The sequence below is a fragment of the Erithacus rubecula genome, assembly GCF_903797595.1.
Source record: "Erithacus rubecula genome assembly, chromosome: 25".
NCBI classification, from domain to species: domain Eukaryota; kingdom Metazoa; phylum Chordata; class Aves; order Passeriformes; family Muscicapidae; genus Erithacus; species Erithacus rubecula.
In genome coordinates this window covers 4,861,512-4,917,837 of record NC_136677.1, presented here as the reverse complement: position 1 = coordinate 4,917,837, position 56,326 = coordinate 4,861,512, and the positions used below count along the sequence as shown (strand labels likewise).

The following is a 56,326-nucleotide window of genomic DNA, read 5'->3' as shown; positions in this document are numbered from 1 at the left end:
ATGTTTTCTGACCAAACAAGACCTTGGGGATGTAAACAAGGAGCAGGGGGAATGAAAAGGTGCTTTTCTGGTTAATACCACAATGAGTTTGAAATAAAGTCAGCACAAAGCAATAAGCTGTGACTCAGCTTGCCATGGTTCTTTTGGAGCAACAAATGCTTTTTAATCCTTTTTTTGCTGGGAATGGACCAGCTCATCCCCGCCAGGATGATGCAAATTATTGAGCACCATCTGCTGGCACCTGATTTATTAACTCTGTTTATTTGTATGTGACACACAATGTCCTGTTCCTAATGGAGCCAGTCCTGCCTTGCTGAGCAGCCAAACTTCCCCTCTCCATCTGGTCTTGCTCCTCATCATGCTCTGAGGAGCATTTCTGTGGGTGTTGCACAAGGACAGTACCTGAAATAAATGTTAAAATTGGGATAAAGAAGGGATGGGCAGCATGTGGTGGGTAAAGAGTTGCTCTGCAGAAGACAGGCAAAATCTGCCACTGAGGGCAGGAGTTCATCCATAAACCTGTAAAAAAAGTACCTGGGGGAGGCAGCTCCAGCCTTGTGCTGATTTCCAGCCTCAGTGAGGAAACCTGCAGAAAAATCATCACTATGGGGGCTGATGTTTTTCCAAGCAGGGAAGATGAAAGGTCCTGGGACCCAGCACAGCAGCCCTCGTGCTTATTTTGGGAGAGAAGCTTTTCTTAGCAGTGTGCTGAGCCCTGCAGGTCCTGCTTCTGCAGAGGAACATCCAAACCCAATCCTGTGGAGAGATGGAGATGCTGGGAAGGGACTCAGCTGCTGTGGAGCTGGCATTGCACCACCCTGCTGGTGGGATTTAAGCACAATTTAAGATTTAAGATCTGTGCTTGTGGTGGGGTCAAAGCCAGGAGCTCCTTCTCCTGCATAAATCTGTGTGAGATCCAACTTGCTCCATCTTGCAAAGGAAACAGAGGGCAGTGATGCTCCTTAGGTAATTAGCAGTGTGATGTTGTAGGGAGTGATGCTGGAGCAGTGTAAAGGAGCCAGGATTTGTGATTCCCAGCATGGATGTCTCTCCTGTGCACTGTTCTGCTGGCAGTATGGGAATGTGAAATTTTCATGCTTCAAAGCCCCTCTTCCAGTCTGGGCTGTGTGATCTGAGCCAGAGTGCAGCCCTAATCCATCATCCAAAAAAGGGATGTTTGTATATTTATGTAAAATGACAGATTGGAGAGACCCAGTGCTGGAAACCAGATGCTTTCCCAAGAAATTGAGAGGGCTCAGGATTTAGAAACACAGAGAGAGGCTGTGACAAAAACATCCCTGCAGCTACTGTCTTAAAAATGCCATCCTTGGTTTGGCTGGGCTGGGAAGGGCAGCACAGCCAGGAGCAGCTCAGGGCATCTCCCCAGAGCAGCCAAGGGAGATGGGACAGCCAGGGCCACACTGCACACTGCTGGAGAGGAAAACTGCAGCCACTCATCCCTGGGGAGCAGAGGAGATTCTCCTTTTGCATTCCCAGCTATTTCACCATCAATGGATAAGCCCTGAGAGGGGTCAGTAAGGCAGAGAGCTCGCAGGGATTGCAGAAGTGAACATCCACCATCGTGGAGAGCTCACTCTCTTTCCAAACAAATATCCATCAGGAGGAGGAGATGGCTGATGGGGAAGTTTGTTTCTATAAACAGTCTCTCCATCCCACAGTCCCACTGGATCCTCCTCAGTTGAAAATAAAAAGCAAAGGACAGCAGGGTTGAAACCCATCCTGCAGCCCTACCAAGATATGGGAGCACGTGGTGATTTCATTCCTGGCTTGAATTCTTTATTTTCCTCCATTTTTAAAAATTGTTTGGATTTGGTGACAAGCAGGAAAAGCTGCTCTTATTTCAGCTGAAGATCTGCTGTGAGATCTGATGTCAGGCAGGTGGAAAGGAAATCTCCCCTGCTGACCTCCAGCATCTCCTGGCACAAGGAAAAGTCCTTCCCACCCCTGCCAGGTGCACTGAAATCCATCTGTGTGTTTCTGTAGGCCATGAAGCTGCTCCTGGGAGGAGATTTGTCTCCCCAGCCACCCCCTGGGAGCAGAGGTGTCTCCCTACCACAGTCCCACCTGGATGGGGTCTGGGAAAATCAGGGATTCAGCCAAGGATGCTGCTCTGGCTCTTCCTGAGAGCAGAGAAGGGTGTTAACAGCTCAGCAAAGCTGTTAAATAAGTGCAGGGGGGGGGCTGGCACACAGGCTGAGTCTGTAAAAACACAGATCAGTTCCAGGTGCTACCCAGGAACAAGGAAAACTGCTTTTTTCAGAGTGTTGTGGAATTTCCCAGCCAACAAGATGGGATCATCTGCCCTCTCCTGCCTCTTGCTGGTCCAGGGGCAGGAGGAAACCAGCAGGGTTTGTTGCTGGAGCCCCTAAGAAGATGTTTCTGCACTGCTGTGCCCACAGGTGTCCCCTGATGTGCTCCCTGCACAGCCCAGGCTCTGGCTGTTCCCAAAAACCCCTCCACAAAATTCCATTTTACTTGCTGTGCATGATGGGGTTGACCACTGGTATGTGTGGCAATGCCAGAAGTAAATGAATCCCTTCCCTGGGGACAGGGGTCAATTGCTTTTGGCTGCAAAATTTGCAAAATTTTCATTCTTTTCTTTCCAAAATGTCTCCTTGGAAAACACCTCTGCATTTTATTTTTATTTTTATTTTTTTTTTCAAAGGGAAAATAAGCCAGTGCTTTTGATTGTGCAAGTTTAAAAATAAAGAAATAAATAAAACAATCATTTATATCTTTGAAAGGTGGATAATTTTAGCCAAACATGGGGAACAGAGCTTGAACAGGATCCATGGCCATTGGAAGGGCTTTAGAGGGTTTGGAAGAGCCTGCTGACAAGGGAGCATTAGCCTGTTGACACCTTTCAGATGCAATGAGCTGAGCTTCCTGCTGCAGCACCAAAACACACTGGGGAGGATGGCAGGCAGGTTTTTTCTGGAATCTGAGATGTTTCTCCCTTATCCTTATCAAAAAATAAAGGTTGGAAGAAAGCGATGGCAGGAAAAGAAAGCACAAAAGATAAAAGGATAAAAAACTCACTGATTTTTACAATTTAATATCCTTATTTGAGTAGGAGCTGCTTTAATAATATGCACAAGGAGTGAATAATGCTTTCAAATATTCCCAGAGAGTGAATAATATGTAATAATGTTCCCAGAGTATTTATTTGACTAATTTCTCCCAGTGTTTTTGAACTGAGATCTAACAGCCTGGATCTTAAAGGGGAGATCTGGCTTCCTTGGAAGTGTGGATCAGGCCCCAGCCAGCAAATGAACCCAGTTCAAACATCACCAAAGGGTCAACTGAGAGACATCCAGTGACTTGTTGGGTCACTTTTCCCTGCTGATCCACAAATAAATTACCTGCCAATAAATGGAACCAGAAGTGGCTTGGCCAGGTGTTCCACCAGGGCCCTAAGGGAGCTGTGGTGAAGAAAGGGGAAAAATAGGGGGGAAAAGGAAGAGGGAAAAAAAAAAAAAAAAGCTAATAAAAAATAAAATATTAACATCCCCATCTCGTTTGGTGCCCGTGTCACAGAGAGAGCTGCAAGGGCCCAGCTGGGAGGATGTGCCAAAAGCAGGATATGGGAAAAGACTGCTTCTAAACACAGATGGATTAAACCTTTATTCCCTTTTCAATTACATTTTAATGCACTGGCTGCTCTGGAGGTGCTGGGACTGGCTGGGTTAGGGGTGAGTGTTCCCAGGAACCTGCTAAAGCCAATCCTTAGGGATTTGGGGGGATCTCTGCCCCTCCAGCCCAGCCTTCCCCATCCTGAGCTATCTCCAAACCCCATCCCTGTGGTCTGCAGGGTCAGCTCCAGCCCAATTTCAGTGCTCAGGGCTCACAGGAGCAGCTCCCAGCCTTTGTCCCATGCTCAGCTCCTGTCTCCTGTTGCACATCTTGAAAATCCTGGCTTGCTCCCCTTCCAAAACACCTCTTGGATCATTTGGAGTCCTCAGCAGAGTTTCTCACTGTTAATCATCCATTAATTAAGAGATTTATTACTTTGGTTACCCTACATGAATCAGGGTTAAATCCTGGCATTCCTGGTTCCTCCCCTCTTAGCACAGCCCTTCCATCCCAGACCAAACAGTGACACCCAGAGCCAGTGTCACCCTGGGAATACAAAAAAGAAACCCACAAATGTGTCCTGCCCAGGCAGACAGACAGATCTGCTGAGCTCTGGGGGTGGAAAGGGGTCTTGGCACATCCACAACCTGACACTTCTGGGGGTTTTGGAAAGTGGTCTGGAAGGGAAAGGGGATAAAGGGGGTGTTTGGGTGCCTGTGATGGTGGGAGAGCTGGCAGGGGGACGTGGAGGGTGGATCAGGATCCTCCCCCTTGTGAGAGGGGATGGTCTGAATGTTCCAACAGCCCACCAGAAAGTGCAGATTTACAGATAAAGAAGGGAACTAAAAGAAACTGTTCAGTTTGTTTTGTTTTTTCATCTGGAAAGAGAAAGAGAAGTGAACATTCCCATGGCCTGAACACTGTATTTAATTTTTTCTTGTTGCTTTATTTCATGTGACTGAGCTGAGCTGCACCAAGTCACTTCAGCCCCCTCGAACACAGGATTTTCTCACTTTTTGGTAAACTGCAGTTACCATGGAGAGGGCTGAGGCAAGCCAAATGCAAAACATTGGAAACTACACCCAAACTCACGGCAGCCATATCAAACAGTTAATTAGAAAGGCAGTCCATGTGGTTCCCATTCCCTGGAATGGTTTCAATCAATGGCCTGTGATTTATCACCTGTTTTCTGTGTGAATGGCTCAGCTCTGCTCTTGTGCATGTGTTGGAAAGAGGATTTGTGCTGTGCAGTGAAAGAAGGAAGGGAGATATTAAGGACTTTAAAAACAACCCCAACACAATCATCAAATAACCACTTCTGCCCCTTCCCCCAGAATAAATCTCCCACTGGAATGATACACTTTGGATCTTGATGGGATTTCTAGCCTTTGGCAAGAGGGAAAAAGGAGACAGAGCTTTTGTCTTGCTTTGATTTTGGGGAGTGAGAGATCAGAGGGTGCTGGGCTGCTCCTGGGGCTGCCTTATGAAAATTCAGATGGAAATTCAGAGTGTGTTTCCCTGGGGCTGTTTCCTTCCCACTGCCCTGGGCAGAGAAGCAGGAAAGCGGTGGCAGGAGGGAAGAGAGAGGGAGAGGAAGAAGAAATCCAAACTCCCCACAAGTTGTCTTGATGTGTGATGTTGTGTCCCCACTAAGCAGGAAGACTTGATGGTGGCAGAGGTGCTACAGTGACAGTCACTTGGAGGAGGTCCTGGTGGGAAGCAGAGTCCATCCATCCATCCATCCATCCATCCATCCATCCATCCATCCATCCATCCATCCATCCATCCATCCATCCTTCCTTCATCCATCATCCATCAATCCATCCATCCATCCATCCATCCATCCATCCATCCATCCATCCATCCATCCATCCATCATCCATCCATCATCCATCATCCATCCATCCATCCATCCATCCATCCATCCATCCATCCATCATCCATCCATCCATCCATCCATCCATCCATCCATCCATCCATCATCCATCCATCCATTCATCCATCCTTTCATCCATCCATCCATCCATCCATCCATCCATCCATCCATCCATCCATCCATCCATCCATCATCCATCATCCATCCATCCATCATCCATCCATCCATCCATCCATCATCCATCCATCATCCATCCATCCATCCATCCATCCATCATCCATCCATCATCCATCATCCATCCATCCATCATCCATCCATCCATCCATCCATCCATCCATCCATCCATCCATCCATCCATCATCCATCCATCCATCCATCCATCCATCCATCCATCCATCCATCCATCCATCAATCCATCATCCATCCATCATCCATCCATCCATCATCATCCATCCATCCATCCATCCATCCATCCATCCATCCATCCATCCATCCATGAGCCACATTCCACCTTCCCTGCCAAAACTGGGGAAGAGAGGGAACAAAAGTCTCTTTCCTATCATGAAGAGATGATTGGAAAACCTTTCAACTCCCCTGAGCCAAGTGTGAGACACCAGCCAGCCCTGCTGCATTTCATTTAGGTGGATGTCCTTCTCAACAGCCTCTCCCAGATTTCTTGGAGCTGCTCCTTGGGAAGCTCCAGCACTGGATTTCACTTCAGCCTTGCAGCACTGACCCTGTGAAACCACAAAGAAACCACCAACACCTCATTTTGGGACTGTGGGCTGCTCGTCCCAACCTTGGGCTGTCATCAAGAGCAAATTCTGCTCTCAGCTCTGGGTCCTGGTGATGAAAATGGACCTGTTTTATACAGTGGAGCTGCTGGTGGGAATTTTCCCAGGAAAGCTGAGTGAAGAGCAGGTGGTTTCACCAGGAAAAAAGAAGAGGGGCTCAGCTGAAGGCCCTGAAACCTCCCAGCAGGAGGGGAGAAAAAGGCAGAGATGTTTGCAAGGCAAGAGGGAACGAGGCTTGCAAAGAGGAATGACCTCTGAGAGTGCTCTGAGGAGAAGCATCTTGGAAAGGAGGATCCCAGCTACAGATGTGTGAGGGATGGATCCAAGATTATCCAGCTGGGATCCAGCTCAAGTGGGCGGCTTTTCATCAGTGCAATACACTCCCTTCCATGGCAGCCCCTCTTCCAGCACTGCTCCCATGGATTAAGGAGTCCCTGCCCATGGCAGGGGCTGCACTAGTTGGTCTTGAAGGTTCCTTCCAAGCCACACCCTTCTGTGATTCCATGATTCTATGATTAAACCCCATTCTTCTTAATTTTTTTATCCAAATCTAGAGTCAAGTCACTGTTTGGTTGGTCTTATTTTGAAAATAGGGCACTTGGGGACTCTTTCCCCAGTTTGGGGGCTGAAGTTCTGCATGGGGTTGCTCAAACTTCCTTCAGTCTTACACATTTCAGGTCTCTGGACCAAAATCAGAGCTGCCAAAACCAGAAACCTCCACACACCCCAGGGGCTCAGAGTGGCAGCAGGGTGTTTGTCACCCTGCAACCTGCAGGAATTAATGGATACAGAGGAGCAGAGCCAAGATTTGCTTTTTGCACACAAATGCCTCATACAATGGAAAAATAAAAACCCAACTGCTAAAAGCCATGAAGAGCTAAACCTGCTTGATCTGCAGGTCCCCATGTGCTGGTGGAACACAGGAAGGCTCTGCAGGTGGGAGTGATGGCAGCAGGTGTTGCTGGCCCAAATTTACTCCTGGATTTGAACCTCATGATCTCAGCCTCTGCAGCAGCTTCAATTAAGGAAAATCACCCAACTAAGCACAGAGCACATCCCTGCCCTAGGCTGGGGTAGGAGGCAATTTCTGTGCTTGGAGTCAGGGTTGTTCTGCCTTCTCCTCTATCAGGAAGATGCTGTGGAGTTTTGCATTTTATTATGTTTAATGGGTTATTATTATTTTTTTTTCTTGCTGGCTGTTTGTTTGAGAAATTCCTCCCAGGGGAGCCTTTTTTTGATGGCTCTGTTGCCAGACAGAATGACATCAGACAGGCGCTCGGAGGAATGATGAAAAGGCAGAGCTTTATTTCTTAACAACAGCCTCTGGCAGAACACAGAGTGGAGCTGAGCACACTGGAGAGCACCAGCCCCTGATGCTGAGGGGGCACAGGGCAGGGGAGGAGGAGGAGGAGGAGGAGGAGGAGGAAGAGGCTGCTCTGCCCAGCTTGGGCACCAACACCTCCACATTCTCCAGGGGTGCTGCCAATGTGTCAGCAAAGAGTGATGGGGAATGGGTTTTGCTATAGGGCAGGGTTAGGTGAGAAATTGGGAAGGAATTTTTGGCTGTGAGGGTGGGCAGGCCCTGGCACAGGGTGCCCAGGGCAGATGTCGCTGCCCCTGGATCCCTGGCAGTGCCCAAGGCCAGGATGGATGGGGCTGGGGGCACATGGACAGTGGGAGTGTCCCTGTCCAGGACAGGGGGCTGGGTGAGTTTAAGGTCCCTTTCAACCCAACCCATCCTGTGATTCTGTGACTCTGCCTTTCCTCAAAGAAGAAGAAAAGGAACAGCAGAGGATGCTGATGTCCTTGCCCTATCCTAGTTATCCCTCATAATTTCCCCCTGAAGATGAGCAAGTCTCCTTTGTCCTGGTTTAGTTGAGATTTCCTATTCACCCTTGGCCCCCATTGTGGTGCTGTTACTGATTTCTCCCTAAAAATTGGTTCCAGTTTGAGAAGATCCGAGCCCTTCTTTGTAACAGGGAAATCTGAGCCTGCAGCATCTCCCAGGCTCATCCCTTACCCACCCTGGTGCACAGAGGTTCATCCAGGATGTCCTTGCTGAAGCAGCACTTGCTGGTGTGCAGGAGCTCACCCCAGGAGCTCACCCCAGTTTCTGGTGTGGGAGGAGATGCTTTGTCCCCATCCAAAGCCACTTGTCCCCATTGTGGACAACTTTCCTCCTCAACTCACCTCTATCCTGATCATCCCTCAGCAAAGCCAAGTTGCTGCTGTTCCCAGATCACTTCATGCCACAGTGTGAGTGTGATGAAGCAAACAACACGAGGCCTTGCTGATCTGTTTGATTTGAATGATTTCTTTCTCTGCAGCTCCTTCCCCAGGATGAGCATTCCAGAGCAGCAGCTCTCTGCACTGCTTGGGGTGTTCCACAGCTCCTGAATCCCTGTCCTCACAGCATTTCTGCTGATTCCTGCTGTTCCCTTCCTCATCTCAGCATCTAAAAGCAAGAGGTTAACGAGATGGTCAGATACTCCCTTTTGGATGTGGGCAGAAGACCAAGAAATAAGTGATCAAAAGTTCACGGTTGCCTCAATACCCGATTACAGACCCATTGCAAAAATCCAGCAGTTCCCTGTCAGAGCCCCTAAAAACTTGAAACTAAACTAAAAGCCATCTAAAACTGCAGTTACATCTGGCTTTCAGTTTCTTCTCACTGCCTTCTCTTTTTAAGTTGCTCATAAATTCCTTGGATACAATTCCTTTCAGGCTAAAGTTTTTTGTTTTTTTTTTTAAGTTTGGCCATCCCTCAAAAGTGCGTTAAAAAATAAATAGAAAAGTTGAGAAAATGGGTTTGGCAGTTGACATAAAGTTATTGTGTGAAAATCCTGTCCTGCCTTCACTTTCTCCAAACCAGAGCCCCCCTCAGTCACCCAGACTGCACCAGTGTGCAAACTGGGATTTGGTTGGTGAGGCCATGAGAGCCTTGGAGGGGCTGGGTGGAAGAGGACTGGGATCTCCTTCACCCCAGCCCCTTCCTCCTGGCACTTCTGCAGAGAAATTGGCCAGATGATTTTCTTTACAGCTCCTTTCCCACAGTTGCCCCCTGTTCCACACCACCATGGGATGCACCATGAAGTCAGGCAGATGGGATTTGTGGGCTGGGAGAGGAAGGGATGGAGTCTGTAACAATTCTGGGGTGGCATCAGGTAGAAAAACTTCATCTGCAAGAATTCTGAGATGGCATCAGCTGGGAAAACATCTGTAACAATTCTGGGGTGGCATCGGCTAGGAAAATCCTCATCTGTGGCAATTCTGGGGTGGTGTAAGGTAGGACAAACCTCATCTGTGACAATTCTAGGGTGGCATCAGATAGGAAAAAACATCTGCAGCAATTCTGGGGTGGCATCCGTTGGGAAAAACTTTATCTGTAACAATTCTGGGATGACATCAGGTAGGAAAATCCTCATCCTGGCCTCCCATGGTCATACATAGTCCATGGTCACACACAGTCCCCAAACTCCTTTTATTCCTCAGCCAATGTTCTGTTTCCTGAAGTGTTCAAGGCTGGACAGGGCTTGGAGCTACCTGGTCCAGGGAAAGGTGTCCCTGCCCTTAGTAGGAATGGGATGAGTGTTGAGGTTCCTTCCAACCCAAACCATTCTGGGCTTCTCTGGTTCTGGAACATGCAAAACGTGGCCTGGAAAATGCTGAACCCCAGTGTCCTCTACACACCCTGGATGGGTTTGTGTTCTCACCATTCTAAGAAGTGGCTGAGATGGTTTGAGGACAATACAAAGCTGTGTGAGGATCATCCAACAGCCTGGCTGCTCCAGAAGGCTCTCCCTCCTCTCTGTTCCCTTGCCATGCTCCTACAAGCAGATTTTGTGGGAGACTCCTCAAGAACTGCAGTAAATAAGGCTGTAAAAGAGTATTTTCCTTCTCCTGTCTATTTTGTAAAGCACTGAATGATCCAGGAGCTGTAAGAAGCAGCAATGCAGCTCTAGGAAGATCAAAGCAGAGATTTTCTGGGCTGGGCATGCTCCCTTCACCCAGGAGCTGGGAACTGCCCTGGGGAACAGAGAGCTGGTTGTCAGCCCAACACAGGAGATCATTTTCCATTCATTCTCCATCCCATTGTGTGGGTCACAATGGCCCAGCCCAGTGGTGGTGCCACGCTCTGGTGGGTGACAAACAAGGGACACAGTGTGGTCCTTCCTGGGCCAGGGAGGAAGGGGAGGCATGCCTGAATTCACACATGCACAGAGGGTTTGGAATTAGGTGTTTTCTGCCTTTATTTGTGTTGGTTCTGTCCTCCAGGCTGAATCCCCAATTTTCTGCAAGTCTGCAGAGCATGGACACCCTGGTTTAACCTGCAACACACAAACACAGGATTTGAGTAAGTAAATCCACCAACACTCAGTCCTTGGGGATTTATTAGATCAAATTTCTCTTCCAGTTTTTTGAAGGGCACCTGTAGGATGCAAGACCATGTGAAACATGGTTTGTCCAACTGCAGGTATGTTGTTGGATGCTGCTGGGAACCAGAGAAAAATCAGCCTTGAAGCCTTGAGTTTCTCAGGCTTCACAAGGACAAGAAATTATAACAATAATTATACACCTGCAGGGTGTGAGAGATGTGTGAGTGTTACCTGATGTTTTGCAGAAAGCATGATTTCAAAGAGGTGTTGCCTTCTTGGACCAATGAGTCTTTTCTATTTTGTTTTTCACAAACTCTCTTATATAAATGCCATGGCTTTTCAATAAATCACTTCTTCTTGTTGCTTGGAAGGAGTTTTGTTGCTGCATTATTTGCTGTTCTTAATTAGACAGCGACACAGGCAAGTTTGGGAAGGGTTTTTAGATAATCTGCATAATTTGATGACTTTGCCTCATCTGCAGACACCTTAAAGGAGCTTAAAAATGGTGGGTTCAGAGATGAAGTAAATGTTTAAACCCTTCAGGGATGGTCTTGGAGCAGGAGTCCTGGATCCACACCCAGAGCTATGCTGGCAGTTAAATTAAGGTCCTTAATACAGAGTTTGTCTTCCTTGCAAACCCTTCCCTGTAAATGCAAACCCAACTTCACTGCCATGAACATATGGAGATTGGCTTGACCCTGAGATGTTCATACATTGGGTTTGAACAAAACCCTAAATAACTAAGAGAGAAAAAAAATCCCAATTCCAACACCTGGCATCACTTTCTCTCCTGCCAAAAATGGTTCATCTCCAGCTGGGATGGACATTGGACTGCAGGCAGCTGGGGTCATGGGAAACAGATAATCTTGAGAGGTCCTGGAAGAGCTGGTAGGGCTGGGGACATCCCTGGAGAAGGCTCTGGAGTGGTGGGAGGGTGGGACAGCACAGGCTTCTTCCAGGAAAGAGCCAGCTGAGATTGTTACGTGCTGCTCCTCGTCACTGCCAATAAAACATGGCCTTGGAGGGCTGGGGTGAGCTGGCCTTTCCTGGAAAGGGCTCTGGGTGGCTGAAATCTGGACAGCACATGTGCCCTCCTTGTCTGTGTGAACCCCTTTGCTTTCTTCTCTCCTGATCCCAGTTTTCCAAAAAAAAAAGTGGAAGCTTCCACTGCCTGCTCTGGTGCCTGTGGGCTCACACTGTCCTCCAGCTCCAGCCTTGAGAAAACACAGTCATGGGCCAAATTCTCTGCAAGAACCCCCAGAGCAGACCTGGCAGCTCCTGGAGGAGCTGGTTGAGCCCATGGACCCTGCTCAGGTCTGTGGTTCCTGAGCCAGGCTCTGAATAACTGCAGCAGCAATGCCTGATACGTGGCCAGTGCTTTTTGCTGCCCAAGTGCCTTTCCCTCATTAACCACCTCATTAGCTGATAAGGGAAGGAAGTGAGGAGTGGCTTTCCCAGCCAGAGCCACAACACCAGATGAAGGATGCATGATGCATTTCCCCAAACTTAAATTTGGCCCTTGTTCTTCTTGCCAAAACAAGCAAACAAACAAACATCTGAGACTGTTGTCGTTTTGGGGGACTAGAAGTCAGGGGGACAGTGCTGATTTTCCAAGGCATCTGCAGCATCACTTCCCAGGGCTGGAGGAGTGCTGGCTCTGGTGGAGGAACACTTGATCCAGGTACACAGCTGCCCTTGCCCTGGGCAGTGCTGACAGGACATACAACAATGGCCTGGGAAGGAGCTGAAAGGTTTTGATCACAGCTTAAGGCAGCAATCAGCAACATTCCTTTCCCTGGAGGTTACTGTGGCACAGATTAAAGCAGGACTAAAGTTCAAGAAAAACGTGGGCCAGCATTGCACAATGCTGGCAAAAGGTCCCACCATGAACTCTTTGAGATTGTGGGGAAGAAGAAATTTAACCCATTTTCCTGCTTTTTTCCTGCTGGTTTGCCACCCAGGTGATCTCCAGGAGGTGCAGGGGGATCTGGTGAGGTTTCTGATGCAGCCCTGTGATTTGGCAGTGCAAAGGGCTGAGTGATGGGGGGTTTGCTTTCTCTGACAGGCCTGGTGTCACACAGCCTGCCCTGGGGACACAGCTCACAGAAACCAAGGCAGGAGGCTGCTCCCCACAGCTGCTCTGTGGTATCCATTGGCATAGTGGCTTCACTTTCAGACCCTGCATTCAGGAGGGAAAGAAATGGGCTTGTTTTCAGAGCAATATAGCACAGAAACAGGGTCCAGATCTCTTCCCAAATGACTCTCCAACCTACCTGCACCTTCCTAACACCCCAGGAGTGCTTGGCCCTGCATCTCTGCCCTGGATTTGTTCCATCCCTCTCTCCATCAGAGACATGTTATCAATTTCCTGAAATAAATCCAACTCCAAGCCATCCTGCTGTTCCTGAGGGGTGTTTGGGTTTCAGCTCTCACAGAGATCACTGCCTGCATCTCCCTGCAGGGGATGGTGCCCATGGTCCCACTCTGAACTGCAGGTTCCTGCTGGGGAAAGCTTTTCTCAATGCTGAGAGCCAAGCAGGCAGCATGCCCCAGGTGGTTTAGGGGAAGGAGGATCCTCACCTGTGCAAGAGCACCCCACAAGTGACAAGGGGGGCTCAGGGATGGGGCTCAGCTCTCCCTGCTGCTGGAACCTGGGAGCTCAGCAAGCTGGGAGCAGCTGGGGGGTTTCAGATCCAAGCTGTGACACCCATGTCCCCTGTCACACCCCCTGCTCCAGCAGTGGCTGGAGCTGGAGCATTTCCATGGAAGAGCAGGGCTCTCTCCACCCCATGAAAAACCATTCCTGGCAGGGCAGACAATGAGGAAAGCACCATGCCCAGCACAGCTGGAATTCAGAAACTCCCCTCTCCCTTCAGAGCCTCCAGCACACAGACCACTGCCTTGTGCCTGCTTTCACCACAGCCAGATGGAATCTGAGAGATAGGATTGGAAAAATATGGGCTTGGAAAGCAGAGCCACAGCTTTGATGTGCAACCACCTCCCCTCTGCTCTTTGCTGCTCTAATAGATGCTTCCCCTCTGCCCCACGATCCAGGGGTCCCTGTGCAGATGAATTCATCACTCAGATAACTATCCAGCAGCCACGAGGCACAGGAGGCCAAGGAAAACACACATCCATCAGCAGGTCCTGGTGGAACTCTCCCCCTCCTTGAGGGATTCACCTTGGGAATTGGATTGTGAAGTGATGGCTGCAGTGAGGAGGGGTGGGAGGGAATCCATCACCCCCCAAACCCCACAGAGGATGCTGCCAGTGTCCCTGCAATGTGATGGAGAGAGGCACAGCCCAGCTGATCTCCAAAATCTCCAAGGTGTTGGTGCTGCAGGTGCTGCTGGCTGCATCAGACATGACAGAGGAGTCAGCTCACACCACTGACTTCCCTGAGCTGCAGAAAAACAAAAACAGCATCTTGGTGGTTGAAAATTTCCCCCTAAAAAGAAAAAATAAAAAAAAAAAGTGAAAGCAAGGCAAATTCCCATGAAGACACAGCTTCACCACGTCTTCCATCTTGCTTCCCACAGAGCCCCTGGCTGATCTCCAGCCCCAGCTGGGCAGCAGCACCGATTTCCCAACACACCAGATGATGAGTGGGACACAGGGAGCTCCCTCAACTCAACCCCACAACTGCAGGAATTTGTGTCCTGCTGGGCCAAGTGAGATAAAAAATGTGCCCTCCCCATCCAGGACTGGGGGGATGCTGGGACTGCAGGGGTTTGTTTGGCTGAACTGGGAGAATGAGGCAGCCAGGGGCAGCCTGGGTGGAAGGGACTGGGCTGCCCAGCATCAGGGATTAGCAGAGGGAGAATGGGTCTGGAAACCACAACCTCACTCATGCCTCAGGGATCCTGACCATCCCTCCAGCAGGAACACCTTTAATCCTGATTATCCACTCTTGCCACAGGCTGTGAGCACTTCAAGGAGTCTCTTCCACCTCATCCCAGTAAAGCCCCTGACAGAGTGCTCTGCCCAGGGCAGGGCTGGTCCTTCCCCTGATACCAGGGTGAGCTGTGCCACAGGGTTAATCCTGCAGGAACACAACCTGGACACCTCTGAGGGATGTGATGGGAGCTGGGCTCTGAGGAGGAGGCCAAAATCAACAGAGACACTGGACAGGAGCTCAGGCACTGGCTGGGAGAACAAGGATGGGATCACGATGGATCTGAAAACGTGACACGTTTGCCTGGAGTTGTCAAGGAAAATAAATTTATGTGGTGTCAGGGTGGTGGCAAAGAAGAATGAGGGAAACAACAAGAGGGTGTAGCAGGTTCTCTCAGTGCTTTGCTCCACTTCAATCCCACCCTTTTGGGTGGATTTGGATCAGATCAGACAGGAGAGGAGACATTTGGAGTGAAGTGAGGATCAAAGCCTCAGGAAGTTGCTGGCACTGATGGAATTGATGTATAGTAGATGTACATACAACATTTTCCTGTCATCCCAGCCCATTTTCCATTTTCCCTGACTCTTCCCTCCCACCAGCTCCATGACATTCGAGTGCTGTGGCTTTAAGTGCTGATCTAAGGGAAAGCTGAGAGCGTGGTGCTGCTCCCCTGCATGTGATGGATCACCAGCAACAGCCTCTCCTCCATGATATTATGGGCCCCAACCCGTGATCTTGGGAAGAATTCAAAGTCTGGCTTATCAGCAAAAAAATAATCTGGTTAAACTTAAAACAGCGAGACTCAGCTCGGGCTAGAGGATGATTTATTAAGAATCATGGACTTTGGAGACTGAGAGAGGGAAAGGAAGCCACAAACCCCACATACAGCCTGTAAAAGTTCCAGTTTATAACCCAGCACGAGGGGCTGGACAGCTCAGGCTGGAAAATCACAAAAAAAAATTCTGGGATTCAAGGTGGAGATGAGACTGCCCTGGGTTCAGAGCATGAGGCAGAATCTGCCCCTCCCTGGAACCCCCAGGCACTGCCCAGGTGAGCAGGGAGATGTAAAATCTCCCCTGATTTGGGCACTGGCTTCAAGGGGAGCTCACAGCAAAATCCCTTTCAGTGACAAATAGCTGCACTTTTTCTCCCTTAACTAGGCAGAAATGTTTCATTTAATTAACTAACAATTTGTTTAAAGCAGGCATCTCTATGATAAATATATATCTAAATATACACCTGGCAAGTTTTTTTACAAGAGCAAGACAAAAAGCTGGAAATAAAATGAAAAGAATTTATCAGGAACAAAGTGTCATCTTTGCAAAATCTTATTGTTTAGAAAAAATCCCCTTTTCCACTAGGAAGTTATGTCCCAAATCTTTGCTCATGCTTACAGAAAGCACTGCAGGCATTATTAATGATCACTAAAATCAAGGATGAAAACATCCAAACTCACACCTCCCTTTCTGCAAAAGTCTTATGTTAATTTGTAAAAGGGAAAAAACCCAACCTGGTACCTTCAGCTAGGATGAAAATATTCATGAAACAAAGCAGTGAGGCTGGATTTCTTCCCAATATCAATCTCATTGAGGCCTTATATTTGAATAAAGACCCTGAAAACAGGCAAAAAACTGAGATTGTCTCAAGGGCAAAGTCACAAAGATGGGTCCCAGACAGGGAAAATGTATTAATGAAACCAGAAATATTGTGGGAGAATTGACAGGGGAAATCTTCCCTTCCCTGCTGACTGCCCCAAAGGATTTTGCTGGGGAGTGGGTGCAGGGGCTCTGTGGGGATGGGGCTGTGCTGGGTGGGGCTGGTAAAGGGTTTAACTCCTACCAGGGCCCATTTTGGGAGAACAGCTGAGCACTGCTGGCCTTTAACACCCAAATCTGTGCCCTGCAGGATTTGGGGTGCCTGGCTGGAGCTTGCACATTTGTCTGGCTGAGCCCTGAGCACCAGGCTGGTGTCTCCCATTGCTCCCAAAACAGCAGGACCCAGCTGGGAGCTTGAAGTGTGTCCCCAGCATCTTCTCCAACTGAATCTCCACCTCCAGCTCCAAATAGTGACCACAAAATCCCATCACTGTGCTGGGAGGGACCTTAAAGATAACTCAGCCCAGCCCTGGCCATGGGCAGGGACACCTTGCTCCAATTCCTGCTCAGCCTGGCTTTGAGCACTTCCAGAGACAGGCCAAGCTCAAGGCAGCCAAATGCTTCTGGCTAAAACACCAACAGCACACAAAATGTGTGGTTTTACAGGAATGTGGAGCCAGCTGCATGGAGAGCACCACACTGTGCATCCCAAACCCCCTCCCCTCAAACTCCTGGGCACTGGAACCACTGGTCCATTGAGCTGTTCCCAGTTTCAGCTTTATTCTCTGGTCAAACACCAAAGCTCTGCTGTCCCTGATGTGGTTTTATCACTGATTTGTGCTTCCCAGAGCAATGCTGTGAGTTGCCCCCAGGCAGCTGCCAGCCACAGCAGCCAGTTCATTCCCAAAGGATCCCCAGGGGCCTCTGTGCTTTGTGTCACTTCACTTCATGGCAAGTGCATCTACTTCCTTCTCTTTGGAGGCAGAGATGAACAGCCAGCAGGGAAAACCAAGCCCAAACCCAAGGCAGCTCAGGCTGCACCCCAGGGCCCTCTCTGGGTATTTAGGACAGCTCTGGGTTTTATTCCAAGTCCTACAGGAGGAGCTTGCATCACTCTAATCCATCCAGCACTCCAGCAGACAAGTAAATAAATGACCAATGCTAAGTAAAAATCAGAGATTTTTTTCTTCCTCCTGTATTAAACTTAGTCAGTGGGTGCTGGAGAATGCTCTCACCACAGCCTAAGGCCCAGGGGAGGGATTTTCCTTGGGGGAAGCACAGGGTAGAGTTCACCCCCTCAGGGAACGCTTCAACCCCAGCCCTGAGCAGCCCCAGTCCCATCACATATCCCTGCAATGAGAAATGGAAAGGTACTGCATATGAATTCCTGAGGATTCCTCTGTCCTTTTTCTTGTCAGGTCAGCAAACCCAAGCTGAGTCTTGGGTTAAATTAAATTAGATACATTCTAGATAAACAAAACCCATTTTTCCTCCCTGGTTTAATCCTGATGATCCTTTGGCCAGCAAAATACGTTTCTCCCTTAAAACCAGGCCTCTTAACCCCCAAAATGGTGATTTAGAACCCAACCTCATCCCTTTAAATATTAATTTTAACTTTTTTGGTGGCTCTTCATCTTGCTTTGGCAAAACATCCACTGCTGAGTCTCACACATTTGTGTGAGAGAGGGATTCAAGTCAGTTGAATGCACCAAGGAAATAAGAGCCCACCCAGCCCCAGGATCTGTGCTGTGTCCTGAATTCCCAAATCCCTGCCAGTGGGAACCACGAGGCTTCAGCAGCACCAGGGGCTCAGCACCAGGAGCAGAGAAATCAGCCCCACATCCTGCATGGGGCTGACATCAGTTCCTCCTGCTTTTATTGACGTGGTCCCAGCTCTGGCCTGATTTTTTTTTTTTAATTACCTCATAATTCTTGCAGCACTCAAGAGTTTTTATAAGCCTCCTGCTTTCCTCCAGGTCAAGAATGAGTGGCCCCAGCTGCCCCGTTTTTTAATCACCAAATAGCAGCCAGCAGTAAAAGAGGAACGCAGATGCATTTCCTTGCACTGATGAGAGACCATGGTGGGGTTTAAAGGAGGAAAAATTACATTTTAAGTGGTTTTGGGGCTTTTCTTGCCCCCTCCATCTTTTGGTGCCAGGAGCTACCCAGAAAAGTGGAGATGCTCTGAAGAACAGACATCCTTCATGCTCAGCTTCAGGGTGGTTTTTGAGCAATTTAATTTTTGTCAGACACTTTGGAAATGTCTTACAGAGAGAGTAGCAATAAGAGGTGAGTTTAAACCTGGGAAGGGGAGGAGTGGGCCTGGTGGGCTGCCTGTGGGTGGTAGGAAGCAGGTGGGGTTTGGCTTTTTTTTTTGGCAATTAGGAACAGATCGAAGCTGTAAGAGAGAGGGGAGTTAGGGCTGTGTGAGCTGCAGCCAGGCAGGGTTTCTAGGGAAGGTTTCCCATTAAAACACCCACCATGCAACAAACCTGAGCTGAGAACAGAGATGGAGACAATCCCACACTGGGATGTTCCCACTGCACACAGAAGCACAGTTCTGCTTTGTGATCTGACCAACACAGAGAGGAGAAATTTCCTTCCCCAGCCAACCAGGCAGATCCCCTGGGGCCCAGAGCCACCCTCTTCTCAAGGCACAGAAATTCCTCTGCAGCAGACACCCAGCAGGCAGCAGCTATGAAGAGCAGCTTACATTATAATACAATATAAAATATGTCCCTGGGTCACTCGGTGCTGTTTGGGTTGGCTGGGGGACATGGGGACAGCACATCTCACAGCATGGCCATGCTCTGCAGCCTGGGAAACCACATCCTCCCTGCAGGGACAGGAGGAATCCAGGGATTTACCTGTGTGAGACACTTAACTGCTGGGTTTGTGCTGCTCATAAAAGTGACACAAGGCAGCCCCCGAGACTCTACAGGGCAGGTCCCAAAGGTAGGACAGGAGCTGGATTTTTGGGAAAAACTTAGAAAAAGGCTAAAAGTGTCTGTGTTTGGAGAGAGGCAGATGTCAGAGGTGTGAGCTCTGTGGGGTGGAGCTAGCTCTGTCCTTCAGCAGAGGACACAGACACTGATCATTCCAGTGTGAAGCCAGCACAACAAATTGCAAATGCATCCATTAGGCAAAGCTGTGCTGGTTACAGAATTTTCACCCCAACCCTTCTGCCATCCTCCCATGCTCTGGGAACTGCAACCCTGCCACAGAACCTTCCCTGAGGTGAGCAGAGGAAAGGGCAGGGTGTCACACTGACCCCATTCCTTCACCTGGATGCAAGTTGGAGGGAGGATGAGCAACAGAACATCCTGAAAACATCCCCCAGAGAGATACAAGTCCTGCCCTGCCAGTCAAACCAGTAGCCCAGGCTGGGGAAAAGGGCCAGCCACGTGAATCCTCTGCTGGGGCACTGCAACAGCTGGCAGCAACTGGTGGTGTTTGTTCAGATGAGAACAATTTTCCTGTGCTTGAGCTCTTGACAAATGCAACCTGGAGGCCTCCAGGCCTGCCTGCCAACAACAACACCAGGGCGGGATGGGACCGTATCTTTTTCCAGCCGAGCTCTCAGCTGCACTGGGGGCTCTTGGCTTCACTGGTCTCTCAGTCCTACCAGCCTCAGCCTCAAAGGGGAAATGTGTAATCACACACCCTGCCAGAGCCCTCCTTCCTTCCATAACCCACCGTGGAGGGCTCCTATCCATGGCCAAGGGCACGTGGGGGCTTGGCCAGGGTGAGTGTTTGGCATAGGGGGAGAGATGTCAGGGTCACAAATCCACACAGGAGGGGTCACTTGGACAGACTGACTCTGCTCTTCCCATGAGAAAGTCAGCCTGGAGCTTGCAGTGACACCAGCTGGTCCAGAAATACCTCTTCATCCCTCTGGAAAGGGCCAGAGCTCCTCCTGACCCCAGCATTCCCTGGGTACCAGGATAAACAGAAATAACACAAGAAACACAGAGTAGGAACACAGAATATTGTGAGCTGGAAGGGACTCACAAGGATCAACGAGATCAAATCCTGGCCCTGCACAGCACAATTCTAAAAATGCCACCACCTGCCTGAGAGAGACAAGGACTGAAGCAGAAAGGTCACGAGTGATGGCCTCGTGTCCCAAGACATGGCAGGACATGAGGCAGGAGCTGCTTTCCTGCACACAACTGTCTGCATCCCTCTACAGCTTCCCAAGACCATCATGTGCTGAGAGCATCCCCAACCACCCCATCCCCATTCCCATCCCCATCCCAGTTTTCCCCACCTTTGAATTTTCAGAGATAATCTGATGGCTACTTTATTTCATGTGCTGAATAATTTCAGCAGCATCTCCAGTGCCAAATAAGAAAGCACAATTTTAATTCTGGTTCTGAAACTCACTGAAAAGCTCTGAGACATTCAAGAGTGAATAAACTCACAGCAGGAACAGAGGCAGTTGAAATGAAATTAAAAAGAGAGGCAAATCATGATTTGTGGGCACCTTGAGATGGAGAAGTGGAGTCCATCTCAGAAAGAAGTGAAAAAATATGACTTTGTATGAGGTCTAGAGAGATAACTTCAAGGGGAAAAGCTAGACGGTGTTTTTCCAGCTGAATAGAGTTTTACCAGACAGAATTTTGCAGGCACATTTTGGTTTGATGAAAACCTCTTCAGAGAGCACTTCTTCAGGGTTCTGAGAGTGTTGTGTTTGGGGAGAGTCAGTGCCTTGTGCTGTGCCTTATTCCTCTCTCATATTCAGTTTTACTTGTAAGGACAAGAGGAAATTCCTCCTCTTGTGAATATTTCTCTGTAGGTGAAATTCCAGACTTCTATATTTAAAGATGACCTGCACAGCCAGAAATGTTTGAATTTTTGGCAGGATGCAAATTCCTCATTTCTTTAGCACTCTCTGTGGGACTGAGGGGTTGTGGAACATCCCCTCTGAGAACCTCCTGCCTCAGTTTCCCCATGCACAATGCAAGGATATGTTGGGAAGAGGCAAAAATGTCTCTGGCACATTCATTGCTGCAGGGCTGATGGTCCTTAGGGTTTGTCCTGAGTTACAAAGTAAAGATGTGCCCCAAAGTGATATTCTATTACCATCTGTTAAACCAGGGGGGGGCAGTGATCCTTATCTCTGGGGGAGATATCTCCTGTTAATGGGCAGCTGTTAAACCAGGTGGGGCAGTGTTCTTTATCTTTTCCACACTCATCCTCCCTCCAGGAGATATCTCCTGTTCATGGCCATTGAGTCCCAGTGCATGACTGATAAAATTACATCATCCCACTGGGAGATGCTCCTGCCAGGGGAGCAGCCAAGCCTTTCCTACCTAGATAAAAAAATGAAATTTGGAACACCAAGGCAGCCCTTACCCACTGGTTTGCAGAGGACAAGAGCTAACAGACCTTTCTACAGGATCACTGCTTCAACAAGACCCCTTCACCTGCACTGCTCCCACCACCCTAACTAGCAGGGTGTCAGGTTGTATTCTGACTCTGTCAGTGTTTTTTTCTTTTGTACTATTGCATGTATTTTATTTTTTCTCCTTTTTTTTTCCTATTAAACTGCATTTCTGACTCGTAGTCTCTCACTGGTTTTGCTTTCAAACCAGTACAGGGCTTCTCTCTCTGATGGAGACCCAGACAGCTCTCAGGCTGCCTGCTCCTGGCTCTGGGAACACCCCTGGGAAGCCGGGTGGGTCTGTGGAGGGCTTCCCTCGGTGCTCACAGACAGCCTCTTCCTCCTCACCAGACATCTTGGCTGCCTGTCCCCGCTGCTGGGGCGGGAGCAGCGCCAGCTTTGTCTCCTGGCACAGGGCAGGGCGGTGATGGAGGGATGCAGGGGAGGCTCTGCCTCCCAAACCGCATCTGCCCGCCGACAGCTTTACTGCTGTGGGACAGCCCTGGGGAGAGCTGGCCCTGCACAGCCCTGCTCACAGCTGCAGAGCAGCCAGAGGAGCTGGAGAGGGGCAGGAATCCCCTGAAAGCAGCGGTGGGAAGTTGGCCACCCTCAGGGAAGGTACTGCGTGAGCAGAGGAGGCAGAAATTGCTGAGATGGGGTTTTTGTAGCAGGAAAAAAGGGGAAACATCCCAGAGGTTTTGCACATCTTGGCCCTCCTTGCCCTCCCACAGATGGGTTCTCACCTTCCATCCTACAGAGCCCAGCATTAACCCAAAGAGAGTGTTTGATAGCCCCAGGCAGACAGGGGGACATGAATCCCCCAGCCCTGCTTCACTCAGATTCCCTGCCTCCCCCAGACCTTGTTCCTGCTGGGATCTGAGCCACACAAATTGCACATTTTAACTTCTTAGCAGTAAAGATGTCACCCCAGGAAGGAAAGGTCTGCATGGATGGAGAGAACTGCATCCTTGGCTGGGTTCAGTGGCTTTCCACCCCTTTTCTTTCCATGTTGTCCACAGCAACTCCTGGGCATCCTCCCTCACCCCTGCAGCACCTGCATCCTCTGCAGGCTCCTGGTGCCCTCACACTCCATGCCATGGTCATCAGGGAGTGTTTCAGAGCTCATTTCCTTGCAGAAGGTAATGAGGCAATGCAGAGCAGTATTCTATGGAAAAGGAGAGTGGAAAGTGCTGGAAGGGATCACAGGCAGAGGGGCAGGAAAGGGAGGTCTTGCCCAGCATCCACCCATGCACCAACATCACCACTGTGGGGAGGTCAGGCATGGACCAGCACCTGGCCACCAGAATATCTGGCTGTGCTGGGGGTGAAGAAGGAGTGGGGACATTTGGAACTGTGAAAAACACTGCAGAGGAAGCCTCCCTCATTCCAAAACAAACAGAAGGTGGGGCTGGGGGACACTGTAAAGCCTGCAGGGAACAGCTCAGGCCCTTACCCCTCAGTGCCTGGGCTGCTCCCAGGCTTGCAGTGCTGCTGGAGCAGAGTCTGGGATGTGACAATTGGAATGTCACATCTCCCTGGCTGCTGCCTACAATCCCTGAGCCCTGACCCCATCTCCTCATCCCTCCTCTGTGCTCAGCTCACTTGTGGTGCCCCAGACAGCCCCAAAAATGCTGGTGCCCAGCGTGACCCAGGTGTGCAGGGCAGTGTGGGCTGTGAGATCTCCCACTGTTCTGCAAAGAATGTGCCCTTGTCCTCCCTGCCAGCCAGGGGCCGGGGCAGCAGGGCAGGGCAGTGCCAGGGACAAAACCCCTCAGTGTGGAGTCCCAGACACAAAAGAGCCCCCAAGGGGTCAGACAGGGCTCCCAGCAGAGCTGGGGTGATGGCTCCGTGCCAGGGCACTCCCAGAGCAAAGCATTGGGACACATGGAAAGAGTGACACTGGGGACAGCCAGGGGGCCAGGGGACTGAGGGGCTCCCACACATCTGCATTTCCTTGCTCAGCACAGCTGGCTGGCAGGGAGCATCTCCTGCTAAGCACCAGGCAGGCACTGGCCTCGAGCTGCATCAAGAGTTTATTTTTTTCGCCCAAAATAATTTAATTCAGTGGAAATTCTTTCTTTTCTCAACCTGTCTTCTCCTGTGACTTGCCCATCCTGGGGAATGGCTGATGAGCTGGATGGGAACCAGGTTGGCATGTCAAGCCAGCAGGCACAGGAAAAGCCAGAGTTTATGTCATTTATTTTCCTACCAAGCATAGCTGAGCTGGGGGGGTGGGGGGGGGGGGGGACGACTTGTTTTCTTCTCACCAGCAGAAACCTAAAGCCCAAAATGCCATTTCTAATAGAATTTTTTATTCCTGATGTCACAGCAGGGGGGGATATGTTGTGATTCCAGCTTCTTGCAACCCCAACAGGCAGCATGGCAAAGGTGGAACAAGGTGCACTGAGATATTGCAGAAATAATCAGGGAACAGATCCATTGATGCAGCAAAACCCACTCACCTGCTCAGGGCTCAGCAAATCCCTCTCCCTGTGAAGATCCTTGTGCAGCTAATGCACCAGCTGGGATCCTTGTGGGATGTGGAAGGGTTGGATATCAGAGCTGAGCCATCAACTTGTGGTTTTGTTAATATCTCCTGAGCAGCAGAAGTTAATGAGCCTGTGGGGAAAAAAAAAAAAAAAGCTTGAAATTAAGTTCTTTATACTGAGGTTGCCAGCTATCCATTACAGTGAATAGAACAGTCATCATGTGTGAAATGTGGCATGATTAAAACCATATTTGTAAAGGATTAACTGCTCTGTAACAGCTACACGTGTGCTCTGAGGTGGTAAAATCTCCCCAAATATGTCTCTAATCATCTATACAATAACCACGTTAATAAATCAGAATAAAGACATATTGGGGTGAGCGTGGGTTCCAGACTGCACCTGGTGGGTTTGTGCAGAGGGAAGTGGGGAGGGAAAAACCCCAAGAGGAATGAGGAGTTTGAAGAGAAAACAACTGTGGTTTGTGGAAATGCAGTGCTGTGTGAACGTGGGGAGCATCCATGGTGACACAAGTGCCACTTGTCACAGCTGGCCACAGGCTGGGATTCCAGGGATGCAGTCCTGCCCAAGCCCAGCCACACTGCTGCCCTTCCCACCTGCTAAAACCCAAGGGATACCCAGAGAAACCCTTCAGCTCCCAGTTAAAACACAAAAGCACCCAGGGCAGGCTGCTGTCCTGCCCCAGGACTGTCCCTGCACTCTGCCTGGTGCATTCCTCACCCAGCTCCAGCCCTGCTCCTGGGGATGGCTTTGGGCACGGGTTCCCCACTGTCAGCAGAGCACCCGGATGCAGAGAAGGCATTTAGCAAAAATAAACGCCGAGACAGAGCTTGAAATGTTTATTTTCCAACTCCAGGACATTCATCCAGTGACACTGCTCTGTTGCAGCGAGTCTCCCTCTGTTTATATCAGATGATTAATGAGACACAGATTGTCTTTAACCCTGATGGATGTCACAGTCACCAGGGTATGAATTCGGGCTTGGTGTCCCAGTTCCCCTCCCACTCTGCATGCAGCCACCACTCCATCCTCATTGACCCTCATTCTTCCCATTTCATGCAACCAAAATCCAGATTTTATTACAATATTTGTTTTCTGGCCTCTTCATTGCCCTCAGCAGTCTGGAACCTCTGATAATGTGGAAAGGGGTCTGAGCTGCAGAAGTGAAGGGACAGATCCAACAACTAAAAGGGAAAGATAAGGGACAAGACAACTTGGGTTTGGCCTGTCCAAAACACAAAAGGGGACAGAGATCTGCCAGGACACCCAGGCTGGTGCTTGAGTTTGGAGCAACCACCAGAAACAGACAGTGAAACTCAGCCCAACCCCAGGGTGATGCCACCTGCAAGGACACAGGGCTGTCCCTGCTGCAGGAGATGCACTGCACTTCATCTGCTGGGCTGCTGACCTGCTCAGCCAACACTCAGGATCCCAGAATGGTTTGGAAGGGAATTGAAGCTCATCCTTCCACGGGCAGGGACACCTTCCACTGTCCCAGGCTGCTCCAAGCCCTGTCCCACCTGGCCTGGAACATTTCCAGGGATCCAGGGGCAGCCCCAGATGCTCTGGGCACCCTGTGCCAGGGCCTTCCCATCCCACAGGGAACAGTTTGCTCCCAATATCTCTCCTAAAGCTGCCCTCTGGCAATTTAAACTCATTGCCCCTTGTCCTGGCACTAATGGGATGGCCCACTGGCATCAGGTGGGATTCACCTTTCCCCAAGGGGAACAGCTTTAAACCAGGCTTGAAGGAGGAGTGGAATAATCCCAGGTTTGCCCAGGACAGGCTGTCTCTGACCCCCAGGGTTGGGAGCTGTGCTGGGTGTGCTGAACTCACGTCAAGTTTTACAGAGAGCCAGAAACAGCAGGAGCCAAGAGGGAAACCCCAGAGAAAGACCCCAAAGAATTCAGGGATGCTCCTCTAAGAATGAGACCTCGAAAAGTCCCTTCCCACCAAACCATTCTGTGTTTCTGAATGGGGCTGGGTTGGGAGCAGATTGAACGTGTCACTGCAGCAATGCCTCTGCATCCCCTCGGAGCTCAGCTCAGGCTGCAGCAGTGGACACATTTCTCCAGCACTCAAAGCTCAAATTGAAAAGCTGCCATTAACATTAAAAGGAAAAAATGGCTTTTTAAGAACTCCATACGTTTCTATTTCTTTCTCCTTCCTTTCCTTCTTTCTGATTCACCCTTCTGATATTTTGCTTGGACTCCAACCCTAATGCATTCATCCTTCTAGCACATTTTTGGGCTCTTTCCACCATTGTTCTTGGAAACTTTTTTTTTTTTTTTTGGTAAGGACATATATTTAGATATACAACCTGGTCTCCCACGTTAAAAAAATCTTACCTCAGGCTGGGGTGGGAAGAGCATAGAGAGAAGGGAGTTGGGGCCAAGGATGGCAGGGTGACAGGAGCTCCAGGTGCCAGCACAGGGACATTTCTCTGTGTCCAGCATTTGGCTCTGTCTCCAGCATGGAATGCCTTCCAAAAGCTTTGCTGGCACCAGTGCAGGGATGGTCACTGCAGCAGGGCAGAAAATGGAGTGACCATAGCCCTGTGGTTCCTCAGCATCCCTGTAGCCTCCCTGCAGTCCCCCTCCTGGGGGAACAGGACATGCCACACTCATGGAACACACTCAAGCACATCTCCAGCAAGCTTTGGGCAATAGTTAGGGGTTGCAGTGGCCACAGCCACCCCACTCTGGTTCCCTTTTCTCCAAACTGGGGCCATTCAGTTCCCTGCTGGTCCCACCTGGAGCCAGTGGAGGGGCTGGGATTGGTTTTAATAAGCCCTGAGCACTCAGCCTGCACCCAAACATGTCACTCTGGAAAGGCAGCCTGGAGTCCAAGAAGCACTCGCAGGCTTTTCATAAACACACTTTAATAATCTTCATCAAGAATTTTAATACAGAGCGAGCTGCCTGCCAGGAAATGCATTTACACTGTCAGCTGCTGAGAGAAATAGCCCTGCACTGCTGCTCAATACCAGAAACACCCTCCCTCCCTCCCTCCCAGCTTTTCCTCTCTTCCTCTTTGGATGAAGTGTGGTGCTTTGGAAGCTGGAGGGGCTAAATCCTTGGCAGGGATCCAGGCAGCTCCCTGGAGCATCCCCTGAACTGGGGGCAGCCCCTTTGCTTGCCCAGTGCCATCCTGCTCCCACCTCCTGCTGGCCTGGACCTTGTGCTTTGCCTCTTTTTTTAATTTATTTTTTCGGGTTTTAATACTGAGAACAGCATTTCTTCCTCTCCCATTAATGTGCTGAAGGTGCTGCTGTTGGTGGTGGTGAGGGAAGGGTCTGGTTTGAGGCTATGGGAAGAACAGGGGGTTCTGAGCTACGGATACAATTACAAAAGCTTTTCTTTCACAGCACAGATTAATGGGATCAGGACACATTTCCTTGCTGGCTGTGGCATTAAGCAATTAAAGGGATTAAGTGAGGGCTTTACCATCCTCTGGCACATCAGGTTTTGGTTTGTGCCAGAGGCAAAATACCCAATTTGATGTAGTCCGAACCCAGAGGGCTGGAATGGTGGGAATCACATTTTACAGCCTTTTTCCCAACAGCTGAAAACACTCTGGCTGTAAGCACCCTCCAGATGCTGCTCCAGGACATCCCCACTCAGCCTAAGGACAGACAGACAGACAGACAGACCCCTCTGGGCAGCTGCCCCAAAGTGTCACCAGCAGGGAAGGGCCCAGGGAGCAGAGAGGGGAAGGGGCAGGTTGGAGAAATACCCCAGAGGGGCTCCAGCATCTCCTTATCCACACTTATTGAACCCTGTATTACATGCAAAGAGGATTTTTGAACACCAATTCCTGGGCAGTTTGTCTGTTCATGAGTCTGTTCTCAAGTGATTGACAAAAAAAAAAAAAAAAAAAGATGCAAAAACCAAACTCGGAGCAGTGAAATCAAAGGATGGGATCAGAAATCCACCCACCAAATGTCCTCTCTGAACCTCATCTAGCAGAGGTGGGGAATGCCAGCTTTCCAGCAGGAATGGCACTGCCACCTCTGCTGCTTCCCTTCTCCTTGTGAAGTTCTTGCCTTATTTATTTTCTTGAGATGAAAAAAGCTGGGGGAAGCTGCCCAGCAGAAATACCAACCTTGTGCCAAGCGTTTTGAAGTCACAGCACAAATCACCTCTTACAGGCAGGGGTGCAGAGGGGAAGAGGTAGAGAACAGGTCACTTCTGCTGGAGGAAACCCCCAAAATGCTTTGAAGAGCTGAAGGGGCTTTTTCATCACACACACAGAGCATGGAGGGTCAAAGTGCCAGGTGGGCTGGGGGAAAGAGTGATGGGAAGGATGGATGGGAGGTGCCTGTGTGGGTCTGGCTCTGTCCCTGACAGAGAAATTCAGGCTGCAGGGTTCAATCCCAAAATAGTTTGGGTTGGAAGGGACTTTAAAGCTCATCCAGTCCCACCCCTGCCATGGGCAGGAACACCTTTCACTGCTCCAAGCCCTGTCTAGCCTGGCCTTGGACATTCCAGGGATCCAGGGGCAGCCACAGCTTCTCTGGGCACCCTGTGCCAGGGCCTGCCCACCCTCACAGTAATACAAATAAACCTTGGCATCAGTCAGAATTTAAAAGGCACAATCCCCAAAATCCTCTCTGAAGCAGGCAGGAAGCTCCTGTGGCTTTCTGAGTAGTGCAGTGGGTGAATGGAGAGAAACGAATTATTCTCAATAATGTCCTTCTTCAGCTCTTCAAGGCATCCACAAAACTGCTCCCACACCCCTCAGAGTCCCCTCCCTGCCCAAGGGATGCTCCAAATTTGGGGCAGTGTCCACTGGGGTTGTGTGACAACAAGATCTGCCAGAAAATTATGATCCCCAGACCTGTGAGGAAAAAAAAATCTTCTAAGAATCTTCATTTGTGCCACGACTCTCAAAATTGCAACCAGGATCTTCCTTGGCACGAGGAGTGTGCAGGGTTTTTCCAGGTGATCCTTGCAGCAGCTTTTCCCCCAAAAAACGAGCCCTGGAGCTGCAGGCACACCACTGTCATGCACTGATGATCCAGGGAAAATGCAGGTATCCAGGTGCTCCCTCCAGGCTGGGAGCAGCCCTGGAGGGGCTCAGCTTTGCAGGGCTGCAGCAAGATGTTGTACCTTGTTTGTGTTTCTATGGAATCACCCTCCCTGCTGGCTCCCATCCTGCTGCATCTCCACGAGGTGAATTCCAACATCAAGAACAGCCTCCCAGGAGCAACTGCGGTCCATTTAAAATAATAAAAACCCAAAATCTCAGGTTTGATGACTAATCCCGAGAGAGAGGTTTAAATTAGCGTAGCCAATCGGCCACAGAAGCCATGGGGAAAATTCCTGCTGGACTTCTCTGCTCAGTCCACTCCCTGGCTTCATTTTCCATCCCCAGATCCTTCCAGCCTGCAAACATATACAGTGTTGCCTCGGCAACTGGGAGACGAGATATATGCACACCAGAAAATGAGACAATCTCTTTCCTCTGTGATTGCCTGGAAGGTGGAAAATGGAAACCTATTCTAGTCTGAGAGCTATGTCAGCTTGTACCAGACACACTCACAGCTCAGCCTCTACCTAAACATGCCACCTCCAGCTCCCAGGGATGACAAATCCCCCTCCCCTTGTGGGTATCCCTAGCACCAGGTCTCTCATCCCATGGGATGCTCAAGATTCCCAGACTCACCAAAAACGTGCTTTGCCCAAAGGTGTTTCTGTCCTGAGCACACCAGCTGGCTGGCTCCATCCTCCAGGAACCCAGGCTCGTGTGTGAGCTCCAGTTTAAGAAGCAAACATATTTCCACTTCAGTCTGGGCCAGAACTTCCCTCAGATGGGCAGGGACAGCACCCACAGGAGCTCCATCCCTGCTCTGTGCAAAGTTCCTGCATCCCAGGGCTGGAATGTGCATGGAAAGGACAGGACAGCAGGACAGCAGGAGCTCCAAGCAGAGTATCTCCATCATGTGGTGTCTCACACCATCATTAAATCCTGCTCAGAATTCCTGCTGCTCTGCAGAGCATCGCCCTTGGCAGCCCTGGAACCCTTTGTAGCCTCTGGAACCCTATTTCTCTTTTTTTTCCAGCTGAACAGCTCTAATGCAGCAGGAATTCAGTGGGAGTGGGAATGGAGCCTGGGCAGGCAGTGTCCACTACCTGCTGATGTCCAGTTCATGAATTGGGGATATCCTTCTGCAGGGGTTCAGCAGGGTGGGAAACACCTTCCCATTGAAACTGAGATGGAAGAGGGACTGGTCAGGGACATGGATTTGGGGGCTGGCACCATCATGAAGCAACAAGAAATAAATTTCCTCCCTAACCCACTGCAGCTGAGCATGAGCCAAGACTGGAGGCTCTTGGGGAGCCATTCCTTCAGCTCAGCCACCAAGCCCTTTGCCTGTGATGCCATAAAAACCTTAAAAAAAAAATAAATGCAGCTTTCTCAGCACAGGCTTTGGCACAGCTCTCAAGAGAGCCAAGAAACCCCCTCTGCTTCCAGTGCCACCAGCATTTATTTCAATAAAGCTCCTCCTCTGATATTTCAGAGATTCCCAGAATAGTTTGGGTTGGAAGGACCTTAAAGATCATCCCATGAGCACCTTCCACTATTCCAGGCTGCTCCAAGCCCCATCCAACCTGTCCTTAAAAACTTGTGGGGATGGGGCAGTCCCAACTTCTCTGGGCACCCTGTGCCAGGGCCTCAGCACCCACACAGCTCATTTGCCCCATAAAATAATAAATCTTCCTGTTAACCCCACTGCTCCCTGTGCCAGATCCATCCTAACCTCATTTCACACTGGGATTGTCATTTGCAAAACTAGGACAGCAGCACCACCACCCCCCTGAGCACTGAGAAACATCAGGAGTGGCTTTAAAATGCAAAATGGGATAGCAGAGGACAGCACACCATTACCCATGAAGAAAAGGTGAAACATGCTTTGGCAAAGTGTGAAAAATATTTATATCCAAATACAAAGTGTCCCTCAAATTTACAGTTCCCTGCACGCTCTGGGACCTGAACAATCTTTGTGGGAATGGCTGTGAAGGTAAACTGATTCCTGCCATTAAAACGTGCCCATGCTGGGGTGCAGAAAAGATGAAGTGAAAACAGAGGGTGGGAAAATGGGATTTGATCTGCTTTTTACAGCAATAATGGTTTCACGGAAAAGCCTCACAATCTGTAACATGCAGGGTGGAGCAGGATTAGGATCATAAATAACTCCAGGGAAGAAAAATGATGCCTTTTCACACGCTGTTGCATGTGATCTTTAAAACCAAAGAAAGATAAAGTAAATGTCTTCAAATATCCCTATTTTCCATCCAGGACTGCTTTTAACTTGTTTTACAGGGATCACTTCATACTGAGGGTGCAGTGTGGCCACCTTTGGGCTGGAATGCAGCACTGCCTGTGCCAAGCTGGATGTGCTGCAGTAGGGGATGGATATTTATCCCATTAAAATGATGAGCTGTTAGTGATAACAACCTCTGGAAGGACAATTAAAAACTGTTTTGGCAGTGAGGCCAGCCCTGAGTAAATGTGAGGGTACAAGAGAATTTTCTGTGCTAGGAAATCCATCCTGGGATGGAGTGGAGTGGTCCCTGCTCCTTTCCCCCTCTCTTTTTGATAATTAAGCATCCCAGTTTTCCACCAAAAGACCTGTTTCACCTCTGAACAAGCCTAAAGATAAAAGCTTGTGACACAAACCATAAATCCTACCCCAAAGCAAGGAGGAATGCCAGATTCCAGCTGAATCAGCCTCATCCTGCAGCTTGAGCTGCTTTCTCACTGGTGAAGGGCAGAGAAATTCAGACCTATTGATCCAGGGTTGGGAATACAGATCCAGTGAAAACGCAGGTGGAACTTTAGGTGGTTGGGATGCATTTCCTTAAACTGGAATTTAGGCAGGAATCCAAGACTAACACCCTGCACCTTCCCTCCTGCAAACAGAGCCGAGGGCTCTTTAACAACCGCAGTGGTCGAGCCTGGGTTAATGTCTTATCCATAAGTTATTCAGTATTTCCTTTTAAAGACAAAATAGTTGGAATACCACTCTTTCTCTCTTTAAATTACAGAAAACCCTCTGCACTATTTCCAGAGCTGGGAAGTGTCCATTTCTCAGGAGTCCCACCTCTCAGTTTTTATGGGAACTCCAGTGTTAGGGAGTTTATGGTGGTGTTAATACCCACAGAGATAAAAGCAGATCCCTGTTACCAGCAGAGCTTGGTGGAGCTGGGAAAAGAGGCTCCCAGGCTGCTGCTCATGTCCCAGTGTATCCTGGGTGGGTTTTTGGGGCATCTCCCAGCCCTTCCATGAGGTGACATTAGGGGTTGTGATGTCCTGGGTGGCTCTCTGAGGGATATCAGCTGCTCCTGCTGTCCCAACCCAAAACCTGAGAACCAGGCAGCTGTGACAACATGATTTTCACACCAAAACAATTCTATAGAATCCAAGAAACTCAGAATCCCAGAGTCCCAGTATCCCAGAGTCCCAGAATCCCAGTCCCAGAATGGTTTGGGTTGGAAGGGACCTCAAAGATCACCCAGCACCAAGTCCCTGCCACAGGCAGGGACACCTCCCACTGTCCCAGGTTATTCATGTATACAGTCATTGACCTGAAAATATCCTGGTCCCAAACACCTTGGAAATCTGGGAAAGGTTAACCACAGGTCTGGATCCATCCAATGCCTCCAGCCTGCTCAGGAAATTATGTCCTGTGGCAAAGTTTGATTAACATTTTCCCCCTCTTCTTCTTTCAAGTTTTTCAGACCTTTGTTGAAAAAATGAGCAGGGAAAAGCCAGAATTATTCAGTTTTCTGGCATCAGAGCTCCTCCTGGGAAGCTAATTCCCACGTAATGGATCATTGCTGGGGAGATGCAGCTTTAGATAGAGATGAATGGAAAAGGCAAAGAATTCCAGTGCCCAGAGCAGACAGGGGTTGGCTGGAATGATGATGAAGATGAATGATGATGACGAACCTTGCTAAGGTTGGAAGATGCAGCCTAAAATCATGGCTCTTTTTGGCTCCCAAAGGGTAATATGCCTCAAAGCCTTTAATCCTAAGGGGATTTAGGGCTTAGTTTCTTAAACAATTTGGAAATTTGTCCCAGGAATGATTCTCACATATTGCTGCAAGCCTTTGTAAACTGGTCTGGATTTAAGAATCACTGCTCAGCATCTCCTCCTCCTCTCCTGCAAGAATTATTCCATGTGAATACACACAGGTGAGGATTAGGTTTTTCCTTAGATGGTCCCATCCATCTTTGAGATGAGCTGTTAAAGGCTACCAAAATGTTAGAGGAGCTGGAAAGGTCATTGACAGGAGGAGTTTTCCATCCATCCACAACACAGACATCAACAGCATTCTTGGAATAGCTCAAAAAATCAGGACTCCGGAGATGTGGCATTAGGAGGGGAAAAAATGATGTGGGTTTGATGTCCTATGTCACACTCAATAATTAAAAATATATATATACACACACATATATATTTATATAGACACACACACATAAAACAAAGAGGATTCCATACTCTGGAAAAAGTCCTCAGTAAACCCAGCTCCCGTTTTGGTACTTGGAAAAACATCAGGCACAAGGTCAGGCAAATTCTAGCAAATAAGACATGACACAAATTCCTGACTGGATTTTTCCCTCTAAAAGAGAGTAATTTCTGTTCTTTCTAATCTCATTTGTGTGAAAAGGTAAAACTAGCAAGAAATGGATACTCTGGAGTGATAATCTCTGTGATTTTCAGGACAATCTCTGCTTAATCCCTATCAAACACACCCAAGATAATTCAGCATCACCTTGGAGCTCATCTTAAACAGAATGGGGGAAATGTGGCTGGTAAGGAGATGCAGAAGGCAATCCCTGGGAAGCAAGGAGGGATATTCTATTGCTGATGTTTCTCTACAGGTGTGCTGAGAGAGCATTTACAATTCCACACAGCACAAACCTTCCCTGTCCCAGCCCCAGGTGCACTTGGAGTCACTCAGAATAAACCCTCACGTTGTGCTTTAAGCCTCTGCTCCAGTTATTTCCATCGCACAGCATCCCTTTGACAAATACTGTCAGTTAAGAGGTGAAAAAGTTGTGCAGACCACAGAATTTCCATGAATTTTCAGTAAAGATGACCAGTTATTCATGTTGCTGCCTGTGTTGGGTTGATGTAGCAAGAAATGTGTATTCTGTCACCATCTGTTGCAGCCGGGTGGGGCAGTGACCCTGATCTCCTGGCTCATATTATCTGCTAATGGGCCATCTTTAAACCAGCTGGGGCAATCATCTTTATCTTTCCCATGACCCACCCTTCATCCAGGAGGTATCACCTGCTAATGGGCCATTGTTTAAAACTGGGTGTGGTAGCGATTCTTATCACTATGGGAGATATCTCCTGTTAATGGGCCATTGTTTAAAACTGGGTGTGGCAGTGATCTTTATCTCCTGGCACACATTAGCTGCTAATGGGCCATCTTTAAACCAGCTGGGGCAATCATCTTTATCTTTCCCACAGCCCATCCTCCCTCCAGGAGATATCTCCTGTTCATGGCCATTGAGTCCCAGTGCATGACTGATAAAATTCCATCATCCCACTGGGAGATCCTCCAGCCAGGGCAGGAGCCAAACCTTTCCTACCCAGATAAAAACTGAGATTTTGGACACCAAGGCATCTTCTTTCCACTGGATTCCAGAGGAAAACCAGACCTTTCCACATCATCCCTCGACCTTCAGAGAAAACTGCACCTTCTCCAGGAGCACTGCTCCAGCTGAACCACATCTGCCACTGCAGGAGGATGCAGCCACCATTGAATGGGACTGCTGCCACCACCCTGACTGACTGACGGGTGTCAGCTTGGATTCTGACTCTGGAGTGTTTTGGGATTGTTCTTTGTAATACTGCATTTCTATTTTAATTTTCCCAGTAAAGAACTGTTATTCCTAATTCACATATCTTTCCCTGAGAGCCCCTTAATTTCAAATTTATAATAATTTAAAGGAAGAGGTTTACATTCTCCATTTCAAAGAGAAGCTTCTGCCTTTCTTGGCAGACACCTGTCCTCCAGACCAAGACACTGCCCATTTCCAATCTGCAACAATACTTGGCACATGGCAGCCTGGATGGGTCTCCTCCACCAATGCTCCAGGACAGCATTCCTGAAGGAATTTCCCAAATCCCCTTCCAGCAAATTGGACATTTTGATGACACTTTCTGTATCTTTTCCATCCTGCCATGGTCTTGGCTTTCCTGGGAAGTGGGATTTCCAGTGAACCTGATAGGGCTTCCCACCCCATCTTCCTCAACATCCTCAGGGAGAATTTTCCAAAGGCTCCCAAAAGAAAAAGCACCTGCAAACCAGCCAGAGCCTTTCTTGAGCCCAGCCATTTTAGCCAGCAAATAAACTCAGAAAAGGGAATGTAGAACAGCATCTCCAAAGCATTAGCACAAAAAAAAACCACATCAGGAGTAATTTTCCCTGCTCTATTTTCACATTTCTTGACAGGAATGGCAGCAGCTGCACTGGAAGTAAAAAGAAAGGCCTGGCCTGGAGCTCTTTGATATGCTGGTAAGTGCTCCTAAATGCCCATTTGCATTTGGATGGAGGATCTGGAACACTCTGTAGTCTGTCAAGGAATATATTTCAGTTTTGTGAAAAATGTCAGTGAAAAAAAAGAGAAGTGTTTCCTTTGATATTTCTTTTCAAAAGGTTTCAAGCTTCCTTTTGAAAAGGATATGCTAGAATCTTGCAAGAGGAGAAATACCCACTTTGGACATTTCTAACAGAAAACTTCCATTTGAAAATAATTTCTCCCCCCTCTCCCCTTGGGATCCCTCTCATCTTGTCTTCCCCCTCCCTGTGCTCGAATGGCAAATTGTTCCCATCTCCAGACTAATCCCTTCATTCCTGCCAGGTGCAGCTTTAGCAGTGCTGCAAACCCAGTGGCTCTAAAGGCAGATTTCACTGCAGATGTTCCATGGCTCCATTCAGTGCCACAGGAACCTGCTGCTCCCCCAAGTCACCTCCCTCTTTTATTTTTAGTCTGGTAAAAAGACAGATCATTATAAATCAAAGATGGCACATTTTGGGATAGGGTGAGCATAGACAGAACATGTTCTGAGTGAGGGTTAGCACAAGCTGGTGATAATTCACAGTTAAATTCAACTCCTCTCAGGGGGTTGGAAGGATCCAGCTCTCCCTCCACCTCACTCCAGCCAAGGAGATGAATTTGGGAAGATTTTGCCTTGCAGATAATCTCACCTGGAGGCTGCTCTGTGCAAAACTTCTCCCCTGCTGCCCTGTTTGACTTCTAACAATCAATTGTTCTAACTCTAGTGTCCTATGGAGCCCAAATTCAAATCCCGGCTTTATCTTCATGGAATGGTTTGGGTTGGAGGGACCTTAAAGCTCATCCCATCCCACCCCTGCTATGACAGGGACACCTTCCACTGTTCCAGATTGATCCAAACCCTTCCAGCCTGGCTCTGGGCACTGCCAGGGATCCAGGAGCAGCCACAGCTGCTCTGGGCACCCTGTGCCAGGGCCTGCCCACCCTCACAGGGAACAATTCCTGCCCAAAATCCCATCCAGCCCTGAGCAGTGGGATCCATTCCCTGTGCCTATCACTGCATCCCTTGGAAAAGGGCTTCACCCACACAGGCAGAGAGGTAAAACACCTTTTCTGCTTCAGAGCTCATCCAGATTTAAACTTATTTTGCATCACTTCCCAGGGATCCATGTGCTCCCTCTCTGGACACCTGCAGGGTCTGGCTGCCTTTCCCTCCTCCCAGGCTGCTCCAACACCCAAGCAGAGGGCAGAGATAAAGCAGGAGTGAGCCCAGGGCTCCTCCTTGGCTGTGCCACCCCCACCTTCCCTCTGAGAAGCCCAGAGCCCTTTCCTGCCCAGGCTTTGGGCTCCCAGATGAATGCACTCATTGAGCTGCCTGTTATTAAACACACCTCCGGGCTCCAAATCACGACACAAATGATTTTCTTTGGATGCTTCGAGCCACAAGTAAAAGTTTCCCTTGTTTTCATCTTCCAGCCCCAGCAGAAGGCTCATCTCCTGCCAGCCTAGACAGAAAAACAGGAAAGGCCAGAGAAATCACCCCAAAAATGGGTGTCACACCACTCACAGACACCCTTACCCACTGGCTGTGCTGCATCCACTGGAATATAGCTGGGGACTGAAAGGAGAAATAAAAGCAGACTGGACTTACCTTGCCTACACCTATAAGCCATTTCCCCCTGAAACATTCTGGAGGATTCATAAATAGCACAAGTTCAGGCTGGTTTTGCAAATTGTTCCAAAAGGAAACAATTTTGAGGGAGTAAAAATAGGCCCCTTGAGCTTTTTTACCAGCCTAGGCACCGGGCTGGTTCCTCTCATGCCTATGATTTTCCAGTTCCAAGTAGATTGCCACTTCTAAATTTTCACCTTTTAAATTTAGTTGAAAGAATGGGAATAGAAACGGGAAAAAAAAATTCCCCACGGACCAAAACAAGTCTTGATTTGATAAGAAACACTTCAGATTTTTTACTAGCTGAGAAAAATCAACAGAATTATTTGGACTGAGCCACAAGCACTTTCTTAATTATTAAGCTTTTAGGAGCTGCTTATAAACCACAGAAACCATTATTCACACAGGTCAGGCTTTGTATACCTGACCTGGGAAACCTCTGCAGAGGGCAGAATTTAAGACTTCCTGAAAATTATGGCAAGCCCAGGTTTTCTGATGGGCCCTTGCACTTGGGGAATGAGCTCAAACCTCCCTGGAAGAGCTGCAGAAGAGGGGAATGATTTTGGATTTTGGATTTTATACTTTTGATCTATTTGTAACCCTGAAATTCTTTAGTGAAATTCTAAACTCCATATCCAGTGGGAGCTGCTGCTCTCCCATTTTGGGCAGACACAACAATTCTAATCTAATCTAATCTAATCTAATCTAATCTAATCTAATCTAATCTAATCTAATCTAATCTAACCTAATCCTGGCAATCAAGGACACCTCACTGCCTCAGGCCTGAGAGATGGAAACAAAAATGAGTTGGGGGAGCAAACTTGGGGTAAATGACTTCATTACCATTAATTGGAAGATTAACCCCAAAAATGCAAATGGATCAAATTTATCAAAATGTGAAACCTGTGACCCATTGTCCATTTTGGATGCAGCCCCTGGGGGAGCTTTGTCTGCCCTAAATGTACCTGAATAATTCAATAAATAGAACTGCTTTTTATTCTCTGAATTTTGTCTGGCCTCTGTTTTTAGGTAACCCAAAAGGTGGAGAGGATTTCCACCCAAAATTTGTGTGGACAGAAGGCTCTGCAGGGCTGACATTACCCCCCTTCTGAAGGCATGGTGTTGGGTGGGCTTGGGGGGAATTTTGGGGGCTGCAGCCTGGAGGAAAACTGCCCAAAATTCCACATTGGAGGGTGGGGGTGAAATGCTCCAACATCCTTCAGACCAGCCCTGGAACAAGCAGGGAGCCAGGCAGAAAAATCCTGGAATCCCTAAAAGGTTTGGGGTGAAAGGACCTTTGCACCATGAGTGGGGTACCTCCCACTCCATCAGGTTGCTCTAAGCCTCATCCAAAATATTTGGGAAACATCCAGAACTCCACTAATTTAAAGGTAGCACCTATAAACAGGAATAATTTTTAATTATTATCATTTTTTAAACCATCATTGCCTTCAAAGTGGGTTTGTCCAGTCGGAAAAGAAGTTAAAATTTGTAGGTGTGAGCAAGCTGGCTTCCCTTGGAGAAATCAGCAAGTGAAGAGTTCATGACTATAATTTGAGAGGAGTTTTTTTGCTGAACATAATAGGTTTGTGACCTCAGTGGTTTTAGGCAGAGGAAGAAAAAAAAATAAAGCAGGAGAAACTTGCAGTTTGGGTCAGAAGTAATTGGCTCTTGGGAGAGTTTTCAGGAAAAAAAATCCAAATATAAATAAAACTGGGTCAACTTAATATTTTCACTGATTTAAAACAGCATTCTGTTTCACTTTGATTCATTCTTTTCATTTCGTAGTTTATTCTTTTAATTTAGTAGAACATTTTATTCTCTTAGTTTGGTCACTTCTTGAAAATCCTCCATACAAAAAGAAGGGTCAAAAGGGTTTATTTTGAAAAATGTCAAAGCAAAACATTTCTACATCAAAAAAGAAAAAAAAAAAAAACCCAAAACCCCAAACCTCTTTCTGGCTAAAACGTAGTTGCCAAATGAGACTGGTATTTGTGAGTCATTTCTCCAGCACATTTTTTAGTGAATTTACTATTTGTCAGAAAGAAAAAAGAGAAGTTAAACCTCACTCTAATGAGAGCACGTATATGTTGGGTTCACATAAACAAACTCATGAAGAAAGAAAGGGATTGGAAAGATCTTCCATTTACTGTGCATTTATTTCAGCATCTGTCCCTGCACAAATTGGGTGTAAAATAGAGGCACACAGATAAAATCCAGACACAGCCACCCCCCTTCTCCTTTCCTACACATATTTCCCCCTCAAGACCTGGGGAGTTGCAAGCCAGCCCAGGGAGAAAAGTAATTTAACTAATATATTTCACCAAATAGGCTTTTAGGTTTATTTAAAATTCAGAGTGGGGCACAGTGAATGGGATTGTTAAAAAAAAACAAACACTGGAAGTTTTGGCATCTCTCATCCAAGGATGAGCAGGATATTTCTCCATGATTTTCCCCTCCTGTCCTTTACATTTGCCTTCCAAACAAACCATTCTGGGATTCTGTGGTGAAACCTCCCAGTTATGTAAATTAAAGAAATAAACGAATCTAAATTAAAGAAATAAACTGATCTAAATTAAAAAAAAATAAATGGATCTAAATTAAAGAAATAAATAGAGACTCCTTCCAGGTGACCACACCTTGGTGGTTTCCTGAAGTCTTTGCTTCTGCAGAAGGAGAAAAAATAATGGTGAAAAAAACAACCAAAACAACTAAGGTCCAGCTATCAGCATGGAAAATTAAAGCATCTTCAGCTTCTAGAATGAATAAAGCCCAAGTTTTTACGCTTGTCATCTCCAAATGACTCTGGGCAGCTGCAGAGATGAGATCAGCCCGTGCTGCTGTGCAGGGCAGAGCTGCAGCCCCACACTGCAGTGTGGAAAATGGCCCTTCCTGCTCCATTCCCATGGCAAAAGGCAAAGTCTCCATTCCCCAGGCTGGGATCTGCCCCTGGAATTTACACTCTGAGCACTCCAGAACAAAACAACACTGGGACAATTCAACATTAAATGCAAAAGCTGCAGTTCCAGTCTTGAGTTTACCAGCTCTGCTTTGCCCCATGGTTCTACAGAACTTCCTCCCTTCAGGCTGAACTGCAAAAATCCCTTTATTGTATTGCATTGTTATGACTCTGTATTGTGATTGTTTTATATTGCACTGAGAAAAATGGTTTGTGCTGTACTTCCTTGAAATTCTGTGAAGTTCAGCCCTCCCTTAACTCCTCCCTGCCAGTGCAATCCCACTGGCTGCAGCTCTGTTTCCCCTCCCCTCACCCTAGGTTTGAAATTCCCCACCACTGCTTTGTTCTCTCTTGTGAGGTTCTCTGACCCCTGGGTGCTCTTAGGCACCAACTCTGGAGCTCTTGGCTCCTACTTCATCGGGTTATCTTAAATAAGCAAAGCAGCTAATTGTTAAAAAGGTTATTTATTCCAAAGCACATCTTATTCCCAAGCACATCAGTCTCAACAGGTAATGGCAAAAAGCAATGGCAATAAGCGAATGGCTAAAAGCCACAATGGCTAAAAGCAACAACTCTCCCCAATACATATTGTTATATAGGATTTTTCCAACAAGATAAGATGCAAATTCAGACCACCACTCATTAACCTATTAGAATTCTAGTTTCTTAGCACACCAGGTTACATATAGAACTATGCATACAATCTATCATGTTCTGTCTAAGAAATGTCAACAATATTCTTACTACAGCTCTATTATGACTAAATCCTGTCTACAGCTGTGGGCCTGGAGCCTCTTGCTGAAGATATCAGAATGTTTCAACCTTCACTAGAACTCGAACTACTACTGTGGAATCTGGACCTCTTACTTACTGAAAGCACTAGAGCTCATACTAAAACTTACTAACTTACTTCTACTTAAACGTTCACTGTATGTGTGTGGCTTAATATACTTCAATCCATCCAAAGGCTTTAATTTAATCCCTGCACCTTGATTCCTCCCTGAAGGATTCGGAGAATCCCCTAACTCACTGACTCCAACACTCCCTCTTTTCCCCCTGGAACCTGATCAAGAATAAAGCTTGGATTATCCTGGGAAAAGGAGCCTCCTTGGCTTTTGCATTGTCCATGCCAAACTCCCTCCATCTCTGACCCAGAGTTTGCCAGAGGCAGGTCAGACAGTGGGGAGGGAATCACAGCAGTTGGCGCCCAACGTGGGGCATGAACCCACGACCCTGAGATTAAGAGTTTCATGCTCTACTGACTGAGCTTTGATTATCCCAGGAAAAAAGAGCCTCCTTGGCTTTTGCTTTGTCCGTGCTGAACTCCATCTCTGACCCAGAGCTAGCCAGAGGCAGGTTGGAGAGTGGAGGGAATCACTGCATCCCTGCTAGGACAACTTGAAAAGTGTCCATTAAACTATTTCTCCAAGGAAAGATTGTGCTTTCATTTAACTGCAAAAAGCTCACCAAAAATCATCTGATTTCCTTGAAAGTGTTTGACTTGTTTTATTGGAAAATAAAGTGACCAAAACCTGAAATTTGAGAAATAGCACTTTGAGCAGTGAATGATAATAAAGTTTTGGTCAGCAAACCTTTATTTTTATTACCCAACAAGTGTTAATGCTTCCCTTTCTTCCCTGGACACATCACAAATGAATATTTTTCCTGGACAGGCAGCATTTTCACTTTGCTTTTAGGCATCTCTGTAAAAGCATGGACCCTCAAGATTGTGGTTTTTTGATCCTGGCCAAGGATCCAAGCACAGTTCTGGAGCAGAGCTGTACCCATGAGGCCACCAGAGTGTCCCAAGGGCAGTTTGTCCCCACGGAACATTTCAGCAGCTGAAATATTGGAACTCTTGAAGGCAGGGGGAGAGGGAGCTTGGACCCTGTGGGCAGACACCCCCCAGGACAGGCAGCTCTTTGCAGCTTCTTTAAAGCTTCCCTGGTTTATCCCACTCCTGCTGCCTGCAGATTGGACAAAACCAGCTCAGTTCCTGTGGAGGAGGAGGACAAAACCTCTGTGCCTCCAGGTGTACAGCATCCCCCTCCTTTGCTCCTTTGCTGTCACCTCCACCAGCTCACCACAGAACATAAACACAAAACCTTCCTCCAAATCCCTTTCCTAACATTCTCTTAGGAGACAGGAGCCTCCCTTCACTAAGATTGACTCAGCCACCCACATTTGCAGGGTTAATGGCCTAAAAAGCTTTAGATTTAGCTGTTCTGAAAAGCAATTTCCATCTCCCCATGCTCCCCCAACTCAAGCAGCCCTTTGGTCTCCACTGAATAATTCATGGTGTTTCCCAAGGTTGTTGTTTTTCTTTTTTCCATGAAGGCAGGCTATGAATACACCTGCTTGTTCTTGATTTTTCTAATGAATAATCCTGAATTATCCATGAAATGCTAAATGGCACCATGATCTCATCAGGCATTAACCATGCATGAGACAAGCTTAGCAACCAGGCAAAACACAGCAGCCCAAGCTGGAGACCACTTCAGACAGGGACGAACTTTCCAAGTACTTAACAAGGCAGGAAACATGAATATATTTCCTAGAGATAAGGACATCAGCACCAGGAGAGATCAAAGAGGCTGGGCTGGGGCTGCAGTGCTCATGGATTTCACTCCCACCCTCACAAGCTCCATCAGACTTGGTTAAACCTTATTTTTCTCTTTAATTCTTATTTTTTCCTCCTTCTTCCTTTTGTTTGTCCCCTTTTCTCCTTTCTGAGCTTGTCTGCTGCAGTAGAAGAATCTGCAAGGGCAAGACAAACACCAGTCCATATATTTCAAGGGCAGCATGAGGAGAAAAGCCCTGGTTTGAAGAGATATTTCAATTGAGCGTCAACTTGCAGAAAATTCTGATCACTGGCCTAGACGTATTGAGAGAAAAGCAACTAAAGACCTTTATTCTCCCTTTCTTTCCCCTATTCCAAAGGAAAAACAGCCCAAGAGAAATGTGGTGTGGTGGTGTCTGGTTTTTGCAGGGAGCTGTGCTGGAGCAGGGACCTGCAGGTGCAGGACCTTCATATTTCACCAGTGAGAGACCCATCAGCTCCAAAGCCCACCTGGCATCCCTGAGGGTGCCCCAGTCCCTCCAGAGCAAGGTGTGAAATGCTCAAGTTACACTTCCATAGAATCCTGGAATGGTTTGGATTGGAAGAGACCTTAAAGCCCATCCAGTGCCACCCCTGCCATGGCAGGGACACCTCCCACTGTCCCAGGCTGCTCCAGCCCCAGTGTCCAGCCTGGCCTTGGGCACTGCCAGGGATCCAGGGGCAGCCACAGCTGCTCTGGGCACCCTGTGCCAGGGCCTCATCACCTTCACTGCCAGGAATTTCTTCCTAATATCCCGTCTCTGTAAGCTTGATGCCATTCCTCCTTGTCCTGTCTCTCCAGGCTCTTGTAAATAATTTCTCTCTTCCCTGTTGGCTGCTCCAGGCACTGGAAGGCCACAATTATATCTCTCTGAAGCTTCTGTTCTCCAGGCTGAACAATCTGAACTCCCTCAGCCTTTCCTCCCAGCAGAGCTGCTCCATCCCTCTCATCACCCCAGTGCCTCCTCTGGACTCACTCCAGCAGCTCCAGCTCCTTCTTGAGCTGGGAAGCAGCAAAGCCACAGCCCTGGGGAAACTGAGGCATGGAGGAGCCTAAACCAGAAGCAAGCCCTGCAGCAAGGGCAGGTGCTTCATCTTCAATACTCTGAGGCTTCATTTAACCAGAACCTCCTTTCTGCCCTCCACTCCAGGAGCCTGGTGTGCTTCATTCCCTTTCTGATCAAAGCCAGAGTGAGCTGTAAAATGGGGATGGTTTACAGTTATCTAATCATCAGCTTTCCAGTCCCTAGACACACTGGAGCCAAAGGTTTGAGTCCCACCAGGATTCACATGCTGTTTTGCTTTAGGAAGTTTTCTTCTGAGAAGAGATTTAAACCCCAACTCTGTGCTGGGGAGATGTTTCCTCAGAGAGATCAGAGATGTAGAAAACTGCAGCCTGGCCCTAAATTCTATTTCCCAACACCATTTGAGGTACACAATCTCCATCCTCTGCTCAGACATCCTTATTCTCCAGGTCTGGATTCTGCAAAGTGCTCCAGGATGTTTGCAGGGGAAGAGGCTGCTCATTTGACATTTAAGCAGGTCCTGATCCTGATGTCCCTTGCTCCATGTGAACAAATATGGTTCAGTGGCTTGCACAACACCACTGGGAAGGAACAGAGTGATTAATGCTGAAAAAACACTTCTGGAGGCTGGCCTGATAAAGTGACTGCAAGAAAGACTCTTAGTAACTTCTCCAGCTCAGTCTTACTCAGTTAACCCCACTGTGCCAGGAAACCCTTGGACATACCCTGCCCTTTCTGAGCTAGGAATGAAATCCCATTTACAGCTGTGCCAACAAATTCCAAGGAAATGCAGAAAGCTGGAGCAGCTCTTCCTGCAGTAAGCATGGCCCTAAAGGCATGAGAATGCTCATAAAGAGCCACTGATGAACCAGACATCCTTTCCCATTATTCTGGGCTTATGGAGATAGCTAAGGTGAAACTCTGGGAGTGTTTCCACACTGCAGGACTTTGTCACACAGCCAGCCCCTGCCCTGGACCCTTTGGACAAGCCCATAGCAGGGCAGTAACTCTTTGTAGAGACCCAGCCACATTCTGACACCAAACCAGGATTTCCAGGCTCAGGGTGAGAGACAAAGTGGCTGGAAATCCCCTTTCCCCCACCTGCTCCCTCCTCAGAGCAGGGAGAAGGGTTTGTTGCTATTTGCACAGCACCCTTGCAGGGGCTTTGATGTCTTTGAAGCCTTCAGCTGCTACTTCAGAGCCTCACCAAACTCCCATTGATCCAGAATACAACTGGAAGGGGAAAGCCCCAGCCATCAGGGTGTTGTCATAGATAAAATAGATTTTGTTATCTCCCTGCTTTAGTGGGTGGCTCCAAAGCTCAGTCTAATGTCATGTCTACATGGCAAAGCTCTTTGGGGATGTCATTCTCTACTCAGGCTTTTCTGCTGGAACCAAATATTTATCATGTCTGGAGTAGAAAGGCTGTGAAATGCAGAGGTTGTTTTTCTTGTTGAATAGGCTCTGAAGTGAAGTGCATTTTGCCTGTTTTGTGTGCAGAGTAGTCCACAAGAAGCAGGTGGTGCTGGATTTAACACCCACATTTTAGATGACATTGAAAAGGTAAAACAATCATAGAGATTCACCACACTGTAGAGTACACCAGGAAAACAGCCCAATTTTAAGCATAGAAATCCCTTAAAATAAACTCCAGGGACAGTTTCCACTAATCCAGGCTGCTCCAAGCCCTGTCCAACCTGAACACTTCCAGGGATGGGGCAGGCACAGCTTCTCTGGGTAGCCTGTGCCAGTGTTTTACCACCTTCACAGAGAAGAATTTCTTCCTGATATTTAACCTAACTTTTTCCTCTTCGGTTTGAACTCATTGTCCTGCCCATCAAACACTGAAATATTGTGCAAAAAAACCTTATATATTCCAGCCAATTCAGAGCAACACTTGGTACTAAATCAACTTGTTTCTCCATAAAGTGGAATATTCAGGGAACCAATTCAACAAATCCTTATTGCTGGATCCTGTTTATTCCCGACAAGCAGCTGACAAATTTGGGGAGGAATGTGGTTCACTTTGTCCTGACAGATGTCAGAAAGAACACACAGACCCCCTTATTGCCCAAATCTCATCTCACAGCATCATCACTGATTTCCAAGTGTCCTCTGAGCTGGCAGAGGGATCAGAGTCAGACCTGAGTGTGGACACGTGTGTGTGACACATGTTGGGCTGGCTCAGCTCGACTTTACAGTCCTACTCCTGAGTACAGTTTGTATTTAAAACACTGGAGACACAGTCATCCAATTATAGCAAGCAGAGGGAACTGGGAACGATGTGAATTCTCAAAAGAAAATGGAAAAAAATAGGAGGAGAGTAAATGAAGCAACAAAATGCAGATGGTAAGGGGGGTTGGAAGAGGGCAGCAAGGGCTGGCCAGGGATACAGCTGGGACTGGGAGGACTGGGAGGCAGCAGGAGAGGAGCAGAGGGAGTTCAAGGAGTCCAGGTCAGAGGGACACGATGAGTGGATTTAAGGGAACAGAGCTGATGCAAGTCCCATGCTCTGGGCTCTGATTCACACCAAGGTCCAGTCAGTTCCAGGTTACCCTGAGGTCTCTGGAGCAGCTGACAGCAATCCTGGCTGCCTTTCTCTGAAGGGAATCTGGGCACAGTCTGGATTCAGGAGGGCTCTGAGCTCACCTGCCCTTCTCCAAAGGCAGCTCTGCCCCAGCCTTGGAGGCACAGCCCCAACACTGTGTGCAGCCAGGGGGTGCCTTTGTGGGCTGGGCACTGCTGGGGAGCACTGGGCTGGTGGCCACAGCATTGAAAACCAGTTTGCAAGAGCAAGCTGTGCCAGGAAGGCAGCACAACATGGAAAGTACCCACCTGAGACAGCAAACTGCAGAGCTGAGCAGCCACTGGGAGCTGGGAGGATGCAGGGGTGGTTAAACTGCTGTGGGACAGGATCCTGTAAATGGCTTTCCAATGGCTTGGGAGTTTTGCTGTAGGTTGTCCTGAGGTTTTTCCAGCCAAACCCCTGCCCTTAATGTACTCTGGATATTTGTGCCTAGGTGTTATTGTTATTTTACCATGGTTTTATCATCATCTAATGAAGAGTGGGATTCCTTTTTGGCATCCCTCACTGCTGCCTGCTCGTTTGGGTCCCAGAGCAGCACCTGGCCCTTGGATTGTTTTCCAAACTCACTGTTCTCTAAATGCAAGGAGAGGCACCTGATCCCAGGCTTCCAGCCCTGGGCTGTGGAATCCACACCCATGATTTTGGGAGGCAGGGTGGAGAGCTGCAGACAAACCAAGTGCTGTGGTTTATTTGGGTGTTGGAGGAGCTGCAGCTCCCACAGGGAGTTCCAGCAGTGTGGAAAAGGCTGTGTCCATGATCCCACGGGGACACACTGAGCTCAGACACACCAAACACTGCTCTGCAAGGCACTGCCAGCCTGCAGGAGGGAAGGAGCCTCCCTTTCTGCAGGGAGCAGAGGGGAGCAGGCACTGCAGGCTGAAACCTCTCCCTCTTCATTGCCAGCACAGCTCAGGCAACACTGCAGAGCCCTCAGCCAGTTTTGTCACCCTGCACCAGCTGTGCTTGCACTGCATCCCAAGGGTGCTCCAGCACTGCAATGAGCTCCAGGGACAGCAGATCCCAGGGCAGGAGCAGACCTCAGGGAATGCATCTCCCCCACCCCCACTGGCTTGCAAGGAGCCTTAAAAATGCCAAATTCCACTATATTCCATTACACCATAGAATCTCAGCTTAAGGTTCCCAAGCATGCCTTTAATTTAAGCTTAATAAAGCTGTTATTGTCCACTCATTAATGACTGCTTATTAAAACCATATTTATTGCACATGGTGCTGAGAGATCTTGCAGAGCCCGGGGCAGCAATCCCTCCCTCAGCCCGTGGTGTTTAATGAGGGATCCATGTGGACAGGGCTGGGAATTCCCAGCAAACCTGCTCCTAATAAGCACTTGTCTCAGCTGAGGTGCTGTGCAAGTACCTGTGGGTGCACCCACAGCAGATGCAAATGAAATGCAGATTTAGGAGCTGTGTTTTCACATTTCACATTTCACATTTTCAGCATTAGCTTTGCTTTGGGACAGGATGGAGACATGTTACAGTGTGACACCTAACAACAACACAAAAATCAGGGTTATAGTAATAACAGTTTTAAAGATATTTAGTGGGGGTGGTGGGCAGCATCCAGACCCTCCTGTATCCTTCCTGCTGCCCAGCACTATCCCCAAATCAAACACTGAGACCACAGGCCTCAAAATTCATTTTATCATGAGGCTGGCAGACTTGCTGAGATTCAGAGAAAATATCAATTCAATAATATAAAGAGAAGAAAAGAAAAGAAGAAAATGCTTCCCATACCCAAGGATAAGAATTAATCTGCTATTGGTGTGAGGCAAGCTGGCATCACTCAGTTTTATGAACAGGACTTGAAGAAAGCAAAACCCTTCTGCATCCCAGAAACTGCATTTTCAATTCCATGTCTGTAGACTGAAGCCTCCTGGTTTGGGTGCTGTGATCCCAGTTATTGCAATATCAAGAGCTTTGGTCACAGTGCAGATAAGGAAATTGCAGGGAGAATAGGGAAGGCAGGGATCTGTCAGGAAAGGCAGCTCACCCTGGCACCACGCTCTGCTCTGTGAACCCTCACAGGGAAACCAGCCCCCAGCAGAACTGCCTGGGATGGGGATCCACAGGGAATTGCAGAGCACTCTGTGCTCTGGGATCACAGCAGTCACCAGTTCCCTGTGGGACAGGGATGCTTGTTCCTCTTTGAGATCATTTCCCAAAATATAACGATGTCCCGGATGCACAAACCATCAACCCCCACCTGCAGCACTTGACCCACCCCAGCCCAAGCCCAGCTTTGTTTGCTCAGCTCCAGGAGCCTCTCTGGGTCTTACAGAGGGGGCTTTTTTACCTCTGACTTTTGGAACATTTAAAACACTCCCCCTCCTCCTCATTCCTTGTTTTCCCTCCGAGCAGCTTAGCCAAAAGTTGGGGGCAGGAGGGGAAACACTGCCAGAAATCTCCTAACAACCCTCTTTGGAGACAGGGTTTATACACTCAGCTGTCCCTTGTAAACCAAGCCCTGTGTGAGATTTTTTTTTCCCAAACCTTTCAATCCCCTGCCTTGCCCTCACCCCTCCTGCTTTGCTCATGCTGCAAATATGCAGAAAAAAAAAATACTTGGGTACAAGAATGTCCTTTTGTGCTGCAGAAGAGAGGGGGCAAGAGGGAAAATAAAATAACCCAGGCTGCAAAGAGGCAGTGGGGAAGCACCAGCATTGCCTTGGCTGTCCTTTCCTGGAGGAGTTTGTGGATGGGGAAATGTCCCTCTTCCAGACCCAGGTGCCCCAGACCACAGAGTGGCCAAAAACCACCACGGCAACATCACCCCCATGATCTGTAAATGGAAGTGACAGCACAGAGAGGTTGTGCTGGGATTGTTTTCCTGAAGTCTCTGGGCTGGGGAGGTTCAGACATTGCTTGGGCAGACAAGGTCAAAGTCTACACACAGAGCAATCCTTGGTGGGCTCTGCTGACCCTGGGAGGGAGCAGGAAAAGAGAATCCATGTGAGGTGGGAGATGCTTTTGATGGAAGCACGGTGCTAACAGGGTGGGATCTCACTTATTTCAGGTGGAGAAGGAGCCCAGCCTGCTGACATCTCTCTCCAAGGCCCTTCGTGTGAGAGCCCTGTCCCTGCAGGACCTGACGTGGCCCAAATCCTTCGGAAAAGGGAAACACTGAGCACTTTCTGGCTTGGAGCAGGATTAAAAAACCCCAACAAGCAGGATTTGCTCTGTTGTGGTGAGGATGGATGTGTCAGCACAGCGAGGCCCTGGCTGGGATGGGATCACAGTGATGAAAAGCCTGTCCCTGCTGAGCAGATGTGTCCTCTGCACGCCTGGGAGAAGAAGCTGCAGCTGATCCAAGCAAGACAGGGTCTGTCCCCTGGCAGGGAATGGCAGCAGGTGCCCAGGGGCTGGCAGCAGCAGGCATTACTCAGAGCATGTCAGCAGAGCTCAGGGTGACGCTGTCCCCAGAGCCATCACGTCATGGAAGGCAGTGGCTGCTGACACCGTGATGGACGAGCACCGAGCCTGGCCCTGAGCCTGGCAGCTCAGCCCTGATTTAATGGAAATACTGCACACACCGAGCTGGCCCCGTCCCAAAGGCACTGCTGCCCTGCAGAGGGGGTGCTCTGCCCCACACACCATGCACCAGGGGGAAGGAGCAGCCTGGAGCCATCCCTGGGCTGCAGGACACCAGCAGCACTTGCCTGTGCTCTCCTCCTTGGGGCAGGAGAAGAACTGGCCTGCTGTGCTCCAAAAGGGCATAGGAAATAAATGTGGAAATGAATGAGCCAGGAGATCAACTCCTTTCTAAGGCCTTTATTAAAAATCAGCTTTGGGTGGGGAAATCCAAGAGGTTGTGCATGCCACCCCTGCTCCTGGATAACACGAAGGAGGAGAAAATGAGAAAACAACAGAGCAGAGCTGGGGCTCCCATTCTCACGAAAATCCCTAAAAAGAGTCTTGCTTGTTCTTGCTCTAGGGTGTCATACCAACCAAGTGCTGTTGAAGTCATGGTGACAAGGCAAAAAGGCTCTGGTTGGTGATTCCATCTTCCCCACTGTTTTCCCCACTTGAAATTACCATTTTTTAGTCTTAGATGTTATCCTGGCTCGTTTTTTTAGGGGTTTTCATCACTGAGTGGTATCCTATGAGCACTTGCTGTTGTGCTCCATTGTGGAGGGGGCAGTGGAGGTGTATGGATGTGAGAGTGGGTACTAGGGACAAACAGGTAAGACTATTAACAATTTACAAAAACATAAAACATTAACAACAAATAGTCAACACAAACAACAACAATTACAGCTGACACACGATTATGGGTGGACACACATCAACAACTGTGGTCAACTGGGTGGACACCTTGTAGAGAAAAACTTGTCTTTGGGAATTTATTCCCCACATTTGTGACTGTGCAAGGAGTCACCAGCCTTTTGCACGAGGTGTAAAAGCAGCAGGACACGTCCCTTCCCAAGATGTGCTTAAAGGGAAAATCCTTTGAAGTTCAGGAGTCAGGAGAGGCTCAAGAGATCAGGAAAGGTTCTGCTTCCCCCAGAGGGGCTGGCACTGCCCAGGTTCCCCAGGGAATGGGCACAGCCCCGAGGCTGCCAGAGCTGCAGGAGAGTTTGGAGAGCACTCCAGGGATGCTCAGGGTGGGATTGTTGGGGTCTGTGCAGGGCCAGGGGCTGCACTGGGTGATCCCTGTGGTCCTTCCCAGCTCAGGATATTCTGTGACTCCATGAACACCCCATGGATTTGAGGTAACATCCAAGAGAGGAAAGGTCAGATTTCTGCACTCAGAGCCCTGACAGCTCCCTGGTGCCTGGGGCTGTTTTCAAACCCCTTGCAGTGCATGGGCCTTCCATCCCTTTGCAGAGTCCAAACCCCAGGAGGGTCTTGTTTTTATTAAAATGTTTTGCATCTTTTATAACCTCCCTGCCAGCTGGATGGCTGCACTCTCAGGGCAATTATATGCATCATCTAAACATCATCTAAAATGAAAGGACTTCATTTAATTAGGTTATTTAAATGACACGTTTGATGGAAAAAGCCAAGCAGACTTAGCAGGATATTTAATGCTCACGTTCCTTTGCATGAGTACAAAACATTATCTGAAAGCCTGGGAAATGAAGGGCAAAATTCCTGGTGATTTCAGAGGCTGTGGACCAGATGTTGGCAAAGAAAGGAGCAGAGAGATGACACAGGAGTTGCCACCTGGGGACAGTGGCACCACTGCCCTGGTGGAGGTTTCTGAAGGGAATTCTCCCTTTGGTCACAAGCCTGTGTTTTTTTCCTCCCCTACAGAAATAATCCTGCCCACAAGTTTAAACTGTTTTTTTCCTCCTGCTTTTTTTCCTGATTTCCTCTATGTGGAAAAGAAAGCACAAAGGTGTTTTAAAAATGGAAAGTACTTTCCCTTCAGCAAACCAAACCTCAAAGCACATCTGCTGTTGAAAAACAAGAAAACTGGGATTTCGTACCAAACCCAAGAGGTGTAGCTCCAATTCCTTCAACTCCTTACTCCCAAATTTGAGAAGTCTAAATCTAAGTGGAGATTTTAAGTCTATTTTAGAGGCACGACCAAAAATAATTCCAACTTAATTACCTTCTAAAATACACACACAGCAGGTGCCAGAGGCAAGGGAGGCACAGGTGGAAGGTACAGTCTCAAATATTACACAAAAAAAACCCAACAAAACCCCAACCAAAGAACTACAACAAAATAAAACCAACCCCAAACCCACCACAAAAAAGAAGCTCCCTCTCCACTTTGCCCAGACAAGCAGCATTTAACCTGTTCAGATGGTGTTATCTCCATTCTGCTGGAACACACAGAGCTGAGACAGCTTCTCTTCCTGCACAGGCAGTGAGCAGTGCTGAGAGTTAAAAGCCAATTCCTAAATGCCATATTCAATATTTTCCCTACTGAAACACAGAACAGCAAATACAACAGATGAAATAAGAGAATACAGAGAACTGTCCTTGGGAAACAGTTAGGAAAGACACATGTTAGACTGAAATGAGGAATCACTGGGAAATTTTTAGATTTCAGACTGTGTAGAGTGTTTTTAAAGATCCTTCCCACAGTTTCTCAGGAAGAATGAGACATGGGCCTTTCATCTTTCCTAGATGGAACTCCAGGTTATCTCTACAAGCCTGAAAGTGTGAATAGTGGCCACAGCTGTTCCCAGCAGAAAGCACCTCTGTGAAACCCCTCTCCTGTAGCCCTGTGCCCAGGGCAGGGAGCAGCTCCAGGGCTTTTCCCTCTGCTCCTTCCAGCCCAGGAAGTGGCCAAAAATGTCAGTGAGTGAGTCACCAGCACTGGAAAGGCTCCTGGTGCTGCCAAGCCCAGCTCTTGGCTCTTCCATGACACAACCCCTTGGCTCCTGGCCCTGGCTCTCCTGCAAGCTGTGGGTCTGTAACCTGTCCCTCTGCTCCACAGGGCTCTCATCATGTCACACACACTCTCCTCAGTCCCCAGAACTCCAGGACACTCGAGGAGGATGAAGAAATAAAAGCAGAGGTGCCTCTTGAAGTTGCAGGGGCTGCTCTTAAATCCTGACACTTCTCCAGACATGAAAAGCTTTGGAGGGGAAAAAGCTTTTTCTAGTCAGGAAGGCAGCAAGGAGAGTAATTCCCTGGGAATTTCCTGGCCACAGGCAGCTACAGCTGTGGGAATAGCCTGTAAAATAGGTGGGAAGGCAGGGTGGGGTGCAGAGGGCACTGAAAGGAAGAGAAAAGGAGAATATTTTTGTTGGGTTGATGTGGCCAGCAATGTGTATTCTGTCACCATCTGCAGCCGGGTGGGGCAGTGACCCTGATATCCATGGCACATATTCTCTGCTAATGGGCATCTTTAAACCAGCTGGGGCAATCATCTTTATTTTTCCCATGACCCACCCTTCATCCAGGAGGTATCACCTGTTAATGGGCCATTGTTTAAAAACGGGTGTGGCAGCGATTCTTATTCCTGTGGGAGATATCTCCTGTTAATGGGCCATTGTTACAAACTGGGTGTGGCAGTGATATTTATCTCCTGGCACACATTATCTGCTAATGGGCCATCTTTAAACCAGCTGGAGCAATCACCTTTATCTATCCCACAGCCCATCCTCCCTCCAGGAGATATCTCCTGTTCATGGCCATTGAGTCCCAGTGCATGACTGATAAAATTACATCATCCCACTGGGAGATGCTCCAGCCAGGGCAGGAGCCAAGCCTTTCCTACCCAGATAAAAACTGAGATTTGGAACAGCAAGTTATCCTTCTTTCCGCTGGATTGCAGAGGACAACCAGACCTTTCCACATCATCCCTGGACCTTCAGAGAAAACTACACCTTCTCCAGGAGCACTGCTGCAGCTGAACCACATCTGCCACTGCAGGAGGATGCAGCCACCATTGAATGGGACTGCTGCCACCACCCTGACTGACTGATGGGTGTCAGCTTGGATTCTGACTCTGGCAGGGTTGTAGGATTGTTCTTTGTAATATTATATTTGTATTTTAATTTTTCTAGTAAAGAACTGTTATTCCTATTCCCATATCTTTCCCTGAGAGCCTCTTAATTTCAAAATTATAATAATAATTTGGAGGGAAGGGATTTACATTCTCCATTTCAAAGAGAAGCTTCTGCCTTTATTGGCAGTCCTTCAAACCAGGACAATATTGCACACAGGTAATCCAGCTGGACAGGGAAGGGAAAGGCACAGTGAGCCTAGGCTCCTGGGATGTAAATTCCTGCATGATTTGCCCCCATAGGGATGGATTTTGTCACCTGCAGGCTGCTGGGACATGCTCCCTTCCTGTATTAAGGCATTCAGATCCTCCCCAGGACATCTTTCAGTAATAATAATTTTCATTACGGGGCCTACAGTGACAGGACAAGGTGGAATGGCCTTAAAATGAAGGAGGGAAAGTTTAAATTAGAGATTGGGAAGAAATTCTTCCCTTTGTTGCCCTGGCACAGGTTTCCCTGAGAGACTGGGGGGTCTCCACCCCTGGAATTGCTCCAGGCCAGGTTGGCCTGGACTTGGAGCAACCTGGGATGATTGCAGGTGTTACAGCAGGGGCTGAAACGAGATGAGCTTTAAATCCCAAACCATTCTGGGATTCTATGACTGTCCTTCAGCATGGTTATCCCAATTTGATGCTCAGCACCTCCTCACCCTGCTGCAGTTTCCAGACCCCCTCCCTTCCAGGACAATAGTTCCCTGACTGCTCTTGTGCTGGATTTCCCTGCAGCCCCTCTGGGAGAGCTCAGCATGGTCTGCAAGGCTCTCACACACAGCTCTAAGCAAAGAGAAAGTGCTTCCAACGGGTTCAGGCGAGTCCAGCTCACCATTTCCAAACCCAGCAAAGCTCAGGGAAACCTGTCCATGGCTTGGAGCTGCAGTGAAGGCACTTGGGGAGGTCTGTGGGGAGGAAAAGAGCCCTGGAAAAGAATGAAAGTCTGAGGAATTTACTGAGCTTGGCTTGGTATGTGGTTGTGCATCAGAGCTGGGTAAATGAAGATCTCAGAAAAAGCTTGGTTTGGCTCAAGCCAGAACAAACTTTTTCCGAAAATGAATAAAGAAACTGAAAATCAGATCCCCAAATAGCTTCAGTCCTTTTCCTGCTGTTTCCAAAACTCCATTTCTTCTGGTGAATTAACTTTTTGGACCTCCTACAATGAAACATCCACTTCTGAATACAAACAGAGCAACCCAGACCACGTTCAAATAAACACTCTCCTTGTGTATATTTGTATCTTTCATCATGTACTAAGTTTTGTGTAGGACTTATTTGTATTTGTAAACTTTGAGATAAAGGTACTCTGAGAGTTTACTTCTATGTAACATCACATATCCAAATAAACTGCAGCACAAATCCCATCCAGATTTACCTTACCCTCTAATTTCATACTTGAATTTCCTCCTGCCCTAAACCAAAAACAACAAAGCCAATGAGGAAAACTGAACACAAACAACCTTGTTCACTCAATTCCAGGTTGCAAAAAGCTCAAGGTTTCAATCTACACATCCAGCCAGAAGATTCCAAAAATGGTTGTGGTGTTGGCAGCAGCAAGAGATTATTCACTTTTAATGATACTTAACATTCCCACCTCAAATTAATTTAGGTCTTCATGAGCCATTTGATTTCAAAATGGGTGAAGAAAACTGGCAGCAAAATCCACCACAAAAATGGACAAAAATGGGACTGCTGGGCTCAGTGTAACCCTGGGTGTGATCCCTGGTTCCTCATGGTTCAAAACACGCAGGCAGACTGATGGAACATGGAAAAAAAATCCCCAAAAGTCACCAAATGGAGATAAGAGAAAGCAAAGTGTGTCTGTTTCTCTCCACACCTCACCAGATATGATGAGATGCACTAGGGATCAAGCACATCAAGGTCTTCAAATTTTTCAGTCCAGTATCCCCTGAAAACACAGACATGGCCAAAAGCATTCCCAAAGTTGTATCCAGTTATCGTTTTACCTCTCAGCAACAAAATAAGGAACCTGGATTTTTTTTCTTGACAACTGCCCCAGACACAACACACGTGCAAAACAATTTTTCACCAAAGAGGATGTGATTTCTATTATTACCACCTCACTCAGGCTCCTACCAGATGTTTTTTTGGGAAAAATTCACAGGGTGCAGGCAATGACAGCCTTCCTGAGCATAAGGGATGCTGAGTCTCCCCCTGCAATGGACTTCCTTTCTGTTCCAGGATGGAACAAGCAAAAAGAAGACAGGGAAAAATAATAACTACATTCCTTCAAAAAACTCCTCAAAGAATTTTCTTGTGATTTGTATGTCCAGAAAATCATGTTTGCATTTTATTTTATCAAAACCATCCCACTTCCTATGTCAGTAATGGGTCATTATCCATTACATTATATTTCTGTCCTGTAACTTGCTGCCTTGCTGTGTTTCTTTGCATTGCAATGAAGAAATGTCTTGTCTGTGAAAAAC

The 56,326-nt window shown here is 48.1% G+C and overlaps 1 long non-coding RNA gene across 1 annotated transcript; it reads right to left on the bottom strand.

The window, feature by feature from the left end:
- Positions 1 to 7,938: 7,938 nt before the first annotated feature.
- LOC306812238 lies at positions 7,939 to 37,440 on the bottom strand. Its single transcript, XR_013776831.1, has 3 exons — positions 37,216 to 37,440; positions 23,979 to 24,135; positions 7,939 to 8,719 (listed from the first exon to the last, which is right to left on the bottom strand). It is a non-coding gene; the product is annotated as an uncharacterized lncRNA (long non-coding RNA).
- Positions 37,441 to 56,326: the final 18,886 nt, after the last annotated feature.